The sequence below is a fragment of the Lithobates pipiens genome, unplaced genomic scaffold, assembly GCF_037356315.1.
Source record: "Lithobates pipiens isolate NorthernLeopardFrog02 unplaced genomic scaffold, aLitPip1_a1.2 Scaffold_1, whole genome shotgun sequence".
Classification (NCBI taxonomy): Eukaryota; Metazoa; Chordata; class Amphibia; order Anura; family Ranidae; genus Lithobates; species Lithobates pipiens.
This window is the reverse complement of record NW_027507685.1, coordinates 117470337-117527920: the sequence shown is the minus strand read 5'-3', so window position 1 is coordinate 117527920 and position 57584 is coordinate 117470337. Positions and strand designations below refer to the sequence as shown.

Sequence of the window (57584 nt, the reverse complement as noted above, 5' to 3'; positions counted from 1 at the left end):
TTTTGAAAAAACAAAACAAAACGTTTCATAGTTATAAAATTTAGCAAACAGGTAATTTTTCTCCTTCGCTCATGTGCACTGATGAGGCTGCACCGATGGACACCGATGAGGCAGCAGTATATAGGTGGCACTGATGGACACTGATGAGGCTGCACTATATAGGCGACACTGATAGGTGGCACTGATGGACACCGATAGGTGGCACTGATGGGCGGCACTGATGAGGAGGCACTGATTGGCAGCATTGGTGGGCATTGTTTTGACTGCACTGATAATCAGGACACTACATGTACAAGTCTCTTTTAGAGAAGCCTGTTATAGGCTCTTTTCTCCTCTATTTATGCTGTCAGTGTGAGGAAAGGTGTGTCGATAACCGGCTTCTATTTACATCTGTGATCAGCTGTGATTGGACACAGCTGATCATGTGGTAAAGAGCCGCTGATTGGCTCTTAACTAGGGTTGAGCGAACCCGAACTGTAAAGTTCGGGTTCGTACCAAACTTTTAGCTTTTTGGGTCCCGAACCCGAACAATTTACTGTATCTTTGGGTTCGGGTCCGGTGTTTGGCAACGTAATGGCGCATTTTAAAAAGCCCTGAAGCAGCCAATCAACATTCGTTTAACTGGTGTGCCCTTAGAAGCCATCACAGCCATGCCTACTAATGGCATGGCTGTGATTGGCAAGTGCAGCATGTGACCCAGCCTCCATTTAACCAGTTCCCGACCAGCGCACGCCGTTGTACGTCCGCAGGATGGCACGGGCAGGCATATTGGTGTACAGGTACGTCCAATCTTTAATGCCGCCCTGCCATCGCGAGCGCGCACCGGTGCTGGTCAGGACTCCTGTGAGTCCAGTCGTTGGTCTCGCGGACTCGATCGTCACGGACATGGAGAGATTCTGTTGTAAACAGCATCTCCTGTTCTGCCTAGCAACCAGTGACGCTTATCTCTGCTCCATGTAATTGGAGCAGAGATCAGTGTTCACTAAATGAAAGCCCAGCCCCCCACAGTTAGTAACACGCCCCTAGGAACACTTAACCCCTACACTGCCACCCACTGGTTAACCCCTTCACTGCCAGTGTCATTTACATAGGAATCACTGCATTTGTATAGCAGTAATTGCTGTATAAATGACAATGGTCCCAAAAATGTGTCAAAAATGTCCGATGTGTCCACCATAATGTCGCAGTCACAATAAAAATCGCTGATCACCCCCATTACTAGTAAAAAAAAAAAATTATTAATAAAAATGCCATAAAACTATCCCCTATTTTGTAAATGCTATAACTTTTGCGCAAACCAATCAATATTCACTTATTGCAATTTTTTTACCACAAATATGTAGAAGAATACGTATCGGCCTAAACTGAGGGAAAAAAATGTTTTTTATATATTTTTGGGGGATATTTATTATAACAAAAAGTAAAAAATAATGCGTTTTTTTCCAAATTGTCGCTCTATTTTTGTTTATAGCGCAAAAAATAAAAACCGCAGGGGTGATCAAATACCACCAAAAGAAAGCTCTATTTGTGGGGAAAAAAGGGACGTCAATTTTGTTTGAGAGCCACGTTGCACGACCGCGCAATTGTCAGTTAAAGCATCGCAGTGCCGAATCACAAAAAGTGGTCTGGTCTTTGGCCAGCAAAATGGTCCGGGGCTGAAGTGGTTAAGCTAGAGGCACACAGCACAGCACGTCACTCTGCTTTAGACAGTGTAGGGAAATGTTCCCGGCTGCGGCTGCTGCGAGGGAGAGAATTACATGATAGGAGTCCTGATTCTGAATTCTATTCTAATTAGTCAGCGATCTACATTGATTTATTTGTGTGGTTGCAGTGCACAAGCTTTTTACACTGCACAGAGAGAAAAGAAAGACAGTGTAGGGCAAGGTTCCTGTTGCTGCTTTGAGGGAGAGAGAATTATCTAGGAGTCCAGATTCAGAAATCTATTCTAATGACTCAGCGATCTACATAGATTTACCTGGTTGGATTGCAGTGCACAGTCTTTTTACACTGCCATGAGCACAGTGCCAGAGAAAATATAACGTTTATCTGCAAGCTCAGTGCACCAGCACTGCATATGTTACTGTGAGATACACCCTGTACATACTGTGGGTGTATTCTGCTCTTCCAAAAACACCTATATAGGGCAAAAAAATATATATTTTGCAGTGTTTTCTGAATATGTGGAGGTGCGTGTTACACAATTTATATATTTTTCTTCTATTGTGCTATTCAAAAAAAAAATTTAGGGCAAAAAAATTTTTTTTGAATAGCATTTTCGCCATTTCTGTAGCTCTAATAAACTTAATTTACATACTCTGGGTGTATTCTGCTATTGCAAAAACACCCATTTAGTGCAAAAAAAAACTTTGCAGTGTTTTCTGCATATATGGAGGTGTGTGTTACACAATTAATATATTTTTCTTCTATTGTGCTATTCAAAAATAAAAATTTAGGGCAAAAACATTTTTTTGGAATAGCATTTTCGCCATTTCTGTAGCTCTAAGATACACGTTTACATACTCTGGGTGTATTCTGCTATTGCAAAAACACCCATTTAGTGTAAAAAAAAAAAAAAACTTTGCAGTGTTTTCTGCATATGTGGAGGTGTGTGTTACACAATTTATATATTTTTCTTCTATTGTGCTATTCAAAAAAATTTTTTTAGGGCAAAAACATTTTTTTTGAATAGCATTTTCAGCATTTCTGTAGCTCTGAGATACACCGTTTGCATACTCTGGGTGTATTCTGCTATTGCGAAAACACCCATTTAGGGCAAGATCCTAAATTTGGAAAATATGAGGAGAACGTCAAAGAAGGGACATGGCTCCGGTCGTGGTGCTGCTGGTGGAGCTCCTGTTGCAGGGAGAGGATGTGGTCGATCTGTGCCAGCTACACGCACAAGTGAAACACCTTCCTCAGGTGCGTGTAGGCAATAGAGCCTTCAGCGGTATTTGGTCGGGCCTAATGCGGCTGTACGAATGTTGAGGCCAGGACAAGTACAGGCGATAGTAGATTGGGTTGCTGACAGTGCCTTCAGTTCCTTGACATTGTCTCCCACCCAGTCTCCTGATGAAAGATCAGAGTTGGCACCTGCAGTCGATGTCCATCAGTCTTTCACATCACCCCCTTGCAAATCAGCCAAGCAGTCTGAGTCCCAAATCATGCAGCAGTCTCTTCTGCTTTTTGATGACTCTGTTAAAAGGGTTTCCCAGGGCCATCCACCTAGCCCTGCCCAGAAGTGGAAAAGATTGTGTGCACCGATGCCCAACCACTTCTGTTTCATGATGAGTACATGGGAGGACCATCGCAGCACGTCTCGGATGATGACAAAACACAGGTGCCAACTGCTGCTGCTTTCACAATTGTGCAAACCGACAAGGAGGGCAGGGGTGAAGACTGGGTGGAAGATGATGTAGAGGACGATGAGGTCCTGGACCCCACATGGGATCAATGTCATGCAAGGGATCAGTGTATTCGGAGGAAGAGGCGGTGGTCGCACAGAGCCACCAGCACAGCAGAAGAGGGAGCAGGGTGCAAAAGCGCAGCGTCCGTCCCCTAGACAGTACGCCTGCTACTGCCCAAAACAGCAAAGGGCCGAGCACACCAAACCAGGTCCAAGGAGTTCCCTAGCGTGGCAGTTCTTCAGACAATGTGCTGATGACAAGACATGAGTGGTTTGCACACTGTGCAATCAGAGCCTGAAGCGAGGCATAAACGTTCTTAACCTGAGCACAACCTGCACGACCAGGCATCTAAGTGCAAAGCACGAGCTGCAGTGGAGTAGACACCTCAAAAACCAAGTGAGTGCAGGTTCAAGCCCCACCATCCAAGTGGACATACGGTAGCACATAGTAACATGGCCCCTCACAGGCTCGCTTTGCTCGCCACGCTTTGCTCGCCACACTTCGGGCACGGCCTCGCTTCACTCGGCTTGAACCTCGGATGGTGTGGCTTGAACCTGGACTCACTGCACAGCGCTGTTCGTCTTCGGAGATTTTCGAAATCCCCTTCTCTTACATACTGAGCAAGCGCAGTACAGGGCAGACACTATCCGATGGGGGACAGAATTCGAAAACATCACCGGCTTTACCCAGCCATTGTTGTATTTTTGAACCAGTGTTGGCTACCTCGTCCTCCTCCACCTCCGCTTCCACCTACACCGCCACATCCACCGCCACCTCAACCTCCTACTCCATATGGACCTCGTCCTCCTAGGTCAAGATTATAATTTTTTTTTTTTTTAATTTCAAAGTATTTTATTTTCCCACTAGTTTATCCATTAAATTGAATATTTTTTTCCTGAAAGGGCGTATTCTGGGGCATTCCCACCATATGTGTGGCATTGTGCCGTTGAGTTTCTGAGGTTCTTAATCACTTCCTGTACCTCTTCTTCTGAGAATATATATATATATATATTTTTTTTTTTATGTTATTTTAAGTTATTTCCCTATCCACATTTGTTTGCAGAGCACTTGCCATGCTCTTAACAATATTTTGTTGCCATTTGCAGCCCTCTAGCCCTTTCCATTACTTTTTTAGAGCCATTTTAGTCCTCAAAAGTTCGACTTCAATGGGGTTTGGGGTCAAGTCCGGTCCCGAACCCGAACTTTTTTTCCAAAGTTTGGCCGAACCTGTCGAACCCGAACATCCAGGTGTCCGCTCAACTCTACTCTTAACCTCAATTTGCAATCAGCTGTGCCTGGAGGACACAGCGATCACAGTGCGTGCCGCCTGCACCTCGCAGTGGGCGAGATCACAGTAGGCCGTCATATGAGAACTAGCCATCCGCGCTGTAGACGTCGTTCGGCTATAGCGCGGCTGGCAAGTGGTTAATATGCACCGCAGTCTAGTACATGATGCCAGTCTTACCTGGAAAGCAGATATTTCCAGAGAGCTGTTACCACTGACAGGGCTTTCATCTTCACCCAGTCTTTCTTCCAGGTTCACATGCTCCGGCCGTTCGAATAGAAGGGCCGCAATGATGTCACTCCAGCCCATGCACATCGGAGCCATGAGCCATACACAGCACTCTCAATGGACGAGTGCACCATTCATTTACAGCACTGTGCACTTGCACCGGTGACATCACCAGCTGCTACAATACAAATATGAATATCTCCTAAACAGTGCAAGTTTAGGACATATTCACTGTACCTACAGATAATACTTTTTATAGGCTTTCCTGTAGGTACAAGTAAACAAGCGGAACTTTACTTCCACTTTAAGGAATGTCCTAGCTCATTCGCAAGTGCTCTGCTCTCTGATCAGGGTGATCTGTGTTCAGATTGCTTTTCAGAGAGCTCCTGACAGGCAGTGAGAAGGCATTGCATTACCTCCTCGCCTTCTACTTTAACCCCTTGAATCCCACTCTAGCTTGCTGCAACTGTGTGCATTGCACACAGTTGTGAGTTGCTTGCTGAGTAACTCTATTCACTTGAATAGGTCATGGGGTGTAATTCTTGCTGCAGCATGTGTGTACACCCCTGGCTGCTGCCACTGCAGCTAAAGTGGTTAGTTAATTGGGGGGTGGTGCATGGAAACATGCCTCCTTTTGTGCTATTGAACCTATGTGCCTCCCTCCTCCCCCATCTTGGTTGAGGCCACTTTTGGCCTAAGCTTTTCACTTTATACATAGATGTGAGTACTCATTACTAACTACATGAAGATGATGATATTTATATTTATATGTCACTAATGATTTTTTTATGTATATATATATATTATATTTATATGTTTTGTTTTGACATTATGATATGAGCTATGATATTAATTGTGATGCATCTCCTAGCTGTAATAGGATTCCCTAAAGAAACCATTTAGAGAAATGCGTAGAGATCCATAATAGTGATGCTATTTAGATTCCTGTACTTGGACCTACAGTTGTGCTTACCGTATACGTTTACATACTCTGGCAGAATTTATGACTTCTTAGCCATTTTTCAGAGAATATGAATGATAACACAAAAACTTTTTTTTCACTCATGGTTAGTGTTTGGCTAAAGCCATTTATTATCAACCAACTGTGTTTACTCTTTTAAATCATAATGACAACAGAAACTACCCAAATGACCCTGATCAAAAGTTTACATACCCTGGTGATTTTGGCCTGATAACATGCACACAAAGGGGTTTGAATTGCTATTAAAGGTAACCATTCTCACATGTGATCTGTTTGCTTGTAATTAGTGTGTGTGTGTGTGAAAGGAATTGTACACCTTGATGACCCTGGTTTATGCAGGCAGACCACCGGGACCCTCAGATCCATGAGAGACCAAATGAGACACAGCAAACAAACTGGAGTGTTTTCAAAAGATCTCTGTCTTTATTGAATGCAACAGTAGTATATATACCAGTAAAAATACATATCTAATATATCTAAGGGTTATTCAAACGTTACACTCAGTACTTTCTTATCAAGAGTTAAGCTGCTTGACTAGACAACAAGAAATAGCTGATGATATCTGACACAGATTCAGCTTAACCACAATATCTCGTAGGGTGTGGTTCTATGCAAACTTTTAAGCTGATGGCAAAAACTGGCACACACAAAAAGTTAATTTATACTCGGGGCGCACCTAGAGCATTTGGCACCTGGGGCGGATCCTATATCTGGCACCCCCCCACCATAAAATGTAAAAACACCCACTGTGTCCCCTGCATACCTCTGCATCCTTCAATATCTTTTTGTCACTACTGTGTACCCCCCCCCCTCTCCACAACTGCACCTCTGGACCCCTTTAAATTACACAGCACCCTGCACCTCTGGACCCCTTTACATTACACAGCACCCTGGACCCCTTTACATTACACAGGACCTTGCACCTAAGGACCTTTTTACATTACACAGCAGCCTGCACCTCTGGACCCCTTTACATTACACAGCAGCCTGCACCTCTGGACCCCTTTACATTACACAGCTCTTGTACCTCTGGACCCCTTTACATAACATAGCACCCTGAACCTCCTGACCCCTTTACATTACACAGCGCCCTGCACCTCTGGACCCCTTTACATTACACAGGACCTTGCGCCTAAGGACCTCTTTACATTACACAGCACCCTGCACCTCTGGACCCCTTTACATTACACAGGACCTTGCACCTAAGGACCTCTTTACATTACACATCGGTCCACAGAATGTTGTCCCAAAAGTCTTGGGCATCATCAAGATGTGTTGTGGAGAAATTGAGACGAGCTTTGATGTTCTTTTTGCTCAGCAGTGGTTTTCTCCTTGGAACTCTGCCATGCAGGCCATTTTTGCCCAGTCTTTTCCTGATGGTGGAGGCATGAACGCTGACCTTAACTGAGGCAAGTGAGGCCTGCAGTTCCTTGGACGTTGTTGTGGGGTCTTTTGTGACCTCTTGGATGAGTCGTCGCTGTGCTCTTGGGGTAATTTTGGGCGGCCGGCCACTCCTGGGAAGGTTCACCACTGTTCCATGTCTTCGCCATTTGTGGATAATGGCTCTCACTGTGGTTCGCTGGATTCCCAAAGCTTTGGAAATGGCTTTATAACCCTTTCCAGACTGATAGATCTCAATTACTTTCTTTCTCAATTGTTCCTGAATTTCTTTGGGTCTCGGCATGATGTGTAGCTTTTAAGGATCTTCTGGTGGACCTTACTGTGTCAAGCAGCTCCTATTTAAGTGATGCCTTGATTGTGAACAGGTGTGGCAATAATCAGGCCTGGGTGTGGCTAGAGAAATTGAACTCAGGTGTGGACAACCACAGTTATAGTATGTTTTAACAAGGGGGGCAATCACTTTTTCACACAGGGCCATGATGGTTTGGATTTTTTTTCACCTTTAATAATAAACACCTTCATTTACAAATTGCATTTTGTGTTTACTTGTGTTGTCCTTGACTATTGTTTAAATTGGTTTGATGTTCCGAAACACTTAAGTGTGACAAACATGCAAAGGAACAGGAAATGAGGAAGGGGGCAAACACTTTTTCACACCACTGTATCTCTACTACATGATATATCTTATGTTCACGTAATTGATTCATAAATAGCTATTTTATATTCTTCAGAAAAATTCATAAATATAAACATAAATAAATACCAGCTTGGTTAGAGTTTAAAAACGGGGAAGGACAAGATATTATATAAATGTAAATTTAACAGCTTTATTATAGAAGATAAAAACAATGTATGGTTCAAAGCAGTCCATACAATGAAAACGCAAAGAGAAAATGACAAAAAATACAGCGCACAGGCAGAAAACAGTTGATGCAATATGAAAAATGCTGTTGGGACACATAATTGGAACACATTATCTGTTGGCTCTACGCGTTTCGTGACTTCTTGTCGCTCATCAGGAGCATACGTGTATTGTGTCTCTGCAAAGACATAGATACATTTCAAATTGATCCAATGCATCCACACACATAGAAAACTGCAAGCAGGAATCAAAGTCCCAATTGGTACTTACGGGATATCCATGTACTGGCGGCCAGGAAGTCGGGCCACACAGGCCCCCAATCACGGGGAACGTTCCCCCCATGGGGACTGAGATGGGGTGCTTCAAGGCAGGTAGCCAAAACAGCATGCCCCCAGGGTGGGCAGGCTTCAAGCAGAAATAGATATTTAGACATAAGGTCAATGGCTGGTAGTTGCTGTAAAATAGTGAAGTATTAAATGGAGGGTATTTAACATTTGATGTGTGAAAAAGGTGAGGAGTGAAGGTGAGAAGTGAAAAGTGATTGAGGGCCTGTGTGGCCCTTCCTGGCCAGAAGTACATGGATATCCCCTAAGTACCAACTGGCACTTTGATTGCTACTCGCAGTTTTCTTTGTGTGTGGATGCATTGGATCAATTTGAAATGTATCTGTCTTTGCAGAGACACAATACACGTATTCTCCTGATGAGCGACAAACGCGTAGAGCCAACAGATAACATGTTCCAATTATGTGTCCCAACAGCATTTTTCATATTGCATCTACTGTTTTCTGCCTGTGCATTGTGTTTTTTGTCATTTTCTCTTTACGTTTTCATTGTATGGACTGCTTTGAACCATACATTTTATTTATCTTATATATTAAAGCTGTTAAATTTACATTTTTAGAATTTCTTGTCCTTCCCTGTTATTAATTGGAATAACTCTACCAATATTTATGAATTTTTCTCAAGAATATAAAATAGCTATTTATGAAGCAATTATGTGAATACAAGATATATAATGTACTAGAGATATGTCCACTACTAAACTAATCAGACCCTTATCCTGCACATACTTCATTTAAAGTCCTGCTCTTTTCTGATCTCTTTTATATTAATATAGTAAAGGAGGACTCTGATGGTAAAGGAGGACTCTGATGGTAAAGGGGGGCTCTGATGTTACAGGGGGACTTTAAAGCAGTGGTGGCTCCTCCATTAGGGGCGCATGGGTGCCGCCCCCCCATCCATGCATCTGTTCTGATGGTAAAGGGGGACTCTGATGGTAAAGGACGACTCTGATGTTAACCACTTAAGCACCCCCGGACCATTGTGCAGACCAAAGACCAGACCACGATTCGGCACTGCGCCGCTTTAACTGACAATTACGCGGTCGTGCGACGTGGCTCCCAAACAAAATTGACATCCTTTTTTTCCCACAAATAGAGCTTTGTTTTGATGGTATTTGATCACCCCTGCAGTTTTTATTTTTTGCGCTATAAACAAAAAAAGACTGGCAATTTTGAAAAAAACACATTATTTTTTACATTTTGCTATAATAAATATCCCCCAAAAATATCTAAAAAAAACATTTTTTTTCCTCAGTTTAGTCCGATACGTATTCTTCTACATATTTTTGGTAAAAAAATCCCAATAAGCGATTATTGATTGGTTTGTGCAAAAGTTATAGCGTTTACAAATTAGGGGATGGTTTTATGGCATTTTTATTAATAATTTTTTAGTAATGGCGGCGATCAGCGTTTTTTATCATGACAGCGACATTATGGCGGACACAGCGGACATTTTTGACACATTTTTGGGACCACTGTCATTTATACAGCAATCAGTGCTATACAAATGCACTGATTCCTGTGTAAATGACACTGGCAGTGAAGGGGTTAACCACTAGGTGGCAGTGTAGGGGTTAAGTGTGTTCTAGGGGCGTGTTTCTAACTGTGGGGGGCGTGGCTGTCTAAGACACATCACTGATCTTTGCTACGATCACACGGAGCAGAGATCAGTGACGCTGTCACTAGGCAGAACGGGGAGATGCTTGTTTGCATTAGTATCTTCCCATTCTTCCTCCCCGTGAGGCGATCGCGGGTATCCCCACAGCGATCGAGTCCACAGGACCCGCGATCAGACTCACGGAATTTCTGACCGGCACGCATGTGTGTAGCCGGCGGCAAATTTAAAGAATTTAAAGGGATGTTCCTGTATGCCCATTTGCCATTTGCCTGTCCGTGCCATTCTGCCGACTTACATTGGCGTGCGCAGGTCGGCATGTGGTTAAAGGAGGGCTCTGATGGTAAAGGGGGATTCTGATGGTAAAGGAGGGCTCTGATAGTAAAAGGGGGCTCTGGTGTTACCGGGGGATTTTAAAGCAGTGGCGGCTTGTCCATTAGGGGCACACGGGCGCCGCCCCCCTATCCATGCACCTGGCCTCTTAATCTACAATCATAGGCTCCGGGCCCACCCAGTTGTTTGACATTAGCGAATGAATATTGATTGGTGGAATCATGGGGGTGGTGGTTACTTGCCCCCCCCCCCCCCCCCAAAAAAAAAAACCCAGCTGCCACTGCTTTAAAGGTAAAGCTTTTTTTATCTAACAGTCACTGAACTGTGAGAAATTGGGCAGTGCGGTTTTAAAAACTATTTCTCAGAGTCGCTGACACCATCACTAAGGCCCCTTCAGACAGTGAGTCTAATCAGGTCTGCCTGTCAGTTTTTCAGGCGGACCTGATGGCCAGGTCCATGCATCCCTACAGACAGGTGGATGTAAACAGACTCTATTTAATCACACCCCTTTAAGCCACGACCAATATTTAGCATAATTTGAAGCCATGCCTATTATCACCGCAGTGCGCTTTGCGCACCACAACTTTTTTTACCTCAGCCACACCCACAAAAGGAGTGCCCCGTCCCTAATTAACCTACTGCTCCGCCTACACTGGGTTTCTGGAAAAAAGTGTCCCTAAAAATTTTGGGGAAATGTTGGCAACTATGATCTTGTCATTCAGTGATCTCTACTTTTACTGTTTGGGATTGTCGTTTAGGGGTCCCTTCTCCATATCAACACTAGTGCAAATTTATATATATATATATTATTTATTTATTTTTCCCCAAGTGAAATTGTATTGTATTGTATACCTCCATTTTGTTTTCTAATTAGACTCCAGAGGCTCGTCTAGAACACATTGGGAGTGAGTATGTTCTTGACAAGATTATTATAAGATTACAGACAGCCAAAACTTTTTTCATCATCACACATATATATATATATATATTAATCTATCCTGAGGTGCTTAATTTAATTAGCCACCTTTGTCAGTTGTGTTTAAGGCCGGGTTCACACTGCTGCGGGGGGAGATCCGGATGTGATTCGCACCCGCACTGCAGTGCAAATCACATCCGATCTCTGTAGCGATGCGAGTTCAGCCATACAGATAGTATGGCTGAATTCGCATCGCTCCTGCAGCAAACTCGCACGGGACCCTTTTTTTGGTCCGCAACAGAATCGGATCGCATGGGGGTTCACACCATGCGATCCGATTCCTGTGCGAGTCTGCAGATCGCACTGCGATATGCGGACGGATCTGGGGGTGTCATTAACATATCATTGACACTCCCAGCCGTCCGCATAGGGCAGTGTGAACTGCCGGCGGGAGATGTGCGATGCGGGAAAACGCCGCGGATTCGCGGCGTTCCCGCATCGCTGTGGTGTGAACCCGGCCTAAATGGAAAATATCCTTGTACAAGAATCTTTCACTTTGCTTTATACACCTTAGTTGTAACCTATATTATGAATAGATAGGTGCAGACTTCACAAACATGGCGGCCGGAGTCTTTTTTAACAATGTTTATTCTGATGGAAAGATAGATAAACCCTGCCTTTGTGAGCACTGCTAGTTATATTGCCCCAGTGACAATGTTCATTAGAACAAAACGTACGTCGGGCATTACTGGTAGCGGGGACCTCTTATCGTCTGTAAGGACGCTAGACACTGCGTGTAACCGATTTGCCTATAATATCCTTCTTTCTTGTACAGTGCCTTGCAAAAGTATCCACCCCCTTGGCGTTTTACCTTTTTTGTTACATTACAGCCTTTAGTTTAATGTTTTTTTAATCTGAATTATATGTGATGGATTAGAACACAATAGTCTAAGTTGGTGAAGTAAAATTAGAAAAATATATATATAAAACTATTTTTCAGAAATAAAAAAATGATCATTGGCATGTGTGTATGTATTCACCCCCTTTGTTATGAACCCATAAAAAGCTCTGGTGCAACCAATTACCTTCAGAAGTCACATAATTAGTGAAATGATGTCCACCTGGGTGCAATCTAAGTGTCACGTGATCTGTCATTACATACGTTATATACATCTTTTTGAAAGGCCCCAGAGGCTGAAACACCTAAGCAAGAGGCACCACTAACCAAACACTGCCATGAAGACCAAGGAACTCTCCAAACAAGTGTAGTGCCGGCTCCTGAAGAGCACGCGCTATGTGTTTTTAAAGTTCCTAGAACCGCAGTTTGGTTTTGGGTTTAATTATACCAAATTATGGTTTCAGTACCAGTCTAGCTGGATTGCACTGTGCTCTGCTTGGCCATGGGTGGCGCTGTCATCTCTGACAGGTGTGAGAACACAGTTCAGCTGGGAGCATTGAGTGCCACTTTTTCTCTGAACCAGCCCAGTGGGAGTGTCATCCTGCTGTGCATTCTGGGTGAGGGTACTTAAGGTACTGACATCACGTGTGTCTGGGTTCCGGTCCAGAAGAGTTTTCTGTTTGTTTGATCCTGGTCCTCCTGACCAGCCCCCATGGCTCTCATGGCCTGGGGTGCGGATCCATCCAATTACGAGTCTCGGGGCTGGCTAGCCCGAGGCAGAGTAACTGGAGGGATTATTCAGAGGTGGTCCGGTGCCGTCTCATTTGTGGAGAGGCCCAGCAACTGAGGAAGCAACCAGGGGAGGACTCTTCGGGAGAAGGCCACGCGGAAGGCTGGCTTCTCAGAAAGGACCTGGAGGCTTTGTTGAAAGACCCCAAGTGAATCTACACTCGTACGGTATCGCCGGACCGGCTGCAAGATACTGGTACCATATGTGGGCTGTCTAAATTTGTCTACATCCTCCAGTTTACTATGAGTGTTCTACAACAAGTCTGTGGCAGAGACTTTACTACGAGTGTTCTACAACAAGTCTGTGGCAAAGACTTTATTCAAATGTTCCATATGCAAGTCTGTGGCAGAGGCTTCGCTTTATCTGAATACTCTATCGGCTGCTAGGCCTAGTGAGAGGAAGTCTATCCGGTAGCAGTGAGACTCCAGTTGTGAATGGCTATTCTCTGCATTGTTATAGTGAAAGACTACCTACTTTGGATAAGTTCCAAGAGTAGCTGAACTTTCTACCTAAAACCCTCTAACCCTCATGCAGAGATTGTGTTTTGTCTACTCCTTTTTGCAAATAAAAATCCTTGAATTGGATCCAGTGTCAGTTTCTGCAGTCCTTTGGGTCATCAACCTCAGGAAACCCCTAGACGCACACGAGGTCAAGAAGGTAACGGTAAGCCTAATAAAATCAGCCACTGCTTCGGGGGTCAGTGCTACACAAGTAAGTGACAATGTTATTGAGAAGTACAAGTCAGGGTTAGGTTATAAAAAATATTCAAATCTTTGATGATCCCTAGGAGCACCATCAAATCTATCATAACCAAATGGAAAGAACATGGCACAACAGCAAACCTGCCAAGAGACGGCCACACACTGGGCAAGGAGGGCATTAATCAAAGAGGCAGCACATACAGTAGACCTAAGGTAACCCTGGAGGAGATGAAGAGTTCCACAGCAGAGACTGGAGTATCTGTACATAGGACAACAATAAGCCGTACGCTCCATAGAGTTGGGCAGAAGAAAGCCCTTACTTTCAGCAAAAAACAAAATGGCATGTTTTGAGTTTGCGAAAAGGCATGTGGGAGACTCCCAAAATGTATGGAGGAAGATGCTCTGGTCTGATGAGACTTGAATTGAACTTTTTGGCTTTCAAAGAAAATGCTATGTCTGATGAAAACCCAACACATCACATCATCCAAAGAACACCATCCCCACATTGAAACATGGTGATGGCAGCATCATGCTGTGGCGATGTTTTTCAGTAGTCGGGACTGGGAAACCGGTCAGAGTTAAGGGAAAGATGGATGGTGCTAAATACAGGGATATTCTTGCACAACACCTGTACCACTCTGTGTGTGATTTGAGGCTAGGACGGAGGTTCACCTTCCAGCAGGACAATGACCCCAAACACACTGCTAAAGCAACACTTGAGTGATTTAAGGGGAAACATGTAAATGTGTTGGAATAGCCTAGTCAAAGCCCAGACTTCAATCCAATAGAAAATCTGTGGTCAGACTTAAAGATTGCTGTTCAGAAGCGCAAACCATCCAACTTGAAGGGGCTGGAGCAGTTTTGCAAGGCGGAAATCCCAGTGGTAAGATGTGGCAAGCTCACAGAGACTTGTCCAAAGCGACGTGGAGCTGTGATAGCTGCACAAGGTGGCTCTAAAAAGTATTGACTTTAGGGGGGTGAATAGTTATGCACATTGACTTTTTCTGTTATTTTGTCCTATTTGTTGTTTGCTTCACAATAAAAAAAAACATCTTCAAAGTTGTGGGCATGTTCTGTAATTTAAATGATGCAAATCCTCAAACAATCCATGTCAATTCCAGGTTGTGAGGCAACAAAACATGAAAAATGGCAAGAGGGGGGGTGAATACTTTTGGAAGGCACTGTAAGTATGTCTATACCAATAAATATTTTTTAAGGATGTCTGCACAATGAGTTGTTTCCTCCTTTTTCATGTGTGACACAATGAGCTGGATTGGGGATTACTAGCATAGCTGGATGTTAATGAGATGTGTTTTTCCCATCCATAGGAAGTGTCATCCCATAGATCTTTGCTTGCATTGAAAAAGCTGTCAAAAGGTTGTGTTAGACCTGCAAAGGTCGATGCATCTGGTAAGAAGCAAATCCTCTTTTCCTGATGCTTTCATGGCAGCATACGCATGGTTGGTTGCTCCAAAAAGGCGTCCATAAAAGAGTGATGCCCCCACTCGACAAGAGGGATTTCATCTTCATGGGCAGTCTTGGCAAAAGTCTCCCCAGAGATAATCTGCTAAACAGCAATTTGGTCCTCTTTTTCCACGTTTATGGCTCACTACAGCCTAGATCCAGCTAGTCTCACCTACCAAGATTTTGGGAGAAAGACCATACAATTTTCTGTTTCGTAATAGTCAATTAAAAATTCTATTTTCTTCAGCATTCCCTCCCTGGTAACACGTTATTTACCATGCGTATGCTGCCATGAAGGCACCAGGAAAATTGAAAATTAAATATTTACCTTTCCGTAATTTTTCTTTCCTGGTACCTATACATGGCAGCATATTCCCTTGTTCTTATTCTTGTGGCTGAATTGAGAATATATACAAGAATCGGGGCGGGGCGTCACTCTTTTATAGAGTTATAATGGTCCTGTGGGTTGGCCGGGGGTGGAACGACCAACCATGTGTATGTTGCCATGGATAGGCACCAGGGAAGGAAAGGTACGGAAAGGTAAGTATTCAATTTTCCATTTTGTGTGCAGTGGAGCACGGTGTATTTAAATAGGATCAGAAATATTCAGGAAGAATCACCTCTGATTGGTTGTTGGGAATCTATACCTGATCACACTATCTTGTGTATGGGACTTTTTGGGACTCACATTTGGTTGAATTATTTCACTCTGTTTGTTTGTGAAACAACTTTTTATAATTGATGCTATCAATGATTTTTTAGCACTATTGGTTTGAATAAGCGCATTTACTTTCTATACATCATAAATCACATACCGTAACTTTGATTTAGCTCTAAAGGATCTGAAACCAAAAAGCCCCCAACATCTTTCTTTGAGATTTACTTTTTAAAGCAAAACTGTAACAGGAACTATGTTATAAGTTTCAGCTGACACGATTCGATTTTAAAGCAATAGCAGTTAAAAAGGAAGTAATGCCTGTTGGGTTTTACTTCCTCTTTTGTTCCCTACAAAGTAAAAGCATAAGCTAGTACTATTAAGTACCCATTATGTGCCACTTACCTGCAAACAAAGCCTGCAATGTCCCTGATGTCCCCGCTGGTGGCTACATCCATCTTCACCCCTCTTCCTTCTAGGGCCGTGGACGCTTTGTGACTGGCTTAGGCACATAGAGAACCGTTGTTTTCTATGCGCCCCATTCTATGCACAAAGGGAGGTGCAGTATACGGTGCGCTGCAGTAAAATGCAGACGTATCATTTTACCACAGCGCACTGGAAGGCACTGAATGTCACTACACCACAATGTATTGCACTGTTATGCAAAAATATGAATGAAGTGTCGCTTTGTAACATTTCAATTAAAGTTTAAAAAAAGTAAACAGTTTGGTGTGCTGAAACACGCATTGTGCTTCAGTCTCATTATCCCTAACTGACAGTAGCTCGTAAACTGAGCGTTGTAGCATGCAGTGCTGTGTGAATGAGCCCTAAAGATATCAGAAGAAGGGGTTTAACAACAAGCCTGTAGGTTGTGAGTGGTGGCAGTGTGGGTATTATGCATGCATACTGCTTCTGGTCACTACCTGTGTGCAGGACATGGGACTTTGGATTCTGACAATAACCGGCCACCATGCTGGTCAAAGTCTGAGGATGTATGATGAATGGCGATACCTCATGCAAAGTCCATCCTGCTTCATCCATGTACCCACTGTTACCTCCAATTCATCGCAGAGTTCTTATTCACATTCCATCACTGGTTTTACTATTACTGCCTCAAGTGGTTGGGCATTCAACAGTCTAAGCCCTTGTACACACGGTCGGACATTCCGATGGACAATGTCCGATAGGACCGTGTTGTCGGATAACCCGACAGTGTGTGGGCTCCATCGGACTGTTTCCGTCGGAATATCCGACGGACCAAGTTTTCTAGCTGGGCTATAAAATTTTCCGACAACATGATCCGATCGGATAACGGTAAACCACCAATTTGTAAAATATTTTCTAAACCACTACATAAAAATGGCTGTGGCAAAAATACTTCAAACAATATAGTAATCACCAGGGTAAAGATATGCGCATATATAATGACAATAATTACACTGGAGAAATAGTGAACATCAGTGAACAACAAAACATAATAAAAATAATTGGCAATAATTGGCAATGTAAAGTCCCAATGAAGTGTCTCTACAGAGAATGCATTCTGCCGAATTCTACCAATCCGGAATGTGTAAAACAGATGATAATCGTGATATAGCAACAAGGCTTGCGACTCCCTCCACCATACACGTAGAACTACACCAGTAGTGAAGATACAAATCCAAACTGCTTACCAGATTCGTTTGAGCACTTTAATTAAAAAGTAAGTAAAACAACACTTGTACAGGATGATGCCTGCTCATATGGATACTGATGCTCTCTCTTCACAGAGACCATTCATACCATCTACTATCGTAAGGGGGCCCCCGGATACCGCCCCCCCCCTATGTGAATGAGTATGGGGTACAATGTACCCCTACCAATTCACCTGTAAAATGAAAAACACAACACACAAGGGTTAAAATAGTTTATTGCACAGCTCCGGGGGTCTTCCGTCTTCGGGGGTCTTCTCGCCGGACTCCTCGCTATCTTCTTTTAGCTCTTTTACTAGCGGAGGAGCTCGGCTTTCTTCCTCGCCGCCGCCTTCTTCTTCCGACTTCGGGGGTCTTGTCCCCCTCTTCGGGGGTCTAGTCCCCCTCTTCGGTTCTTCTTGCCGGGCCACCACGCCTTCTTCTAGCTCTTTTACAGGCGGTGGCCCGGTCTTCTGTCGCCGCCTTCTGTTCTTCTCTTCTCTTCAGATGTTGCCTCGTCGCATCCTCTGCTTACAGTGGCACGGATGCGACGCGCGGCGACTTATATAGGGACATCACCGGATGATGTCCCCGCCCATTATGGTGTCACAGTCCCAGAGGATGCTGGGACTGTGACATCATAATAGGCGGGGACATCATCCGGCGATGTCCCTATATAAGTCGCCGCGTGTCGGTGCCATTGTGAGTGGAGGATGCGACGAGGCAACATCTGAAGAGAAGAACAGAAGGCGGCGACAGCGGCGACAGAAGACCGGGCCACCGCCTGTAAAAGAGCTAGAAGAAGGCACGGTGGCCCGGCAAGAAGAACTGAAGAGGGGGGACAAGACCCCCGAAGTCGGAAGAAGAGGGCGTCGGCGAGGAAGAAAGCCGGGCTCCTCCGCTAGTAAAAGAGCTAGAAGAAGATAGTGGAGGAGTCCGGCGAGAAGACCCCCGAAGACGGAAGACCCCCGGAGCTGTGCAATAAACTATTTTAACCCTTGTGTGTTGTGTTTTTTTGTACTTTATTTTACAGGTGAATGGGTAGGGGTACATTGTACCCCATACTCATTCACATAGGGTAGGGGGGGCGGTATCCGGGGGCCTCCTTATTAAAGGGAGCTCCCGGATTCCGATAAGCCCCCCGCCCGCAGACCCCGACAACCAACGCCCATCAACATGGGGAAAAGGTGCTTTGGGGTGGGGGGGCCGCGCGGCCCCCCCCTTCCCCAAGGCACCCCCCATGTTGAGGGCACGCGGCCTGGTACGGCTAAGGAGGGGGGGGCCGCTCGCCCCCCCTTTCCTGGCCGGCCGGGTAGCGTGCTCGGGCAAGGGTCTGTTGTGGACTTGGGGGGGACCCCCACGCCGATTTTTTTCAGCGTTGGGGTTCCCCTTTAAGTCCATACCAGGCGGCGGGGCCAGTGACGTCTCCTTCACGGGCCCCGCCTACCTGGAGACGCGCTCAAAATGAGCGGACTTTTCTCCGGGCGGGAAAAGTCCGCTCATTTCAAAAGTACGGCGGACTGGCATACACACGGCCGGATTGTCCGCCGAAATGCGAGTACGGCGGGCAGATTGTTGTGCAAACCGAAATTCCCCAAGGCACCCCCCCATGTTGAGGGCACGTGGCCTGGTACGGCTCGTCCCCCCCCTTTCCTGGCGGGCCGGGTATTGCTCGGACAAGGGTCTGATGTGGACCTGGGGGAACCCCCACGCCGATTTTTTTGGCGTTGGGGTTCCCCTTTAAGTCCATACCAGGTGGCGGGGCCAGCGACACATCCTTCGCGGGCCCCCGCCTACCTGGAGACGTGCTCAAAATGAGCAGACTTTTCTCTGGGCGGGAAAAGTCCGTTCATTTCAAAAGTACGGCGGACTGGCATACGCACGGCCGAAATGCAAGTCCGGCGGGAAGATTGGAGTGCAAAACTACTTTCTAAGTCCGCCGTACTTTCGGGTAAAAAAAGTCCGCCGGAGGTTACACACGGGGGTATTGTCCGACGGACTTGAGTTTGCTGGACTTTTCCACCCGATTGTTTGATCGTGTGTACGCTGAATTTGAAAAACAGAAGGGGATCTGTCCTCTTCCATTTAGACAGAACAGATCTGAGGGATGTGGGGTGTAAACGGACTGCAGAGTCTGTGTACTCGTGGCCACCTACAGAGTAGAGCGGGCTCTATATATACCCGCTTTGCAGAAACTGAGCAGACATGGACCTATCATCTGCCTGCTCTGCTCTTCTCAGCAGGGAATATATGTGATGATCCCTAGCTGATCGGAATGGAGTCAGCCCTGTGCGAAAGGGGTCTAACTGTTAACCAACATTCCCAATTGTTTCTCCAGCTGTGATTTCTTAAATGTGATGGTGCTCTAATTATTATACAGGGTACATTTATTGAACATGTGTGACAATGAAACAGTGGTCACAGAGTTTTTTATGCTTGGTTTCAAACATTTTTCAAATCTCAAGATCCGTGATTTTGTTCTGCTTCTAATAAACTATATTGTGAACTTAAACAAAAACATATTCATCATTGTGCTAGTATCAACATGCCACCATCTCAATGTGCCCATGTACTGTATATCTTCCTCCGAAATGTATCCATGCTGGATATCTTGTTCACCACCAATATTATGCCAAACATGTTAGGTGTCCTATTAAAAGGTGGAGCCAATATTTCCATCTCTGGTTGCCTCATTCAGTATTATGTTTTTGCTTCCTCGCACAAAGTTTGATTCTTACTGTGATGGCTTTTGGCCGGTATTTGGCCTTCTGCCATCCTTTGCGCCCTATTCTTTTATCATGAATCAAACACTCCCCCTACATTTTATCTTCTGGCATTGGGTGATTTTGTTTTTCCCTATCCCCAATTGAAATAGTCACTTAGTCCCAGGTAAAATTTTGTGGCTTTAACAACATCAAACATTTCTTCTGTGACTATGGCCCAATCTTAGCCATTGCTTCTTTGGACACGTCACTTATAGAGACTGAAGATTTTATTATTGGCTTTCCTCTTATGTTTCTACCATTTGTGCTTGTTACTGCCTCTTATATCTGTATTTTTATATCAATTTTTAAAATAACATCTATTGCAGGTTGATGGAAGGCCTTCGCCACGTGCAGTGCTCACCATGTCACTATCTTGATCTACTTTGGATCTTTGATCTCCTTATATATCATTCCAGTTAGAGACAACACATATTAGAAAAAGACAATCAAATATCTCCTATAGAAAAACAAAGAAAAGGCGCCTCTAAGTGTAGAATTAAAAGCTGTTTAATTTCCCCAAAAAGGGTTAAAAACACCTACAAGATATGTAGACTGGCAGAACATATCATTAATATCCATGTAGGTGGTCCGGCATGAATGCAGTGGTCACTGGAATATACCAGTTCTTTAGGCTGTGTGTGTCCAGTAGCAGGAAGGTCCAGGGGATGCCAACAGGAAAAACAGCAGGGAGCTCCAAGAGAACTGACAGGCCAGTCCGCAATCACAGTCTCAAAACACGAGGATCCTGGAAGTGACGTCAGCGGCAGGAGACAATAACCAGCAACCAGCGTGGACCACAAACAGGAAGCATAACAGGAAGCAGTCATCAAAGAGGGACGCGTTTCGGAACATCTCATTGGTTCCTTTATCAACCTGATGACTGTGTGTGTATGGGACTAATTTATACTACCTGGGTGGACCTTAGGGGCGGGGATATGTAAATGGAGTGTTATCACAATATAAAGGTATAGGACAGGGGGAGAAACAGAAACAAAATCCCTATCCAAACAAAAAAATATATGATTTCATACAGAACAACAACCAATAAGCGACATTTAAAAATAAAAATAAACATAAAATGAAAATGAGAATCAATATTTTTACACAGTCTTCAATAAGGCTTAAGACTAGGCATAATATATAAGACTGAAGGGGAGGGAGTAGGGGGGAAAAAAAAAAAGGAGGGGCAAAAGAAGAAAGGGAATAAAGGGGCAAAGAGAAACTATTTTGAAAAATATCTTGGGCAAAAAATATGTATAAATATATTAGCTAAATATATTTAAAAAAAAATAATATATAAATATACCGAAATGGTTAAAATTATTTAAAAATATTTACCATATTTAAAATAATATACTAATAGAAAATGATATACTACTAAAAAAGTAGTATATCATTTTCTATTAGTATATTATTTTAAATATGGTAAATATTTTTAAATAATTTTAACCATTTCGGTATATTTATATATTTTTTTTTTAAATATATTTAGCTAATATATTTATACATATTTTTTGCCCTAGATATTTTTCAAAATAGTTTCTCTTTGCCCCTTTATTCCCTTTCTTCTTTTGCCCCTCTTTTTTTTTTTTTTTTTTCCCTACTCCCTCCCCTTCAGTCTTATATATTATGCCTAGTCTTAAGCCTTATTGAAGACTGTGTAAAAATATTGATTCTCATTTTCATTTTATGTTTATTTTTATTTTTAAATGTCGCTTATTGGTTGTTGTTCTGTATGAAATCATATATTTTTTTGTTTGGATAGGGATTTTGTTTCTGTTTCTCCCCCTGTCCTATACCTTTATATTGTGATAACGCACCATTTACATATCCCCGCCCCTAAGGTCCGCCCAGGTAGTATAAATTAGTCCCATACACACACAGTCATCAGGTTGATAAAGAAACCAATGAGATGTTCCGAAACGCGTCCCTCTTTGATGACTGCTTCCTGTTTTGCTTCCTGTTTGTGGTCCACGCTGGTTGCTGGTTATTGTCTCCTGCCGCTGACGTCACTTCCAGGATCCTCGTGTTTTGAGACTGTGATTGCGGACTGGCCTGTCAGTTCTCTTGGAGCTCCCTGCTGTTTTTCCTGTTGGCATCCCCTGGACCTCCCTGCTACTGGACACACACAGCCTAAAGAACTGGTATATGCCAGTGACCACTGCATTCATGCTGGACCACCTACATGGATATTAATGATATGCTCTACCAGTCTACATATCTTGTAGGTGTTTTAACCCTTTTTGGGGAAATTAAACATCTTTTAATTCTACACTTAGAGGCGCCTTTTCTTTGTTTTTCTGTTTCCTATTCAGAGATTGCTTCTCTCCATAAGTGCAGCCCTAAGTGTAGAAGATACCCTATTATAGACTCTCTGGTTCATAAAGATATCTGTTTTTTTTGCTTGGTCCTGAAGTTCAGAGCACCCTTGCAAACTGTATCTAAATATCTCCTATATAGTGCTGTGATACCATTTATGAACCCAATTATTTATAGTGTGAGAAACCAAGAGATTATGAAAGGAGTACTGCAACTATTTCAGAAAACAAACCAGTGAGTACACGCCTCACATTTTTGTAAATATTTTATTATATATTTTCATGTGACAAACCTGAAGAAATTACACTTTGCTATAATGTAAAGTAGCAAGTGTTCAAGTTGTATAACAGTGTAAATTTGCTGTCCCCTCAAAGTAACTCGACACACAACCATTAATGTGAAAATGTCCAAATTCGTCCGAATTAGCCACTTTCCCTCCCCGGTGTCATGTGACTCGTTAGTGTTACAAGGTTTCGGTTGTGAATGGGTAGCAGGAGTGTTAAAATTGGTGTTATCGCTCTCATTTTCTCATACTGGTCACTGGAAGGACAACATGGCACCTCATTGCAAACTCTCTGAGGATCTGAAAAAAATGAATTGTTGCTCTACATAAAGATGGCCTAGACTATAAGAAGATTGTCAAGACCCTGAAACCGAGATGCAGCACGGTGGCCAAGACCATACAGCAGTTTAACAGGACAGGTCCTACTCAGAACAAGCCCTGCCATGGTCGACCAAAGAAGTTGAGTGCACATGCTCAGCGTCATATCCAGAGGTTGTCTTTGGGAAATAGACATATGAGTGCTGCGAGCATTGCTGCAGAGGTTGAAGGGGTGGGGGGTCAGCCTGTCAGTGCTCAGACCATACGCCGCACACTGCATCAAATTGGTCTGCATGGCTGTCATCCCAGAAAAAATCCTCTTCTAAAGATCATGCACATGGGTGGGGAGGTGTGTGGAGAGTGAGAGCATGGTGTTGCTCTGTCCCGTGCTGCCCGGCCTGCTTTGATGCCCTCGCTTTGATCCTCCCTGGACTACCTGATGCCGCCTGAAGCCCTCAGTATATAGAGTTTATATGGTAGTATGGTTGCTGTTAGGCTTCTATGCCTATCCATATATTGTCTAAATGTTTGACATTTTAACCTGAGCCGCTGTGGCTGGTACCTCCGAGCTCGAGCGTTCCTTTTTTTCTCCTCTGCCTTTTCCTGCCTTGTCGGAGCACGGGGGTGGCTGTTATCTATACCGGGCTGTTTGAGCAGGAGCCGAGAGTGCCGCTGGAGATCTCGCGAGACTTCATGCGGCCCCGAGCTCCTTGTGACGCCGTAAAGTCTCTCCCCCTGCTCCGAATGAGCTTGATGTGCAGTCACGTACGGCGGGTCCGTTATCCACTATAGGCTCTGGGCAGTGGGTTGTTTGGTGGATGTATTGACGAGAGGGGACTCCTGTGTCGAGTTTCCACCCCCCCGCCCCCCTCCTTTTTCGCTCGCTGCTCGTTACCTTTCAACCAGATTAGCTGTTAAGTGAAGCGAAACATACACTGACAGCGCTGCTTGTCCGAAAGTTTTGGAGGAGAGAGAGGAAGATCTGGAAGATCTGGACAACCTGGATATCCTGCACAGACCGGTTGAGCGCTGTATGACTACGGACCAGCACTAAGATAAGTGGCAATAAATACACAACTGCATTGACTGCCTAATACTATGGAGAAGTGAGAGGAAGTTTCTGAATACCTTGTTATTGTTCCAATGGTTCTGTGAGGCTACGTACTGGCAATTGGGATAAGTGCCTCTCTTCCTTTGGTCTTAAATTATTAACGAAGTAAACCACTGACTGTTATGCTCCACTTTGACTATATATTGTGAATATAAGCATATATACATTAGTATAAATATATCAATATACGGCAATGAGTCTTTGGCGGTGGGGCTGTCTGCGGAGGTTGGAGGCCAGCTGCTGATTAATATTGCCCCTTCTGATAAATAAATAAGGGAGTGTCATCTACATTAGGAGTGACGCCATAACATCGTGGTCCCCTTCCCCTTGAAAATTCCTTTTTTTTGACTGGTAAGGCGGGCTTATACGCGGTCATATAATCTGTTTAACCTAATTATGTCAAGAAAAAGATCCCCTGAGGTGCAAACACCCTCAGAGGGTCAACAAATCACGCGGGCTGCCAAGGACAAAAGTAATCAAATGGCCTCGGCATCGGCGGCGGCAAAACTGGAGCGCTATGCTCACTCTGGTCCAGCTTCACCCAGTAAATCAAGCCTCCAGCAGGCAAATCTACATAATAAAGACAATAAAGATATTAAAAACTCCTCGGCCGATAGAAGGAGCCAAGGCCAGTCGGTGGTTAACCCCCCCACCCCAATAGCTGCTAAATTGGGGGGCAGCAAGGGAGGGGGAAGTAAAGTAGGAATAGTGACAACAAATCCAGAAACAACCAGCTCTCATTTACTAATGACAGGTAACCTGGACGAGGAACCTACATTAAGAGACATTTTTAACGCAATTAAGGAATGCAAAGATTCGATATCAAATTTTGATGTGCAGCTAAGACATATAAAGGAGGAACTATTGACTATGAGGCAGGAACTGAATAGGACTATATTAAGAACTACTGAACTTGAGGAACGTATGAGCACAATAGAAGATGAGCTGAGACCAGTGAGGCAGGAAGTTGAAGCACTTAAGAAAACAGTCAATATACAAGCGGATAAACTCGATGAGATGGAGAACAGAAATCGAAGAAATAATATCAGAGTATTAGGCCTTCCCGAACACTGCGAGGGGACTAATTTGATTGGTTTCCTTGAGGGGTGGTTCCGAGAACTTTTTGGGACCGCAACATTTACCCCGACATTTGCAATAGAACGGGCACACCGTACCCCGGTAAAAGCTCGCCAGGTGGGGGAGCGCCCTAGGCCCATAATGCTTAAGATCCTCAATTACCAGGATAAAGTGTCCTTATTACGAGAGGCTAGAATGAGGGGAGACATCAGATATAAAGGAGCTAGGGTCTCCTTGTACCCTGATTTCTCCCCTGACCTCCAGAAAAGAAGAGCCGAATTTATACCAGTCAAACGAGAAATGGTTAAATTTAAGCTAGATTATGCGCTCCTATATCCAGCGCGTTTAAGGGTGAAGGCATTAGGGAAAATGCTCTTTTTCAATACGCCAGGAGAGGCATCCCAATGGCTAGATGAAACAAAAAAGGATCTATAAGTGCACATTGCAGGGTAGTTGGGTGGATTTCAAAGGACTTAGGGTTATATATTTTGGGGGGGTAGGTAGAAACAAGGAGTGTATTAGTTGTAAATTTGCTATATTTTGTATATTGCACAATGTAGGTGGGGGCGGGGGTTGAGCAATAAGGATGGGTTGAGGGTAATTTAGCATTTGTAGTGGGGGACAAGAGGTCCCCGTGAGTGGGGGTAGATTCTGGGTGAAAGCACCCAGTAGGATTGGTATGGGTGAGTGGTGGGAGTGTCGTGAGAAGGTCACAAATATACCCCCAGGGGGTAGCCCTATGGGGCGAGGGGGGGGGGGATGGGGGAGGGGGTTTGGTAAAAGGGGAGGAGGGAGAGACGGGATGGGAAGGTGGGGAAAGGGAAGAGTAATAAAAATAATACAAGGATACACAAATTTTGAGAAGCACTATTATGTAAAGTATAGGACACATACCTTTTATTTTGCCACCAAAATAATACAAGGATACATAAATTTTGAGAAGCACCATTATGTAGAGCATAGGACACATACCCTTTATTTTGCTACCAAAATAATACAAAGATACACAAATTTTGAGATGCACTATTATGTAGAATATAGGATACACATGTGTAAAACTAAGGGGAAAAAGGGAGAGAGAGAATTTTTTGGTATTATCATGTTTGTATATCTCTCACCATTTTCTTTTTCTCCTTCCCTTTGCGTTTCTTGGCCTAGACCACCTAATATGCGGGTTGTTGATTGGCAGGAAAGGGATAGGGAAGGGAATTTTTTATTTTATTTTTTTCTTTTCTTATTCATTATTCTTTATATGGTTTTTGAGAGTCCTGCCCAAATTGCAGATCGCTAAGTGGTGATGCAGGCGAAAAGAATTAAGATAGTATCATGGAATGTGCGGGGTCTGGGAGATCCGACCAAAAGAAAAGTGGTTTTGTCAGCTTTAGAGGGCAAAGGACCCGGAGTATTGTGTCTTCAGGAGACGCACTTAACAGGTGATACGATTCGGTGTCTGCAAGGTCGGAAATACCAGACCCAGTTCCATTCCGTATTTTCAACCTATGCAAGAGGGGTTAGCATTCTTGTCGATAGGGCGGTTCGGTTTCTTTGCCATAATAGTTGTATAGATGAAAAGGGTAGATATATTTTCTTATATTGCCAAATTGAAAATAATCCCTACGTGATAGCCAACATATATATCCCTCCTCCATTTAAATTAGAGGTTTTATATGAGTTATTATCTTTTGTAATAGATAAACCTGATATCCCTGTGATAGTAGTAGGGGATTTTAATGAAGTTTTGGATAAATCTATGGACAGGTTCCCAATCGTAAATACATCAATAGTGAAAGATTCCACGAGGCTAGCCCGCTTCCTAAGTGAGGCAGGTTTATACGATGCATGGCGCACTCGGTATCCGAGGGAGCGACAATACTCATGTTACTCAACCTCCTTCTCTACACTATCGAGACTCGATATGGCTTTGCTGAATAGTAGTGCGATGCCACGAGTGGATGAGATAGAATATGGTCCAAGAAGTATCTCGGACCACTCCCCCCTAATATTGACATTTTGCATTGGCAAGAAACAAGGTCCTAGCCAATGGAAAATCGACCCTGCTTGGCTGGAATTAATAAAAGACGCGGACCGGGTGACAACTGACTTAAAGGAGTTCATTAATATCAATGTAGGTACAGCGCCAGTAGGAGTTGTTTGGGATTCTTTAAAAGCCTTTTTAAGAGGTCTTTTTATTCAATCAACTGCTAGGAATAGGGCCGAATTGAAAAAACAGGAAGAGGAAGTTACTAAGGCGGTGCTAGAGACAGAAAGACAGTATACTGTAAACCCGAACCCTACTACCCAGAAGGCTTGGCTTGATAAACAGCAAGAATTCAAGACAATTACTAGGCGTAAGATAGAAAATAAATGTATATTGCAGAAACAAGCAAACTTTGGGGAGGGAGAGAGAGTGGGACGAATGCTGTCCCTGCTGATTAAAGCAAATACGGCCCCTCCAGCGATATTGGCGATTAGGACACCAGAGGGGGAGATTACGTCTGAAACATCCACTATTAATAATGTATTTTACCATTATTACAGTTCACTGTATAAGTCCCAAGGGGGGAATGAAGGGGGAGCTATAGCTGCTTTTCTGGGGAATCTGAATATGCCAACAGTAACACTAGAGGATCTAGCAGTATTGGAGGCCCCGATTACTATTGAGGAACTCCAAAGTGCAGTGGTAGGGATGTCTAACTTAAAAGCACCAGGACCAGATGGTTTGCCAATCGAGGTCTACAAGAGATATGGAGGGGTCCTGCTGCCACAACTGCTGGAGACATTGAGACATTCCTTTGAGTGTGGAGCTCTGCCCTCTTCGATGTTGGAAGCCACAATAGTGGTTATTCCCAAAGAGGACAAAGACTCTATGGACCCGGCCTCATACCGCCCGATCTCGTTGTTGGGGTCGGACGTAAAAATTCTAGCGAAAGTGCTTGCAACACGCTTAAAAAGAAGTGTCCAAAAGCTCATTCATCCCGACCAGTCGGGTTTTATCCCGAATAGGTCTACTAGCGTTAACATACGTAGACTTTTTTTGAATACACAGGTTTTGGTGGACAATGGGGACTCCAGAGCAGTTTTGACCCTGGATGCAGCTAAAGCATTCGACAGTCTCGAATGGGTATACCTATTTAATGTGCTTATTAGATTTGGGTTTGGACCAAAATTTATTAAATGGATAAAATTGTTATATACGGATCCAAGAGCGAAAATTAAAATTAATAATGAGCTTTCTGAAACATTTCTGTTGGAACGAGGCACGAGGCAGGGGTGCCCCCTCTCCCCCTTATTGTTTGTTATGGCGGTGGAGCCGCTAGCTATAGCCATTAGGGCCAGTCCTGATATACAGGGATTTAGAAGAGGACAGGTAGAGGAAAAAATGGCATTGTTTGCCGATGATATTTTACTTTTCCTAGGGGATACTCAAGCCTCACTGAAAGTGGTAATGAAGATGATCAGAGAATTTGGTTATATATCAGGATTAACCATTAATTGGGATAAATCTGCTATATTACCACTGGAAAGTGGATATATTTGTGCTCCCCAGGACATCGGGAACTTGAAACAAGTCGAGAAGTTTAAATATCTGGGGGTGTGGATTACTAGGGATGTAAACTCTTATTTAGATGATAATCTATCCCCCCTTTTAGTAAAGTTAAAACAAAAGGCTGATATTTGGAGCCGCCTCCCCCTTTCAATGGCGGGCCGCTGCAACCTGATCAAGATGGTATGGCTTCCTCAAATCTTGTATGTCCTCCATAACTCACCTCTATGGATCGGGGAAAAGTGGTTCAAGAAAATAGAAGCTTTATTTAGATCCTGTATATGGAAAAAGGGTCCATCGAGGATTAGTTTACGAACTTTGCAGCTGCCGCTGGAAGAAGGGGGGTTGGCGATTCCACATCCCAGACTTTACTACCTAGCGGCCCAATTGCAACACTTAGCTGGAGCAATAACAAAAAACGAAGCCAATCCCTGTTATAGGCTATTAATGTTAGGGTGCCCACATAACACGCTTATGGAAGCGCTTGAAGCAAACTCGTTTAATATGCGTTGTCCAACGATCACCCAGATTGCTAAAATCTGGAAAACAGCCAAGGCCTTGTTAGGATACCAACAGGTATCCGTGTTGGCCCCCCTATGGGACAATAGAAATTTAAATGAGTTATTTAAGGTGGAAAAATGTAAGGAGTGGGTAAACCAAGGGTTAGATAAACTAGCGCAAATGCTCCAAGACTCAGATATTAGATCATTTATGGATCTAAGGTCTGAATTCTCTTTATCAAATCACTCGCTTTATAAGTACTTTCAGGTCAGACACGCAATCCAGGCTCAATTTAGATCACAGGAGATACAGTTGATCGAGATCCCGGTGCTATCTCAAATTATGTCCAGAGACACGCTCAAAGGATTGATCTCATTCCTATATAACAGGCTGGGAGATAAACTACTAGACAGAAGCGGTATGATTAAAAGTAAAGGGAAATGGGAGAGAGATGTGGGTCCGTTGTCCATTCCGGAATGGGACTGGATAATGGAACAGGGAACCAAGGTCTCTATTTCTCCGGCACAGAAAGCTTCTCAACTTTTTTTTTTCCACCAGGCATATTACACGCCTAGGAAAATGTTTAAAATGGGATGGAGGGATAATGATCAGTGCCCCAGATGTGGTCGGGTTGGGGATTTCATTCATATGTTTTGGAGGTGTCCGAAACTGTTCAGATACTGGACACAAGTTATAGACCATGTGAATGAAATATTCGGGTTGACATTGGAGGCAACAGCGAGGACTTGTTTGTTGGCTATACCGGAGGGATATAAAATCCCTAAAAATATATTTGAACCAGTTACTAGATGCCTTTTCCAGGCAAGGAAATTAATTGCCCAGAATTGGCAGGCATACTCTAGTCCACTATCAGATACATGGTTGGATAATATAAGGAAAACTATAGGCAATGAAAGGGTTTTTTTTATTAAGCAGGGTAACGCCAAGAAATTTAAAAAGATATGGGGTCCCGGATTGGGAAGATTGGGGATTCCCCTATAAATTATTGTAAAAAGCGTCTCTTAGCCTATATAGTTCCTTCATTTATTTGTACTAGGCATTCTTTGCTTAGTGTGTCTTTTAATAGATTTGGGATTGGAGGGGGGGGGGGGGGGAGGAGTAGGGAGAGAAAGGGAAGGAGGGAAAAAAGAAAAAGGAAAAAGAAAAAATTGTAATAGATATGAGATACCAGGATAATAGACACTGGTATGTGTGTAGCACGTAAATACTAGGGGATTTTTTTTTACTACTTTTGTACTTAAATTAAATGTTATAAAATCCTTAGGTGACTATATTAAGCTTAAAACTTATATAACTAAATATGCTACAATGATGTGGAACAGAGAATGAGACACGAGTGAGCGATAAGCTGAACCTAGTCTCTGGTATAGAAACACTGATGTGGCAAAAAAAAAAAAAAAAAAAAAAAAAAAAAAAAAAAAAAAAAAAGATCATGCACAAGAAAGCCACAAACAGTTTGCTGAAGACAAGCAGACTAAGGACTTGGATTACTGGAACCATATCATGTGGTCTGATGAGACCAAGATAAACTTATTTGGTTCAGATGATGGCAATCGTATGTGGCGGCAACCAAGTGAGGCGTACAAAGACAAATGTGTCTTGCCTACAGTGAAGCATGGTGGTGGGAGTGTCACGGTCTGGGGCTGCATGAGTGTTGCCAGAACTGGGAGCTACAGTTCATTGAGTAAACCATGAATACCAACATGCCCTGTGACATACTGAAGCAGAGCATGATCCCCACCCTCGGAGACTGGGCCGCAAGGCAGTATTCCAACACGTTAACGACTCCAAACACATCTCCAAGATGACCACTGCCTTTCTAAAGAAGCTGAGGGAAAAGGTGATGGACTGGCCAAGCATATCTCCAGACCTAAACCCTATTGAGCATCTGTGGGGCATCCTTAAATGGGAGGTGGAGGAGCGCAAGGTCTCTAACATCCACCAGCTCCGTGATGTGGTCATGGAGGAGTGGAAGAGGACTCCAGTGGCAACCTGTGATTCTCTGGTGAACTCCATGCCCAAGAGGGTTAAGGCAGTGCTGGAAAATAATGGTGGCCACACAAAATATTGACACCTTGGTCCCAATTTGGACATTTTCGCTTAGGGGTGCACTCACTTTTGTTGCCAGTGGTTTAGACATTAATGGCTGTGTGTAGAGTTATTTTGAGGGGACAGCAAATTTACACTGTTATACAAGCTGTACACTACTTTACATTTTAGCAAAGTGTAATTTCTTCTGTGTTGTCACATGAAAAGATTTTGTAAATAAAATATTTACAAAAATGTGAGGGGTGTACTCGCTTTTGTGAGATATTATAAGTCTATGTTCAGATAATTATGTGTAACAAGGCTATGTATGTCAAATAAAGGGTCTTTTATCCTTTAATACATGTTGTTTTTATTGCAGAAGAGAAGAAAAATAATTGGAAAATTGAGTTGATCTTTGTTAAAGCAGTTCTCCACCCTAAAGTGGAAGTTCCGCTAATCTGATCCCTCCCCCTCCCCTTCGGTGCCACCATCGGCACCTTTCAGGGGGGTGCAGTTACCTGGATAATCCAGGTATCTGCACCCACTTCCGGGACAGACCGCCGCAGACCACCGCAGGAAACACACACACACACACACACAAACACACACACACACACACACACACACAGTTCCCAGGACACAGCGGGGACCAGCAGAGACACGTAGTAGGGAACCGGGCAGTGAAGCCGCAATGCTTCACTTCCCGATTATCTGACAGAGAATGCCGCCGACATCGCTGGACCCTGGGACAGGTAAATGTCAATTTATTAAAAGTCAGCAGCTGCGTATTAGTAGCTGCTGGTTTTTAATATTTTTTTTTTTTAGGTGCAGAACCGCTTTAACATTTTGGGGAAATCTTTAATACTTCTACAAAATTGTGCCATTTGGCAAAATGGATTGGAGTCTATGGAGATGCAGCCATATATTAGTAGATTATCTTGAAAGTCATATGTTTTAGGGATAAATTCAGTACTCAACCACTAGATGGGGATAATAGCAGTATGTAAAAGCATTCAAATTTTTTTGGGACATTTTTAGAGTTGATATGATTCAATATTTGTAGACATCCATCAATTAATTATTTACATCATAATACCATATAGGTAATCATAGAGAATTCAACATTGGGGTGATAGATTCTTTATTTGGCCACTAGATGGTTCTGTTAATAAAGATTTGGTTCACAAAGGTTTGCTAAATCTGAATCACATATAAGTTTAACATATTCTAAAATATTTTAATATTCATTTTTAATATTCATCTTTATTATTTCATATCATCTATTTGTTTATTTGGTCAATCTGACCCTTTATTAATTCATCTACCTCAAGCCAAAGGGACATATGTAGTTGCTAGAGACATTAATTTAGTTCTGGGAGTTTTAGGTGTACTAAGATGGAGGATTCCGAAAAGGGGGAGCCTAGTACAGTTATTAAACTGTCTATTCAGATTAGGTGTGCGAGGGAGGAGTTTTACTCTATCTACTGGCATACAACACCATGGGGACATAATTTTGATAACGTCTCCTGGGAGGGACGAAGCGCGCAAGTTGACCGCTGGTGGTGACGTAATTTCTGGCCGTTGAGATGCTTACTTCTGGTACTCGATGGTTACTTCTGGTTCAGTTTAAAAAAAAAAAAAAATGTTACGCTTGTTACAGCGTTTTTAACATGTGAGTGGATATTGTTTGTTTTTTATATGGTTAAATATCACTTTCTCTGCCAATAATTTACATCTTATGATGGCACACTGAGAACAATCTATGCTACAGTCTGAGATACAGCCTGTGGGACAACAGAGCCCAGCCATCCACACAAGCCCTTGTGACGTCTGCCATGGGAGTCCATTATATCTGGTGAGTGAGATGGCACACAGAGGGGAGCACGGACTGCACGGATTATTTGTTTTTTCAGCACTTTTCACTTTATACTGCACAATGAAAATTTGAAGCTGCACTTGAAGATTGTGAAACCTATGAACTATATAAGAATTTATGAACTTTTTATGGACTTCATTCAGTTAGTTATGGCATAGCTCCCAACTGTCCCTGATTTGGAGCAATGTCCCGCTGTCCCTTTTTCCCTCTAAATTGTCCTTCATTTTGGTCTGATCCATATAGCTGTATATAAAATGCACTTTTTATATCTTTCAAAAAGAGTTTCCTAGTGCTAAACCTTTCATCCAAATTCTAAATTGCTGCAATTTTAAAAGCCAATATAAAGGAATTGTAGTGATTAAAAAAAAACACTTGTAGATTTAATTAACCTTTTTCTTAGTAAATTCTCCTTTAAGGGGGTGTGGCAGGGGGCGTGTCCTATGCCTAAATGCGTTTGCCAGTAGGCGTCCCTCATTCCCATCTCAAAATGTTGGGAGGTATGGTTATGGTAATGCATTGATTATTGTTATTATCATCATTTTATTGCACTGTAGGAATGATGTGTTACCACTTTAGCATTGGGTAGCGTTCTTGCATGGATTTTCACATTTAAAGACATACTGTTACTTTACCTATATGGGGCAAAGTGACACTGCCATTGTAAATTGCACCCCTTCGCCAGTTATACTCTTACCTTCCCAGCAATCCCTCTCAGTTTACTGCCTCTGCTGCAGCTGGGGCTTCAATCCAAGGTGGTGATAAGTTTGTAAGTGCTAACTGGGCAGGAAATCAACTGGCCAAGTTTGCGAAGCTCCTGGAAGAACAGACGGTGGTGGGGGGGGGGGGGGGGTGGAAACCAGACAAATAGGAAAGAGAAGGGATGGAGATGGGGAGAGTTGAGTCACTGCTCACTCACCTTAGGCCCCTTTCACACTAACGTCCCGTTCAGGCCCGCCTGTCAGTTTTTCAGGCGGACCTGAACGGGTGCTCCATAGAGCTCTATGGAGCGTCGGATGTCAGCGGTGACATGTCCGCTGACATCCGACCCGCTCCGATCCGAAAAAGTGTGACGGAGGAAAAAGCTATTTTTCCATCCGTCTGCGGATCGGATCGGGTGACGACGGGCACTGCGGTCCGTCGTCATCCGATCTCCCATAGGGGAGAGCGGCGCTGTGACAGGTCCGTCCCTGCACAGTGTGCGGAGACAGACCTGTCATCTCCCTGCTCAGCGGGGATCGGCGGAGTGATCCCCGCTGAGCAAACGGACATCCACGGGGCGGATCAGAACTGATCCGCCCCGTGTGAAAGGACCCTTAGGCTGGCATTTGGTGGCCCAGTGGCAGCAATCATGCAGCCATGATGTAGCTGCCAGCTGCTGTACTTCAAAGTTCACTCCCACACATCCCATTTCCCAGACATAGCACTGGCTGCACCCCAAGAAGGGGGGGGGGTGGGGGGGATTGGGATAAATGGTGGGAGGAGGTAGAGCAGATCGATATCTCTCTCTCCCCTCTCCCATTCATGGGAAGGGAAGGTGAGTTGGGGAAATTGTGTTGGCTGGGCCCTGTGAGAATGTCAAATTCACTCAGCCTTGCCAGGTGCAACCAGCTGACAACCTCTCCTGTCCCATGGACATTTAAAGACAGGCGAAATCAGACTTTTTAACAAACTGTGCATACATTTACAGATGGTTGGCAACACTAGACCTTATCGTGATGTAAAAGCAGTATTACACCCAAAGTAAATGTTTATGATATTGCAGCTTACAAATTCATATATGTGATGGCTGCATTTATTTTCCATTTTAGGCCTTTCTTCTTCTATTTTCATATGGTGATCCTGCCAGTAAGTTTGTTGTTTCTCAAAAAATCAAGCTCAAAAGATCAAGAATGTATCAGCTACAGGGATGAGACAAACCTTTTAACACTGACAGGGATGCTTACAGTGATCAGCTTTTATTTATTTACGTATGTTAATGCAGAGTTCCACCTTGGTAAAAATAAAATAAAAGTCAGCAGCTACAAATACTGCAGCTGCTGACTTTTAATATAAGGACACTTACCTGTCATGGGAGCCCGCAAAGTCGGCACCTGAAGGCGAACCGTCCCTAAGCTCTGGGTGCAGGCGCCGGCATCATTACTAAGGGAAACGGGAAGGAAAGCCTTATGGCTTCACAGCCTGTTTCCTACTGAGCATGTGTGAGTCCGCTGCACTTTATGAATGGCCCCTGCTGTCTTCTGGGAGCTGTGTGTCTCCCAGAAGGCAGCGAGGGGAAGGAGGAGGGGCCAGACAGTACGTAGATCGTCGCACAATCTGTGGCGATCTTTCCTCGGAAGTGGGAGCAGATACCTGTATTTGACAAGTATCTGCTGCCCCCTCCCCCCTGAAAAGTGCCAAATGTCACACCGGAGGTTCCATTTATGGGTGGAACTCCACTTTAAAGCTGTATCCAAAAAGGATACACCGCTACTCCACCACCCCAAAGATGTTGCTTGCAATACTTTTTCTAACGTCCTGCAAGTGCACCACTCCAGTGTGGCAGCACTCGGGCTCTCCCAATAGGGTTGCAGGGGAGGTATTTTTCAGGCACTTTACATTTTTAGCAATTTAGCAACCGAAAAACGCCTCCAGTGTAAAAGGGGTCTTAGTGTATATTAAATCTGCTAGTACATCTTACACTACCCTCGCCCCGAACTGACAATACTTCTGTTCAAAGGTGCCCCCCTGTGCTCATTCATCCAGAGTGGGGGCATTCTAATACAGGAAGTGTGCTACTGGCCAGATCACTGGGTGAAAACAGAGGACAAAAAAATAAATAAATAAATAAAGACTAACTTTCTATTGCATGAAAAGGCTGATGGTGAGATCTCTGCACTTTTTGCCAGGCCTGCAACCGTTTCAAGTAGGCGCCACTCTCCAAGTTTCATCTTTTTTTTTTCTATGGGGAATGGAACTGGACCAGAAACACTATGGGGGTTATTTACTAAAGGCAACTCCACTTTGCACTGCAAGTGCACTTGAAAATAAAGTCGCTGTAGATCCGAGGGGGACATGCAAGGAAAATAAAAAACAGCATTTTAGCTTTCACATGATTGGATGATAAAATCAGCAGAGCTTCCCCTCATTTCAGATCTACCCCTTAGATTTAGAGTGACTTGTAGTGCAAAGTGGGTTTGCCTTTTCGTAAATAACCCCCTATGTCTATAACAGAAGTAATAATCCATAGTCAAGAAATACTGCAGTGGATATCTCATGGATGGATTTTTCCAAAAATGGAAAAAAGCCAATGGGAGTTTTAGTTCCCGTCCTCTAAATAAAAATATTATTTTTGGGTACAGTAGTCCTTTTTATTGATATAGAACAAATATTAATAGGGAGTGCTAACAAATTTACCAACTAATTAGAAAGAAGATTTTAAGCATAAACAGTAGTCAGGCAAGATTAGTGGATGTGGGTATTTCTCATTGGGTCAGGCTATAACGTTTTCGGGGTATTATGTTACGTGGGGTCTGATCTTCATTTCCATGTATTTGTAGGAGTATTTCCATCCTTTCCCTGTCTTCCACACGATTCCATGGGAGGACTGGAATTCCCCCAGAAGATAAAGCCCATTCAGGTTTGCATTATAACAACTCTTATACCACCAGCCGCCTTTGCAGTTCTGCGCACAGTTTGCCGAATTCTGGTCATTGTCCTGATCCATTGTGGTAAAATTTCCACTGTTGTGGTACGTAAAGGAGTCTCCTGTGAAAATTTAATTAAAAAAAGTTTTAAGTGTTTCTTCTCCAAACTGTGACTTTTCATGTTATAATTTCCATCATGTTAAATTTTAAATGATAATTTAAAAGGCTGTTCTGAGTTGAAGGCCATAAAAGGATACGCAATCTGCCATTGTTGACCTCCTTGTAAAAATGCTTATTGAGTATTTTTCTTGGCAGTTTTTTTTTTAACTCTGAATAGCTCTTTAAAGTGATTGCAATGGATAATTTTTATTGTGTTTTTTTAACTACTTCAGCCCCAGAATGATTTACCCCCTTCCTGACCAGAGCACTTTTTGCGATACGGCACTGCGATACTTTACAAGAAAAAGAATCGCTGCTCCAGGTGTACAGAGATAAGGCTGATTGGAGTATCTTGCAGAGTGCTAGCCCTGGCCAGCCTCCATGGGAAACTTAGAAAGAATAAAAAAATGGCTGAACATCCAGAACTTCTGATTGCCTTTTATTTTGTTTCACAAAGAAAACACCAGACACCAAACTGTGGTCACGTAGACACGTTTCGCACATACATCTTGTGCTTAATCATTACCCATAAGATTAAGCACAAGATGTATATGTGAAACGCATCTACATGACCACAGTTCAGTGTCCTTGGTGTTATCTTTGCAAAACAAAATAAAAGGCAATCAGAAGTTCTGGATGTGTAGCCATTTCTTTCTTCTTTACTGCGTCGCTTTAACTGACAAATAGCGTAGTCGTGCGACATTGCACTCAAACAAAATTGACGTCCTTTTTTTCCCTCAAATAGAGCTTTCTTTTGTGGTATTTGATCACCTCTGCGGTTTTTATTTGTTTGCGCTATAAATAAAAAAATAGCGTCAATTTTGAAAAAAAAGCAATATTTTTTAATTTTTGTTATAATAAATATCCCCCAAAAATATATTTTAAAAAAACTCTCTCAGTTTAAGCTGATATGTATTCTATATATTTTTGGTAAAAAAATCGCAATAAGCTAATATTAATTAGTTTGAGCAAAAGTTATAGCGTCTACAAAATAGGGGATAGATTTATGGCATTTTTATAATTTTTTTTATTCGTAATGGCGGCGATCTGTGATTTTTATTGTGACTGCGACATTATGGAGGACACATCAGCCACTTTTGACACTATTTTAGGACCACTGTCATTTATACAGCGATCAGTGCTATAAAAATGCACTGATTACTGTGTAAATGACCCTGGCAGGGAAGGCGTTAAACACTAGGGGGCGATGAAGGGGTTAAGGGGCACATGTGACCACAATGCCGCGATTTAAAGGGGATGTACCTGTATGCCCATTTGCCCAGCAGTGCCATTGTGCCAACATATATCGTTGTACAAGGGGTTCCTCCCCACATCAGATTACCCCCTAAGAGAGGCGCTCTCCCAAGGGGGTTACCTTGCGGGCACGCTCCCGAGTCCAGCATTTGCGTCCACAGACACGAATGCCGGACTCGGCCCTGCCCCTGGCGCCCGTGTCATTGAATTTGATTGACAGCAGCAGGAGCCAATGGCTACTCTGCTATCAATCTATCCAATCAAGAGTCGGGACCCCATGGAGAGAGGGGCAGCACTTCCCAGACGAAGAGATGAAGGGCCAGTGACTGCCAGGTGTTTTTTCACCTTAATGCAAGTAGGCAGTAGATGAGGAACTTGTTGCAATTTGTTTCTATGGTCCTTTGCCAAGTTAATGGATCTGTCATGAAAGGGAAGCATATAGGTAATCACAATTAGGTTAGTCGGTCTGTCAAGTTGGTGATGTGTCTTTTACCTGCATTTCCTTCTGTGAAGCTTCCCAACGATAATCTGAATTTTTCAGACTCTCCAAGAACACTGAAGGAGATGTACTTAGCAAAGTACCAATTGTTGTCAAAGTCTTGAAAATCAATGCGAAGTTCCCAGGTACCTGGGGGGGGAAAAAAACGTCTTAGGCCTGGCTAAAGCCATTATAGGGGAGCATCTCTCTTTCCCTAATGTACTGGGGTACTAGGTTACCTTTATTTATCAGAATGTAGTGTATAAAATGTGAGCTTGGGAGTATTCATCCTTAAAACTGATCTCAGAGAGAAACATTATGCTGCACAAGAAATGGAGGAGGCATTTGGAAGGAGATACTAGAAGGGTAATCCTGTCTTGGGTTTCTGTTGCCCTACACAATAGACGGGGTAAGTGCATGAATCTGAAAAGACCACTAAGCCTAACCCTAACTCTAACTATAATGCTAACCCTAACTCTAATGCCCTGTACACACGGTCGGATTTTCAGATGGAAAATGTGCGATTGGATCATGTTGTCGGAAAATCAGACCGTGTGTGGGCTCCATCTGACTTTTTCCGTCGGATTTTCCGACGCACAAAGTTTGAGAGCAGGATCTAAAATTTTCCGACAACAAAATCCGATTGCATAAATTCCGATCTTGTGTAGACAATTCCGACGGACAAAGTGCTGCGCATGCTCAGAATAAACTAAGAGACAAAAACTATTGGCTACTGGCCCGTTTATAGTCCCGACGTACGTGTTTGACGTCACCTCATTCAGAATGATCAGATTTTCCAACAACTTTGTGCGGCCGTGTGTATGCAACACAAGTTTTGGCCAAAATCCATCTTAAAAAATCCAACGGATTTTGTGGTCAGAATGTCCGACCGTGTGTACAAGACATAATATTAACCCTGCCATTTAATCGTAGCCCTTAAACCCTAACCTTAACATTTAATTTAAACTCTAGCCCTTAACCCTGGCCCTTATCCCTAATCCTAACATTAGACTTTGGACACATAGAGGCTCCTGCACTACTTTGATGCTACTTAAGTGCCAGACAGTGTAAAGTCGCATCAAAGTCACAATACATGAACAGAACTGTCATACTTTCCTATTAGTAAAAAAACGCATCAAAAATGCAACACCTATGTTTTTGGTGCAGGTCTATTGGAGTTTATTACACGCAAAGCGTAATCTGCTGCAGGAAAAAAGTCACTGAACCTTTCCAAACAATGCACAGATGTGAACCAGATCATTGAGAAACCATGTTTCATGGACTGTAGTGCGTTTCTGCAAAACACACAAAAAAAAGGAAGCAGGATAAGGAGCCAGAAGGGATGTCAGCAAGCCCGTCTAAAATCAGGTACGCAGGAGATGGTTTCTTGTGATGTCACCAAGGCAAAGGCAGAGATGAAGTGACCTGGACAGCTTTAAGTAGGCAGGTCAGACGAGCAGGATCAGGAACAGCTGGGTGACTGTGGAGGGAGATGAGAGCTGACAATTAACCGACAGCTGAGTAGCTAGCCCAGAGAAGGAAGGGCTAAGCCAGTCCTGACAAAAACACATAGGAGTGAACCAAGGGTAAATCTGATTTAGCACCCTCCTAGCTAGGCAAACTTAGTGTTTTGGCTTCTGCTGTAGTCCCCCTGCCACTAAAAGAAGCTTCTAGAGCTTAGGGTGGGAGGATTCAAATCCCCAGCAGGAATATTTAGTAGGGCCTAGCCAATCCCTGAGGTGGAGTACTCAGATGGTGGCTGGGTTACTTTTAAATAGTCTGGAACACTGAGAGTTCTTATCTTTTTCCTCCTGTAGGGATGGATCCACATGCTCAAGGAAAGGGGAGCTGCTTGTTTCTGGACCTCTCTTCTTGGAATGGAAGCTGGACTACTCTGCTGGAGGTTTCATCTCTGGACTGATCATTGCCAGGATCTGTGAGTAAAGCCAAACTCAGCAGTGTCTTGTAGTCCCCAGCTGCAAGAATCTAGACTACTTCAGCCTTTTTCTGCTACATGTGTCCAGCAATTTTCCTTGTCCTCAGCTGGGAATGAATGACTATATTGCTGCTGCATAGGGATAGGGAAGAGTCCTCTGCAGTTTGTGCATAAAGCGTTTTGGAGTATTCTATACCCCAGTGGTTCTCAACCTCAGTCCTCGAGTACCCCCAGCAGCCATGTTTTCTTGTTTTCCTTTACTTTGCGCATTTACTTTAAATCATTATCAAGGATATGGTATTGATAAGAGCTATTTTATCTAAGGGAAGTTCCCAAAACATGGCCCATTGAGGGTACTTGAGGACTGAGGTTGAGAACCACTGCTATACCCCACAGCCCTCTGAAGTTACCAGTTACTTAACAATAAACTTCAAAAACTTCAAAAAGATACACTAGGACTGTTTATTGAGCATGAGTGGATGAAATACTACTGTGTGCCAGGCTGTCTTGCACTGATTAGAGAAAGAACCTGTGTACATCTACAGCAGCCCTTATGGGGATAGTGCTACAGTACCTTGGATGTGCCTTAATTTGACCTATTATCTGCTTCTTGCAGTCCCTGTACAGCAGGGTTGGAGTGTGAGTGAAAAAAGCAGTACAAAGAGCTAATAAGTTGATGTGCTAACAAGAATAAAAACAATAGCATTTATTATTAAATCATTAAATGTATATTTGTTAAATGACCTGGTATCAAAGCTTGCAGTACCTGTAGGGCAGACTGGATGAGGGAGAAAGAGAAGCAGCATAATAAACCAATCAAATGTGCTGCAGTGCTCATGTGCTAACAAGGAACATGCTTATAGGAAAAGAAAACAAAGTGACAGAGAGATGAGCTCACCACTGTGAGTTTTCCCCTTTTACTATCCAGTCATAGGCTGGGTTATTGTCCAGGATGACCTGGGCTCAGGGGAAGTGAGTTGACTGAGGACAGAAAAAAGTGGTACAGAGAAATTTCTGGACTGAAAGTGAATATTGCAGCAAAGCTGACTTGGCTAATTTATCTTTTAAGCTTCATGTAATGGGCTTATACAAGCATTTTGAATGCTACTGGCTTTGGTGTGGCACTGTACCTCAGCTAAAAATCCACTGGGGGCCCCATTACCTGTTGATGTTAGCACATGAAGATTGTCATTGCCCAACCAGAATTCACTCTGACGGCTTCCAAACCCAGCCTTGTAAGAATTCCAGTTGCGGTTAAAATCCACTGAGCCATCCTTCCGTCTCTGAAAGATCTGAATTCGAAAATTAATTCTTAGTTATTTTTCTTGTCAAGACTGAAAAGCCACCAAACAATACAATTTTGTTCACCAGCCTTTCCCAACTAAGGTCCTGTGGAAGCCTGTTCTTCTTGCAAAGGTCACTAAGGGTTTATTGGGTAATGAACAATAGCAGACTGCTTTCCACCTGAGAATGCCTGCACGGTTCCAACACCGTATTACTTGGCAAAGCCAGTGGCATCAGACCAATGTTCCTCTCTTTTTGTCTCTCGTGTAGTAACCACTGGCACCAATGATTATGTAAACTATTTATAAGAGGGGCCTTCGGCCTGCTGTATACTTGGTTTCATTTAACGATTTGTAAGGATGCTAGTGTAGCACCCTCTAGTGTGCTACTAGTGTTAGTGTAGGTAAATTTAAGCTTATGACTCATGGTAAGTTATGTGGGTCTGAAATTGGGTCGGACTATTGTAGGTCAGGCTGGATGACTTCATAGATGAAGGTCTCTGGTACCGCCCCCTGGATGTTGAAGCTTTTAGAAACTTCTGGAAGTTAGTGGGCAGAGGCCAGGAGGTCCTGATCTGCATACCTGAGGGAACTTGGTCAATCCCCAGGTGGAATGCTGGTAGGATGGCTAGGTCAGCCCTTAAATATGGTGGAACCATGCCAGCAGGGGAGTCGGGGTGGAAGATGGAGTGCTAAGGAGGCAGTCGGTGGCCTAGGTGGGGTACCTTCAAGCATTGGAGCTGGAAGCAGTTATACAAAGGAGTTTTGCAAAGTTTTGTGCTATTTTCCAAAGGGGACCAAGAGCTCCTAGTCCACAAGGGACTTTTGCCACTCAACCTTAAAGACTGATTGTGTTCAGGAAGAACAGTCCAGGATCTTTTCTCTGTACATAGGAAGAAAGTTGTTCCATCTGTTGTTTCAGCAAAGTTGGGCATCCCATAATCCCTTTACCTCATCCAAATTGTTATCTCTAATAAAAACAAACAACACAACATGTGGACTGATTTATTGTGTCCAGAAGCAAGTGGAAAATGGTTGTGCAGCCATAGGGCAACCAGTTACCAGCAGCCCTTGTGGGAGTAGTGCTACACTAAATTAGCTTTAATACATTGTACCATTCTGGGCCTATATGCTCACCAAAAGAAATTGGCATCTTACTTGTTTGTCTGCCAAGAGAACCATTGCCCAGGCCTGGAAAAAATCTACAGTCTCGTTCTAAGGAGTGGAAGATCGCATTTTGTTGTTTTGGGTTGCACTTGTGCTGGAAACCCTACTTTGAGGCATTTGTTTGTATTTCATATTATTCTGCCATTATTTGGCACCTTAATACCTCTGATACTTTGTGATTCTTCTTTTCTTTGCCCATGGGCGGGCGAGATTGGTGCTTGCTTTGCTATATCTTGAAAACCAAATAGAAATGATTGAACTGAAGAAGAGGCACTACATGTACCATTTTGGTGGTCTGTGTCTTTAAGCACTTCTGCTTCACTGCTTCACAGCCTGAAGCAGGTGAGTACTTGCTCCTCCTGCAAGATTTCTCCCCCCTACTCCTACATCATTATAGGAGAAACCACTGCTTCCAGGGAGGAGCAGGTATTCGGTGCACCAAAATTGTCAAACACCTGCAGCACCTTGGGAGCAGCAAAGCTGTGATTGTTTCAATGCATGGGTTGTTTAACAGGGTTGGATGTTTGTGATAACAGGGCCACTTTAAAAGAGAAGATCTCCAATGGGCCATCAATTTAATAAGTCATTACAGGACAAAGATGTAAGGGGGCATTTCATCACAACTGCATTCAAATGTAATGGAGCTCTTCTCTACTGATTAAAATACGACATGCTAGGTACACCGATTTCTTTTTATTTCTATATCTACTTAGTGATTACACTAATGTGCAATGAGCTGTAAAAAAAATAGTTTTAAGAGGAGTTTCTGGAGAGCTAAAAAACAAATATTTGAAGGTTTCCTCCAGGGTAAAAGGCAGAGAAAGGCTGTTATAGCGTGTAAATTAATGCTCTAATTTTACCCCATTTTCCTTGTGCAAACTTTAAACCCCGGTTCACACATCAGTGCTGAGAAGGAATTGCGATTCAGTGGTGGAGTTTGACTGCTTGGCCATCTATGTAAAAGAGGGGCACCTATGAAAATAGGTGGGATGCATGGGCCACAATAGAATACCATTATGTAGGAGGTATAAATATGTGTGCAATATAAACCACTGGCTAATAGTGATAATGGGGGCGTTGGTGCTTGCGCCCAATTCATGTACTTGTCACAGACAGGGAAACAAATGAGTTTGGGTCCCAGAACCAAGGTTAGAGTGTCCATTTTGGAAAGTCCTTCCTCAGTGTGCTCCCTCCCTACCCAGCCACCTCAGCAGTCACAATGACAGGCACACAGCTGAGCTGTTTTGTAGTAGGGGTAAGCCTTACATTTGATTGACAGTGCCCGGCAGTGGGCAGATCCATAGCTGCTGTTAAGTCTAATAATGGCTATTAAATCCACCCAATGTAGCACACATTCAATCAAAAGCAAGGTGGATCTGATGGGGAACTAGTTCTCCATTGGGCAACACCCACACAATGGCATCACCATAACCCCTAGCCCCTTCATTTAGCTGTATCTTTTAGCAGAGGCATCATATCACATACATACAAGTTCATAGTCATGTACTGAAAATCATGTCAGTAATTCATCAATCATTTTTCACTGTTCATACTACACTGAAATAATGATCGCTAAGTTCTGATGTTGTTGCTGTGGGTTACTGCACATCAATGCCCTATTGTGTGATAATTGCAGCATCCTGCCTTAATAAAAATACTGATTGCAGAGCAAATAAAGGGAAGACCTTGTGATACTTACAATCCAGCCTCCTCCATCAGTGTGCATGTCACATAGCACCTTCAGCCTAGTTTTGCCATCTGGGTATATGGTGTACCAGTCACTGAGGACCTGTCCTTGATATAGCAGCTCTTTGCAGTCTCTTGCTATAAAAAATAAGTTTATAGTGATCATACATTTGCCTAGAATTAAAGTGACATTATAAGGTTTAAACATCTGAACCCAATCACTAAAATCTCATATAATTTTAAACATATACAGTAAATTTTTTTTATGAATGTGCAATCTTACTTGCGAAAAAAATGTATTCATCCTTTTATTTTGCTTTACTTACTTTGTCTGAATTGTCATGAGTCGGAGGTTATGTGAAGACTGACAGTTTCCCAACTTTTGAATGCAAATGTTTTTTTTTTTCTATACATACAGTACATCTAACTTACCAATGATGATGTCCGTTCTTCCAGAATCCCCCTTTTCTCCTTTTGGAAAAAGATACATTTGGCAGTCAGTACTTAGAAGTAAAAACCTGAGCTGAGTCACTTGTACAAAGCCAAATAGAGTATTTCTTCACTCTTATGAACACCTTTTCGTCCAGTCCTTGTCAATTTATTTATACCTTTACATGTCGTCTACTGCCACCACCACCACCCACTAACTCATTCGCTGCTCACTGCCAATCATTTCAAAAACAGGATAGTTTCCATTATTGATAAGATTTCCATTGTCCAGATATCTTGGCCAATTAACATACCATGTCTCCACCACATTCACTCTTCTCAATAATTTCTTGCCACTACAGAAAAGGTTACTAAACTTTTCTCTGATGCCCAACTTACTACCTGCCCCCTGGACCCTATTCCCTCAAGCTACTCTGGACACCCTCCTGCTCTATTCTGTGCACCATACTTAAATCTTCAATAGCTCCCTCTCTACTAGCATCTCCCCCTCCCCTCTAAAGCATGCGCTACTTTCAAAAACCCTAACTGCAGGTTTGTGAGGGGAAACCCAGAGTGAAGGGACCCACCCAACTATACTCTTTTCTGATTCTTTCCCCACCCCCCTTTAAAAACATAACCCCCCCCCCCTTTTTTTTTCCTTTCCTCTTTTTTCTTAAAATTTTCTTGTTATCAGCTATGCCGTATACCAAAATGTTGGTAGGATGCCACTAGGAGACAGTAAAATCTCCCCAACTACGCTATATCCTTGATTACTATGTTTCAGTGATGTTCACTGAGTCATGAACACTGATTTTATTGGATTCTGCACCCTTGTTGTAACTTTTTCATGACGATTACTTGAACATGACCGTCTGTATTTTGATTTAAACTTGTAATAAAAACCATTGAAACAAAAAAAAAAAACCTAACTGGACCCCAGCAATCTAAACAACCTAAGACTTTTTTCTTTGGTCAGTTTACCTCCAATCTTTTAGAATGCCTAGTCTTCAACCATCTGAGCTGTTACCCCAGTAACAGTAACCTTCTCAGCCCAGAATTTGCCCACAACATGATACAGAAACTGCTCTTTTTAAATCCACTAATGACTTACTAAGTGCTTAAGCCAATTGCCACTGCTCAGTATTCTTACTATTAGACCTGTCTGCTGCCTTTGACACAGCTGACCACCCACTCCTCCTCAAAAGCCTCCTCTCCCCTGGCTTGCAAGTCTGTGCTCTTTCTTGGCTTTCCTTCTACATAGCTAAGTGGTCCTTCAATGTCACTGTCAAGAAAACTGAGTTCATGGCCATGCTCAAAGAAATGTGCATGCACACAGAATGGCTGTGTGCACATCTACACATGCATATTTGAAAGGACTTTTGTGCCCAGTGGCCTTTTTAAAGCACTGCACCCAGGATCATTGCTGAGTGGTTGTCAGCTCCTGTGACCCATGACCAGACCCTCCTTGTCCATGTGCTATACCCGGTTTTGCCTTCTGACTACATCTGATCTTGACCCCTCCAGTTCCTGACCTCTGGCTTGCTTCCCGACTCCGCACCTTGCTTATCCCCTTCGGCTCATCTTCTGCCCATGTACATCCACTTTAATAACTGAGGTAAACAATCAATGGCAGTGTGGCATTGTGCATGGGATTCCTTACAACGTATGAAAATTCACTCAGTCATATTCACATTAGATTTGCTTACATATCTCAATGAACTATATTTTGTTTGATGAGATTTTTACCTTTCTCTCCTGTATCTCCTTTTCCTCCTTTGTCACCAGCTACACCTGCAGCAGTAGATAAAAATGAAACAAATTACTAGAGATGTTTTAGGTACAATATTTATATTAAAGCGGGAGTCCGCCGGGGGTCCGCGTTTTTTTTTTTTTAAAGCCAGCAGCTACAAATACTGCAGCTGCTGACTTTTAAAATAGTGACACTTACCTGTCCAGCGCACCCGCGATGTCGGCACCCGAAGCCGATCTCTCGATCGTCTCTCGGGTGCTGCCGCCGCCATCTTGGGTATGGGAATCAGGAAGTGGAGCCTTTCGGCTTCATTTCCCGGTTCCCTACTGCGCATGCTCGAGTCGCGCTGCGCAATAAGGATGGACCCGCTGCCTCTGGGAACTGTGTGTTTCCCAGCAGGCAGCGGGGGACTTTCGGAAAGGGGCGTAATCTACACCCCTTTCCGCAGAGAGCTATCCCGGAAGTGGGTGCAGATACCTGTACTGTACAGGTATCTGCACCCCCCTCCCCCCTGAAAGGTGCCAATTGTGGCGCCGGAGGGGGGGAGGGTTCCGATGAGCGGAAGGTCCACATTAGGGTGGACCTCCGCTTTAAGGAAACTTCCCAGATAGCAAGAAATTGTGCTGCAGGTTTGAAAATGACTTGCTAAGCTATTGCTAGACTTGTCAGGCTTCATAAGTTTGTTGCGCAATTGCAGCAAGTCTGCATTGCATGACTCCAGATCAACTTTCTTTGCAAACATTCTGCAAGTCTGCTGCAAGTTCTGGCTCAGTTTTGTTGTGCAATAGTCATCCCACCACAGAGGTCACTGTGGCTACATTTTCATGCTGTAGACTTGCAGAGCTCTTGCTGTAGACTCACCACTGCAACTTTGATCTTGCTAAAGACTTGCCATGCAAATTTGCTACAAGTTGTAAAAGTGTCAACTAGAACTTGTGTTAACAAACTTACAATTCAAGACTGACACAAATTTGTGGCAAGTTATCCTTGCTATCTGGGTTAGAATGTCAGTGAAATCTCAGAATGTCATGGGTGGTTTACATTTTAAATCTTTTTAAATTCAATTTTATTACACTTTTTGCATTACAAAAATACATAGATTCATCATACTCATACACCTGTATGTGTGAATACACATATAAGCACTGTGCTTAATCTAAACAAATGAATACCAGACAAGAGATGACAGACCTAAAATGCACAGTTTACAACCACAGCTACAGTAGGTCACAAAACTGAGTACACCCCTCACATTTTTGTAAATATTTTATTATAGCTTTTGATGTGACAACACTAAAGAAATTACACTGTGCTACAATGTAAAGTAGTGAGTGTACAGCTTGTATAAAATGTGTAAAATTGCTGTCCCCTCAAAATAACTCAACACACAGCCATTAATGTCTAAACCACTGGCAACAAAAGTGAGTACACCCCTAAGTGAAAATGTCCAAATTGGGCCCAAAGTGTAAATATTTTGTGTGGCCACCATCATTTTCCAGCACTGCCTTAATCTTCTTGGGCATGGAGTTCAATAGAGATTCACAGGTTGCCACTGGAGTCCTCTTCCCCTCCTCCATGATGACATCACAGAGCTGGTGGATGTTAAAGCTTCCGTTTGAAGATGCCAAACAGATGCTCAATAGGGTTTAGGTCTGGAGACATGCTTGGCCCATCCATCACCTTTACCCCCAGCTTCTTTAGCAAGGCAGTGGTCGTCTTGGAGTTGTGTTTGGGGTTGTTATCATGTTGGAATACTGCCCTCTGGCCCAGTCTCCAAAGGGAGGGGACCATGCTCTGCTTCAGTATGTCACAGTACATGTTGGTATTCATGGTACCCTCAATGAACTGTAGCTCTCCAGTGCTGGCAGCACTCATGCAGCCTCAGACCATAACACTCTCATCACCATGCTTTACTGTAGGCAAGACACACTTGTCTTTGTACTCCTCACCTGGTTGCCACCACACATGCTTGACACCATCTGAACTAAATAAGTTTATCTTGGTCTCTTAAGACCACAGAACATGGTTCCAGTAATCCATGTCCTTAGTCTGCTTGTCTTCAGCAAACTGTTTGCAGGCTTTCTTGTGCATCATCTTTAAAAGAGGCTTCCTTCTGGGACAACAGCCATGCAGACCAATTTGATGCAGTGTGTGGCATATGGTCTGAGTACTGACAAGCTGACCCCCCACCCCTTCAATCTCTGCAGCAATGCTGGCAGCGCTCATACGGTCTATTTCCCAAAGACAACCTTTGAATATGATGCTGAGCACATGCACTCAACTTCTTTGGTCGAACATGGCAAGGCCTGCTCTGAGTGGAACCTGTTCTGTTAAACCGCTGTATGGTCTTGGCTACTGTGCTGCAGCTCAGTTTCAGGGTCTTGCCAATCTCCTTACCTTATAGCCTTGGCCAGTGATGGCGAACCTTGGCACCCCAGATGTTTTGGAACTGCATTTCCCGTGATGCTCAACTACAATGCAGAGTGCATGGGCATCATGGGAAATGTAGTTCCAAAACATCTGGGGTGCCAAGGTTCGCCATCACTGGCCTAGGCCATCTTTATGTAGAGCAACAATTCTTTTTTTCAGATCATCAGAGAGTTCTTCGCCATGAGGTGAGATGTTGAACTTCAGTGACCAGTATGAGAGAGTGAGATGGATAACACCAAATTTAACACACCTGCTCCCCATTCACACCTGAGACCTTGTAACACCAACGAGTCACATGGCACCGGGGAGGGAAAATGGCTAATTGGGCCCAATTTGGACATTTTCACTTAGAGATGTACTCACTTTTGTTGCCAGCGGTTTAGACATTAATGGGTGTGTGTTGAGTTATTCTGAGGGGACAGCAAATTTACACTATTATACAAGCTGTACACTCACTACTTTACATTGTAGCAACGTGTAATTACTTCAGTGTTGTCACATGAAAAGATATAATAAAATATTTACAAACATGTGAGGGGTGTACTCACTTTTGGGAGATACTGTATGTGCTGATTACTTACCAGTCTGTCTTTGTTCATAATGGTTTGACATAATAATCATCATATTCCTCTATTTTTTAACGTAAACCACATTTCCCCAGATAGAATAGACATCTTTCTGCATGTGTCCCCAGTATAAAATAATTTCCATAAATTGGAATATTTTTCAACCCAGTGGAGTGAAGGTTTAATTTCACAGTGTTTGGGGATGAGGTTTTTGGCAGATTTGAGTACATGCAGTATTATGGCACCAAATTCCAAACCTGTTACTAACCTTTCAGACCCAGGGGTCCAGCTTTTCCTGTTGCTCCTTGTGGTCCTAAAATAAATTCAATGTTGTTAAACTGCAGTTTGAAACATCTTTTGAAGAGGTGAACTGAGGACATTAAAAAATGTATTGCATAAAGCCTAGATGCTGGATGACTGACATTCAGTAAATTGGTGCAGCAATGGGTGTAACATTTACCACAGGCCCATACCCAGAGCCCTTACCCAAACTACTCTGTACATTATAGCAGCATTACAATGCAGACCAGAAAAGTCATGAAAAGTCACAGTACTTTACATATGCTAGAAATCTGTGTTCTAACCGTATGCTATTCTCAATTCTCAATATATCATGGGATTTTGTTGGTTGCTGGGCTGATTTTCAAAAAGTGTTCTTAACCCCTTTATGGTAGCGTTACGCATATATTCACCATTGTCTTGTTCTGTGGCATGCTCCATTGGCACCCTTATAACATTGAGGAGTTGTCTCTAATAGTCAACTACTGACAATCAGGATCTGGTAGGTGGGACTTTCAAGCAGCCCTGTGTGGCAAGACCGTGATCCCCAACTACCAGCTCTAGGTGTCATGGCCCATTTAAAGCATCACATTCAACAGGAATAAAGAGGATAAAGTCAAAAAGGATTATCTCCAGTTAAAGAAAACAATAAGATGGGTAAAAACAAAATAATGAAAAATACATTCAGATTCAAGTTGCTGGCTTATACATATATCCCTGTGTATTACTAAAATAATTTTTTTTGCATTTGATAGATTAAACATTTCAAATATTATAAATAAATGACATAATATTAATATTGAACTTACCAATCTGACCTGGAACACCCATTTCTCCCTTCTGTCCTGGAGTTCCAGGAGTACCAGGACATCCTCTAATAATAGTCAGCTTGTCTGAGTCTCCAACGTTGATGAATTTTACCTCTAGGAAAAATAAAAAGAATATTTCATTTCATATTTAAAGCGGTCTTGTACTCAATTTTTCAAGTTGATATAATTTAATTCCCTTAGTAACATAGATGCTCAAATGACCTTTAAAAAAAAAAATAATGCTGTAATTACCTTTTAGTAGTAATTAGTTTCCTGACTTTCGGGCTCTCCTCCCGTGGGAGTAGGCGTGTTTATCGCCTTTCCCCGGCCTCGCAAAGCCCCCTGGGAGCTTTGTTAGAGTCTTCCCAGGAATCAGTGGGGAACGGCGTCATGCCGAAATCTCGTGAGATTTCGGAACCAATACGCCGGTCACGTGACGAGGGTGTGTCAGAAAAAGCCATTTTAGAAGTGGGCAGGTGTAGTGTCATATTTTGCTCCCCATCATAGAATGCTCTGGAACTGACGTTGCGGCCAGAAATGTAGCACTGCGCATGCGCGATGCGTTCCAAACACTTGCGCCATGCGTTCCAAATGATTTGCGACAATGCAGACCAGTGAAACCGTCAGATAATGTCAGAGAAGTGAGGGGAGGTAATCCCCTCCCTGAGCCACAGTTACCTGCTCTCTCTCCGCGGCTCTCTGCTCTGTCTAAAGTTAATGTCACCATTACCTCCCCTCACTCCCGTGACATTATCTGACGGTTTCACTGAACTACATTGTCGGAAATCCTCTGGAACGCATGGTGCAAGCATTTGGAACGCATCGTGCATGCGCAGTGCAAAATTTCTGGCCGCAACGTCACTTCCGGAGAATTCTATGATGGGGAGCAAAATATGACACTACACAGGCAAGTATTTATTTGGTTGCCATCACAACAGGGCGGGAACTTCCGCCGCCGCCGCCCGTTGTGATGGCAACCCGAAATCTTACGGCGCTGCTCGCTGGTGTCAATGAGCATGCGCAGGATCGAGCAGTGAATGCTGGGAGCACAGCATTCACCGCATCCCGGAACTAAATGCTTGTGGGCTTCAAATGCCCAAAAGCAAAATGGAAACAGCCGGGAGGAAGTTTTATAACTTACATTTGCGCAAGAAATCGGCAAGCCGGGAAGAATAAAACTACAAGTAGTGAGTACTAGAATTACATGACAAATGAATTACAATGACACAGGGAAAAAAAAAAACGATAGGTCAGCGGAATCCCGCTTTAAGTAATCCCAACAGTGGCTTTTCTATTTCTACATAACTGTTGAAATAATACAATATTCTATATCGGTTTTTTTAAGGAGGATTAGGCTATAACTCTTTAGGTCTCCATTTTTGCTTTGCTAACAATGACACCTTAAATGCAAGAGTGATGAATCAGCTATCTTGGTCACATAGATAATGATAAATCATTGATCTATCATAAAATTGGCAGATAAATGATCGCTCAAAACTATTGCTTGACTCAACAAAGAAAAGCAGTGATTTGGTCAAATTCAAATGTATTTATCAAGTTGTGCCATATTTTTAGATAAAAATGGCTGTTTATTAATCAAACATCAAAAAATAAATTTAATCTGTGCTTGAGCGCTAAAAAATCTGCCATTTTTTTCTATATCCCAGGGAGTCTATTGGTGAGATCTCTGCACTGGGTTTTCAGGTCTATGGCCATTATATGGGCAGGAACACCAAAAATTTTAACAACATACAGTGCCTTGCGAAAGTATTCGGCCCCCTTGAATTTTTCAACCTTTTGCCACATTTCAGGCTTCAAACATAAAGATATAACATTTTTATTTTTTTGTGAAGAATCACCAACAAGTGGGACACAATTGTGAAGTGGAACGAAATCTATTGGATATTTTAAACTTTTTTAGCAAATAAAAAACTGAAAAGTGGTGCGTGCAAAATTATTCAGGCCCTTTACTTTCAGTGCAGCAAACTCACTCCAGAAGTTCAGCGAGGATCTCTGAATGATCCAATGTTGTCCTAAATGACTGATGGTGATAAATAGAATCCACCTGTGTGTAATCAAGTCTCTGTATAAATGCACCTGCTCTGTGATAGTCTCAGGGTTCTGTTGAAAGCGCAGAGAGCATCATGAAGACCAAGGAACACACAAGGCAGGTCCGTAATACTGTTGTGGAGAAGTTTAAAGCCGGATTTGGATACAAAAAGATTTCCCAAGCTTTAAACATCCCAAGGAGCACTGTGCAAGCGATCATTTTGAAATAGGAGTATCAGACCACTGCAAATCTACCAAGACCTGGCTGTCCCTCTAAATTTTCAGCTCAGACAAGGAGAAGACTGATCAGAGATGCAGCCAAGAGGCCCATGATCACTCTGGATGAACTGCAGAGAACTACAGCTGAGGTGGGAGAGTCTGTCCATAGGACAACAAAAAGTCGTACACTGCACAAATCTGGTCTTTATGGAAGAGTGGCAAGAAGAAAGACATTTCTCAAAGATATCCATAAAAAGTTTCGTCTAAAGTTTGCCACAAGCCACCTGGGAGACACACCAAACATGTGGAAGAAAGTGCTCTGGTCAGATGAAACCAAAATCCAACTTTTTGCCCACAATGCAAAACGATATGTTTGGCGTAAAAGCAACACAGCTCATCACCCTCAACACACCATCCCCACTGTCAAACATGGTGGTGGCAGCATCATGGTTTGGGCCTGCTTTTCTTCAGCAGCGACAGGGAAGATGGTTAAAATTGAGGGGAAGATGGATGCAGCCAAATACAGGACCATTCTGGATGAAAACCTGTTGGAGTCTGCAAAAGACCTGAAACTGGGACGGAGATTTATCTTCCAACAAGACAATGATCCCAAACATACAGCAAAATCTACAAAGGAATGGTTCACAAATAAACGTATCCAGGTGTTAGAATGGCCAAGTCAAAGTCCAGACCTGAATCCAATCGAGAATCTGTGGAAAGAGTTAAAAACTGCTTTTCACAAACGCTCTCCATCCAACCTCACTGAGCTCGAGCTGTTTTGCAAAGAAGAATGAGCAAGAATTTCAGTCTCTCGATGTGCAAAACTGATAGAGACATACCCCAAGCGACTTGCAGCTGTAATCGCAGCAAAAGGTGGCTCTACAAAGTATTAACGCAAGGGGGCCGAATAATTTTGCACGCCCCACTTTTCATTTTTTTATTAGTTAAAAAAGTTTCAAAAATCCAATAGATTTCGTTCCACTTCACAATTGTGTCCCACTTGTTGGTGATTCTTCACAAAAAATAAAAATGTTATATCTTTATGTTTGAAGCCTGAAATGTGGCAAAAGGTTGAAAAGTTCAAGGGGGCCGAATACTTTCGCAAGGCACTGTATAACTAAAGTATCCCTTATAGTTTTATGACTCTGTAAGAAATAGCACTTAAAGTAATACTACAGTCAATTGCGTGTCCATTCAGAAACAGAGCCATGGCTCAGCCCCACCTCCTCTCTCCTCTCTCTTCTCATTGGCTCACTCACTGTAATTGACAGCAGCGGGAAGGAGAAGGGATAGTCCCCATAGAGCTGAGACTTTCTGGCACATTGCTGGATTGCGATGGGGCTCAGGTAAATATTAGGAGGGCTGAGAGGGCTGCTCACCTTGTAAAACAACCCATTCAATTTAAAATAGAAATGTAAAGCAAAATATTTGTGTATGTATATATATATACCTTATAAATACTTTTTTTTATTTATTTATTTTTTATAAGTGATCATATAAGCTCTATTGTCAGCTCCATTAGTGGCTTAAAGAGGTGTGGGTGGAGATTTCAGGGGGGCCTGTCAGCAGGAGGAAGAGAAAGCAGTACAGTAATCTTCCCTTTGAAGTGCTGTGTTGAGGGGCGTGTCAGTACAAGTTTTGGCCACTGGAGGACAGCCAGGCTGTGCTCCAAGCACACTACACCTTCCATGCTGGGGCGGCGTCGGTAGCAAAGCGCTGCTATTTTTAGCGGCACTTTACCGTCGTATTTGCGGAGGTATTCGGCCGTTAGCGAGGCGCTTTTAACCCCGCTAGCAGCCGAAAAATGGTTAAAACCATCCGCAAAGCTTTGCCGGCGGTTTATTCATGCTGCCCCATTGATTTCAATGGGCAGGAGCGGTGGAGGAGCGGTACACACACCGCTCCTTCACCGCTCCAAAGATGCTGCTAGCAGGACTTTTTTTAGCGTCCTGCCAGCGCACCGCTCCAATGTGAAAGCCCTCGGGGCTTTCACACTGGAGACACAGGACTGGATTTTTCAGGGCGCTTTGCAGGTGCTATTTTTTTTTTTTTTGGCCTGCGGAAGCACCCCAGTGTGAAAGGGGTCTACATAAATAATAGGCAGCACTCCACAAAGCTAACTTTTCAAATTCCATATATTTATGAAAAGGAAGCAACATATAAAGACAAAACAGTAAATTATAGTACATCTAGGCAAAGGCAAACTTTCATATACATTCTCATTAGAACAGAGAGGAGATCCAGGCTATACATGTGCAATATACATCAATAGATAGCAGTTAATACCTTTAATTGCCATGCAGATATTCAAGATCAGGCGGAGATAAGAATCACATAGATTCCAAGTAAATACCCCTTTCTCAAGTGAGGTCTGGATTTTACTTGAAAATGTTTTTTTTTTACACCGGAATGATGTGAAATGTATATGACACTTATAGCTGAGAATTTGCCTGTGTCTAGACATAGGAACTATGGTGAGATCTTGTGCATGTACTACAATTTACTGTTTTGTCTTTATATGATGTTTCTTTTCATAAATATATGAAACTTGGAAAAGTTGGGGTAACATACACTTAAAAAATTTGCTCTAGTTATTGAATAAGGCTAATTATTATGGTAATTATTTTTATGGTGTAATTCTTTTTTTTTTCGTGTCATACATTTTTATTGAGTAAACCTACGAAAAACGTACAACATTTCAATGTAACATTTGAAAGCATTAAAGTACAATGATAGAAAAAAAACATTCTGTTTTTGAAAAATAGGATAGTAATATTTAAGAGTAAATTCATACTTTACAGAGATATGCATACTGCATTATTCATTTATATATTGATTTTGTATTCTAGTTTGTAGATGTGAATTTCAATTTTTTCTTAGAAAATGGCAGCTTGTGCCTATTTTTGAATAATATTGCAATAATAAAAAAATAAATAAAAAAAAATAAAAGGGGAGGGAGTAGGGGGAGTGGTTCATTTTGTATCAGAGTGTTCCCTTTTCTTTATTTATTTATTTCTTCCTCCAATGTCTAGTATATTCTTAATTATTTTATCAAAAAACTTGTAAAGTGACTTACCTGGACAAGTGTCTGTAGAAACGCATAGTGTCACAAAATCAACCAGGACCATTAGTGGAATCAACATTGTTCTAATATAATAATAATAAAAAAAATGCACGAATTGGGGATCCAAAGTTATCCTTGCTCTTCTGTGAATAATAATATTTTCCCGGTAAAGTTTCGTACTCTCCTCTAACAAAATAGCAGATTTTTTTTTGTGTTTTTTCTCTACGCATTTCCTTCCCTTTCTAAGCTGTGTGAGTGCTTTCAATGTTGTGTAATCTTAAATTGCTTAAGTGTTTTAAAAATAACTACTGTGCTCCTTGCGCCCATATTAGCAATATGAGATATGGCAAAACCCTTACCCAAGCTGGCATATTTTAAAGGACCTGGGTCAATGGGCTTTGGGCTTGTGACGATGCAGTGTGCTTTTGACATTAGTCCAAGAAGCTTATTCAGAATTCATTGATAGGTATATTTCTCGTCAAATTTGTTTTATTCGATTTTAACAACTTATACAATCAGGTACAGATGCAACAATAAAGAAGTAACATCATAAAGTACAATTGTGAAGATAGCTCCAATACACAATATAAGATGATATATACTCTATAGTTCAAAAATATGCACAGTAATTAAGAGAATTCATTCTTAAAAGTGTTTGGGAAAGATCGAAATCCAATATAATAAAGAAAACAAATTAGTATTAAACAAGAGGTTATCGATCTTCGAAAATCACCCATGGCATAAACATGAAAAATGTATTGGGAGATCTATCTAGTATATGAAGCATATTAGAGTTCAAATTTCAAATGTTACAAATATAGAAAGTATAGGTACAATGGTTGCTACCTGGACCAAGAGAAAAAAAATAAAGGGAGTGTTGTGAGTGTGGTATGGAATCTTAATTAAGATCTAAGCGTTTATTTTCAGTGCCTCCAACCTTACGGTAATTTTATACATTTTGTTCCAACTGTCAGTGCATACCACAATCCTTTCCTGAGTTTGTTAATTTATGG

At 42.8% G+C, this 57584-nt stretch overlaps 1 protein-coding gene across 1 annotated transcript; it reads right to left on the bottom strand.

Annotated features, from left to right (window-relative positions):
- Positions 1-36712: 36712 nt before the first annotated feature.
- LOC143973908 (ficolin-2-like) lies at positions 36713-56766 on the bottom strand. Its single transcript, XM_077474795.1, has 9 exons — positions 56584-56766; positions 51240-51353; positions 50420-50464; positions 47152-47196; positions 45409-45447; positions 44990-45114; positions 42003-42132; positions 38920-39054; positions 36713-37134 (listed from the first exon to the last, which is right to left on the bottom strand). The coding sequence occupies exons 1-9, from the start codon at positions 56648-56650 to the stop codon at positions 36884-36886; spliced, it is 951 nt and encodes a 316-aa protein (XP_077330921.1). The 5' UTR covers positions 56651-56766; the 3' UTR covers positions 36713-36883.
- Between the last annotated feature and the right edge of the window lie 818 nt (positions 56767-57584).

What these genes read in the sequence shown, in the direction of transcription:
- LOC143973908 (XM_077474795.1), bottom strand. Translation starts at nt 56,650, where the DNA reads ATGTTGATTCCACTAATGGTCCTGGTTGATTTTGTGACACTATGCGTT. An exon ending in TTCTACAGACACTTGTCCAG is followed by an intron (nt 51,354 to 56,583) that starts GTAAGTCACTTT and finishes TATTTTTCCTAG; the next exon opens with AGGTAAAATTCATCAACGTT. An exon ending in CTTCACAGAAGGAAATGCAG is followed by an intron (nt 37,135 to 38,919) that starts GTAAAAGACACA and finishes AAATTTTCACAG; the next exon opens with GAGACTCCTTTACGTACCAC.